Below are 72,089 nucleotides of genomic sequence, written 5' to 3'. Positions count from 1 at the left end.
TGCCTTTAGAGCTTTCAAAGGGCTACCTCTGATGTCGGGGGAAAGCCCTTTGAAATCTCCGAAGCCACCAATAGTGGTGGCGGGGGCCCCCAGGGAGGTCTCCCAGGGCTTGCACACCACCATGGGAGACCTCCCTGGTGGTCCCCGCCACCGTGATCAGTGCCTTCAGAGGTTTCAAAGGGCTTTCTCCAACATCGGAGGAAGCCCTTTGAAAGCTCCAAAGGCAGGGAGGAAGGGCAGGAAATTCAAATTTCCCACCCTTTCTCTCTGCCTTTTTGGCTTCGGAGCCACTGAAGCTCACCCAGCACCAGGAGGCTAGAGCTAACCGGGTGCTTGGCCACTCACCCTCAGCTGTTTGGAGGCAGCGGAGCACTGGCAGGCTTCAGACTGGTAAGTCCTAAAACTTTATTGTGTGGGTTTTGAAGCGTGGGTTTGGACTGGGGGGTTATGTTTCTGACGTGGGACTTGCTCTTTTTATTTTTATTTTGGGTTTTTTTAAAGGCTGGAACAGATTAATTCTGTCCCCATGCATTTCAATAGGAAATGGTACTTCGACTTACGAACTTTTCGAGGTACGAATGTCCTTCCAGAACGAATTAAGTTCATAAGTCAAGGGCCCACTGTATAAGGATTTTAAAGTAAAAAACTAATTGACAAATGGATTTATCTATTTGTCAGAAAAAAATGTAAATTTGTAATTTGTGATTCATCAACTTTGACAAATCATAATTCAAAACAAATCATAATTTTTCTGATTTGTGCCCATCACTAGTGCTAGGTACGATTTATTACTACTTAGAAAGATGGCTTGACAAGAAATTCCTCTCCACCAGTTACTAGTTTTGATCAGTGCTGGAGTAAAGAAAGGCAGTCACCAAAGCTAGGTCAATTTGACTGTACACAGGTCAGCTCCCAAGATCTGGTAATATATATCAATTCAGTCTTCTCTTTCATGACCAAGTTGGAAAGAGAATTGTTTTGCTATGGTCTGACATGGCCTTCAACAGGAGAACCATGAAACACAAAGGTGGACTAATAGGAAACACTAAAAGATAGCTTTCAGATGTCTGGCTTAGCTTTCATGAACTTGGCATGTCTAACTCCCAGCACTATAGCCCTCTTTGCCAAGGACCAGTGAATTGGGAGGATCTTAATCCTTTCTCCCCTATTTAGAGTGTATCCAAACACATGTATCAATGGTAAGGTTATAGAGTGCAGCAGAATTAATTAAAGTACTTTGTGTATACACAGTTCATAAAACACATTGTACAGGACAAGGCAAAATTCAGTAAATTACATTCTAACAAAAATGTTTCGTTACCTTAAAAACAAATCCCTATCTCTGAGCATAATGACCAGGAAGAATTAGGCGTTCTCACTTGACAGGTAATGGGGCTGAAGTATTCACATGTTCCGCCATCATCCAAGGCTGCTGGCTCTTAACTACCAAAAGGGGATGCCGCCAAGTCTCCCAAAATATATCAATCTCCTGCCGATGGCCAGTTATTCCTTATATATTATCTGTGTCTCAGAAATGGGAGTAATTAGAGATGGGAGTATTCGTATATGGATATCCTGCACAGTTGAACTTAATGAGGGTCCAGCCCCTAGGCCAGACAGTTCACTCACACATGCTGCTATGGCGGCAGCCTTGCTCATCCTTTCCATCCCTCCTGAAGTGCCACTCTTTTCCCACTCAGCTGGCCACTCCAGGCAGGAGGCGGTGGGGGATGAGTCTCCCTGCACGGCTGCCAAATGGCCAGCTGAGTGGGAAGAGAGCAGTGCTTCAGGTGCAATTGGAAGGATGAGTGAAGCCATCACCGCAGCAGGATGCGTGAGTGGACTGCCCAGTCCCAGGGGCCCGACCCTTGTGAAGTCCAGCTGCATGGGGTATTCATATTTGTATACAAATACAAATACCCCCATCTCTGGTAGTAATATAAACCTAGAGCCTTTTGGTTAGTCTAACAGCTGCTCAAGAGACGATAGCAATCAGTAGAAGCCAGATGTTTTAAATAGCTTACTTTCCCCCTAAACAAGACAATGTGCTTAGCATATTTTTTGAAGAGATACTTAAGCTGTGAATGAAGTCTGGTTTTTACAGCACATATTTTTTCACTAACCTATTTGACATTTAGCATCCTTTGCTTTGTGATTAGCCTTTGAAAGGTAAACACAGGCTTCATTTGCAAGTGTGACTGCTGAAGTACACATAGTTGAAGACATCCCACTGATGGGAGGAAACCATGTTAACCAGAGAGAATATCCATCCTCTGTAAAGTGTAATTTAATCCTAAATTCAGCTGATGAAATAAATAAACTTGGTTAGCTGGGAAAACCAGGAATGGCTTCTGTGTGCAGAAGCACTGTGAACTTTATTCATTCCTGAAACTCGGAACAAATTTTAAGTTCAAAGGATACTTCTGCAGGTCTGGCCAAAGTCTTTGTCTGGCAGAGGACACAAACTAAATGGTGCCCCCGCCCCATTCCATGGACAAAGGTTGGCTGGATTGGTGACTGAATATCCCGTTAGCACTGTAGATTGATTCATTAAATTACTCTTTTTGCTATTTGCATTTCTAACTATTCCAATTACTCTTATTTTTTTCTTTGTTTTTTGTTTGCTTGTGTGACACTGGCCAGCATTCTGGAATTTTTATTACTAAGAATAATATCAGGTAATAAAATATTACTTAGAAATATTTCTTAGAAATAGTTGCCACACCTCTTGACCATGACTTCCCATGTGGTTTCTCATAATATTGGAGATGTAGGCAGGAAATAGGAGCCTACTTCCATATGTGGTGGGAGTATGAATATATAACAAAGCTTTGGAAGTTGGTTTTTAAAGAGATAATGAAATATTAAAACTACATTTAAGAGTATGTCCTAAAATAGCACTTCTATTGATATTTGAGAGTGAAAAATAGAATTGGACAATGAAATAATTGATACAAATTTAGTAACAGCAGCTAAATTAGTAATAGCAAAGAACTGGAAAGTTAAATGCAATCTCCAATTAAATGAATGGTACAAAGGAGTGTGGAATATAGTTACTGATGATAAATTGACATGCTATATCAAAGTGAGAAAAGGACCATCAAATAAGAATAAGTTTAGAGATATATGGGGAGTATTTTGAGTATAGTAATAAAAACTCTAAACTGGTAGCAAGATCTGTTCAAGTGAGAGAGGCTAAAGGTAATATAGGGATGATTCAAGATGATAAGGGTAAAAGGTATAATAAAATGAAAGAAAATTAAAAGCATTTCAGAACTCTTTTAAAAAGTTATATAATAATCCATCTTCAGACAAAATTAAGGAGTGTGTAAGGAATAATAATATTTTAAAATGGAAAAAGGAGATGGTGAAAGAATGGAACAATTTAAGTGATAGAATAGATTATAAACAAATCAAAGGTAGGAAAGATACCTGGAATAGATGGTTTAGGTCTAGTGTACTATAATGCATTCAAAGAGCTCATTAGACCCAAGTTAAAGATACTATTTAATAAAAATTTTAGAAGGGGAAGAAATTTCCCAATCATAGAAACAATCTATTAATATTAAAACCTGGTAAAGATGCATTGAGTATGGCAGCATATAGGCCAATCTCACTGATAAACCAAGATGCTAAGATATTTACAGCAATTCTAGCTAACAGAATGATTTCTTGAACAGTATGTTATACAGCTGGAAAGTTACAGAGGAATATTGATTCCATTGATTTCTCCTCTGACTCCGGTGTTTGATCTTCCCAGAAAATCTTAAAAGAAAGTTAGTGTTAATTGATGACAGAATTATTAGAATAAAAGATTGGTAAAAAAGATGAATAGCAGGGAGCAAATAAGACCTGTACTGGGAGAAGAGAGGATTTCATAGTTAAATATAATTTCAGTTAGACAACTGGACAAAAGAATGGAAAATAATGGAAGGACAGGGTATACCGCTGATGAAATTTCAAGAGATGATTGCACAAAGAGAGGAAGTATGAACTACCAAATATAGAAAGGGAATAGTAAGTGTAATATACAAGATGTTAATACAGGCAGAATATACAACAATAGGTTTACAAAAAATTTGGCAAGCAGATTTGACTGACAAAATCCAAGGGGGAATATTGGAATAAAATTTGGAACAAAAGAATAACATAAAATATGTCCATAAGGGTAAAATAAAATAGGTATAAAGTTATATGGAGATCGTATCTAACACGGGCAAAATTGAATACATTAAATAACAATGCACCATTCTTGTGCTGGATATGTAGAAAAGAAAAGGGCACCTATTTACATGTGTGGTGGACTTGCGAAATAAGAAAGAAGGAGTGGTCAATTATTTTTAAGGAGATTGCAGATATAACAGGTATTGGTGTACAAATGTCTCCAATGATTGCGGAAGGAAGGAAGGAAGGAAGGAAGGAAGGAAGGAAGGAAGGAAGGAAGGAAGGAAGGAAGGAAGGAAGGAAGGAAGGAAGGAAGGAAGGAAGGAAGGAAATATTTTGCAAGACTGAATTCTCACGAATTCTGGCTTACACTGTCTAACAGCAGCTCTCCAGTTTTTCAGGCAGAAAACCAGGATCTATGATGTCTTCTATGGAGCTACAGCCTTTTTGCAAAAAGAATGGAGGAAGGTGACAAAAGATTAAAAATAAATCAGAGCCTGTTAACCATACCTTTTTTGGGGTACAACTCTGGTAATGCCCTCCCACACTGGCTAGGAGTACCCATAGAGGAAAACAAGTAATGTAAGAACTACAAAAGTCAGAGGAGTACACCAAGACAAGAACCAGTCTTGAAATCTTCAATCAGATGAAGATAAAGGCAGAAAAAGTGATCAGTGTTGTCAAATGCAAAAGAGAAATAAAAAATTAAAGGAATCAGAAAGCAATGCTGCTACTGGGGAGCAAAGCAATAATACTTACTAGTGTTTCCTTTTCAAAGGCTGTTTGCTTTGGTGGGGAGAGAAGGGGAATATGTCACATTTCACTGAAATTTGAAATTGTTTTCACATATAAGCTTAAAGAACTTCTTGCTACAAGCAGATTTTGACTAGAATCCTCATTGAGATGGTAAATGCCTTTATTCTGAAGCATTACTCACATGCTGAGGGAAATAAAGCAGAAGCATCCTAAAGATACAGCCACATTTGTTGAATATTCTGCATTTTCTGTTTTCAGGTGATAATAGATAGTTCAAAGTGGCAAAAAAAGAAAACCATTCACTCCCACCCTCAATAAAATAAAACTCTAGGAAGTGCAAATACTGTCTAGTTTATATTCTGCACCATTTTCTTTCCTGCCTATTCGAAGCTATTTCTTCCCTTTGGCTGTTGATGATTCTCCTTCTGTGAACAGTTACAGATTTTGAATAAGTCTGCGACTGTATCATAAATTTGATTTGGTATAATGTAAACATTCATTGATTAGTCCTGGGGTAATTCCAACCCATCAGGGATCGTTGTAATTAATGAGGAAAACTCAGAGCATCACATAACCAATAAACTATAGATGTATGTAAGAAAAATCAGAAAAAATTAAAAATGAGAATATCATATTCCAATATGAATTAATCTTATGTTTGTTAGATTAATCACACATTTGATCCCCACCAATCAGAGATCCTCTGGTGAAGATGCTGGCATAATGGTGCTATAGTCAGTTCGACTGAATCATGATGGCACTAAGCACAAAGCAAACAATAAGCATGAATTCGTCCAATTGTGAAGAGTAAAAGGGTGAGGCGGGCTTAAAACTGCAAGGAGATCTCATCCAGAGGGGGAAGTATTAGAGATGGGTCTAGAGTGTTCCCTCCTTGCTTTTCTACACTCTACAATAAGCCTGCAGGGGCTAGCTTTGACACTGGCAACATTGCAGCCCCCCACCCCCCCCAAGATAGATTTTGCCCTAGATTTATCTAGACATGATTTAAATCTGCTCTGACCTAACCTATAAAGTTTTGGGTGGCTATTTGTCCAGCTCTTAGATGTTTAGTAGGCAGAACCCACATGAATTGCCACCAGTAAGTACCCTGAGTCATGTGATATCTTTAAGAGTAACAAATCATTTATAGCAGGGGTCCTCAACCCCCGGCCCGTGGCCTGGTGCTGGTTCATGGGCTTCCTGGAACTGGGCTGTGGAGACAGATCTCCACCTCCCTGCCCACTTGCACAGTGGGCGTGTTGTACTTGCAGAAAGGTGTGTTGCGCTCACGGAACGGTGTGTCGCGCAAATGTGCCTGTGCACGAGCATGACATGCCCCAATGCAAGTGCAACATGCCCCTCTGCAAATGCGAGACACCCGCCCGTGAGCACAGGGCTGCTCCCCGCACATGGAGCCAGCACCCCCCAACAGTCCACAGTCCCAAAAAGGTTGGGGACTGCTGATTTATAGCATCAAATTGTGGGGGCTCCACTGTCCATTTCTTCAGACACAGTTCTTCAGTCTCTTGAAAGCTATGCTGCTGTGGCACAAACTCCTCTGGATTTCTTGCTTCCAGTATTTTCTTTGTGCACGCACAAACAGACACACAGACATACAGAGATTTACTTTTTTTCCCTTTAAAACATTTGAGGATTTTGTATGTTGTGTAGACCAACTGAATTTTGCGTAAAATCTCAGGGATTGTTACACAGATTGCAAGGTTGTTGTTGTTAAAAACGAACACAAATAGATAGTGCAAACAATACAGGATTGGTTTTCCTTTTGACAAAGTAGAGCCAGCTGATTTTTTCACTTACATGCAAGAGCAAAATAATCTCACAATGGCTGACCGCTTCTTTGATGTGGGTGTCTCATTTTGTTGAGTCATTCTTTTCCACTGAGGATATAAGAAAACCAGCAAATATTCATTACATCCTGAGTAACAGATCTGGCAGTTTCTTTCAAGCTGGTGAGGTTTAAATAACAATGTGACTCTTCCAGCTTCTCACTCTTGATGACAAATGAACAAACGAACCCACATCCCCCCACCTGCTTCTTGCAAGATTTTTCCTTGTGAGATCTTTTTTTTCCTGACAAATCTCATATGAAGTCTCACAAGTTTTGTTTTGTTTTGTTCCTGGAAGAAACACAACTCTGCACAGAATTATTTCGAAACACATCTCTCTTGCACATTATTCCCTGAAAAAGCCATTGAGCTCTGTAGAATTTAGAGGCATCTTGTGGGAAACACAAAATTGGGCAGAATACCCTGGAAGACAGAAACAAAATTCAAAATGATCTGGATAGACTGGAAGGAACACTGGCCTGAAAACAACAGAATGAGATTTAACAGGGAGAAGTGCAAAGTACTACATCTAGGAAAAAGAAACCAAACACACAGCTACACGATGGGGGATAACTGGCTCAGCAGTTCTACAATAAAGAAGGATATTGGAGTCATTGTAGATCACAAGTTGAATATGAGCCGTGTAATGTGGTTACAAAAAAGGCAAATGCTATTTGAGGCTGCATTAACTGAAGTACAGTCTCCAAATCCCACGAGGTACTCGTTCCCCTCTATTGGCATTGGTTAGGCCTCATCCCGAGCATTGTGTCTGGTTCTGGACACTGTACCTCAAGAATGATGCCAACAAATTGGAACAAGTTCAGAGAAAGGCAACAACGGATTAGGGGGGCTGGAAACCAATCTCTGTGAAGAAAGACTGAAAGAACTGGGCATGTTTAGCCTTGAGAAAAGAAGACTGAGAGGAGATATTACTATTACTTGGTCTGTTGTGTTGTCTGTAGTGTGGATACTATAAGCTTTAGGCAGGGTTCTGGGATTTAGGGTATGTTATGAGGGCGTGTGTGTGTTTTTGGTCTGGTCTCTAAGTGTTCTTTGTGAATTTCGTTGTATGTGTATACGTTCAATGACAATAAATTGAATTGATTTGAATTGAATAGCAATGTTCAAATATTTGAAAAACTGCCATGCAGAGGAGGAGCAAAATATGTTCTCAATAATCTCAGAGTGCAGGACATGCAACAATGGGCTCAAGTTACAGGAAGACAGATTTTGGTTGAATATCAGGAAAAACTTAGTAACTGTTAAAGCAGCATAGGAATGGAATCAATTACAGTCATGCCCCGCTGGACGATTACTCTGCTCTACGACGAATCCGCATTACATTAACGTTTTTACGATCGCAAAACAATGTTTTAAATGGGGGGATTTCGCTTCACGTTGATCGGTTCCCTGTTTTGGGAACCGATTTTTCGCTTTACGACGATCAGCAAACAACTGATCGTCAGGTTTCAAAATGGCCAGCAGCTTTCAAAATGGCCCCCTGCTGTTTTCTAGAAGGGATTCCTCGCTATGCATGCACCAAAAATGGCTGTCGTATGGAGGATCTTCGCTGGACGAGCAGGTATTCAGCCCATTGGAATGCATCGAACAGGTTTTCAATGCGTTTCAATGAGATTTTTTTGTTTCGTTTGACGATGTTTTCGCTCTGCAGCGATTGTGCTGGAACGAATTAACATCATCAAGCGAGGCACCACTGTACCTCAAGAGGTATGAGTGCTTCAATACTGGAGGCATGCAAGAGAAAGTTAGACAACCACCTGGCAGATATCATTTGATTTAGATTCCGTCATTGAGCAGGGCAACAGCCTTATAGGCCCCTTCCAAATTCATTATTCTATTATAAAGAAACAGACAAACAAAACAATGAAAAATGAGGCTGGGGAGGTATCTTGATTTTCTAGGGTAGCCTAAAAAAAGGAAAAGTCTCAATAAGAAGTCCTAGGAGAGGGAGACCCAGAAAATCAGTAAGAATGCTTCTGTCTATCTGTCATCCAGTGACCAGCCTTATTAAGTAGAGAAATACTCACTGCCAGAAGCCTGGCTATCAGTTACTATGAACACAATAGCAGGCAAAATTCAAAGAAACAAAACAAAACAAAACAGAAAAGACAAAAACTGATCCTCTTCTAGAAAATAATGACAGCCTGGAGCAGTTTCAGTCTGGCATCAATGAGTGGATCCTCTGCAGCAATGAAAGAGTAAATTAAGAGATTCATAGCAAAGTCTTTTTCTGGAGAAGGTCTCTTCATCTAGGGATCCCAATCACGTTCTGCATATTTATTTATTTTTATTATTTTATTTAAAATATTTTTACCCCACCTTTCTCCTAAAAAGGGACTCAAGGCACCTTATATAATTAAAAACACAATATTAAAAACCAACAACAGTAAATTATTAAAATATTAGAGAAAAAAATTAAGTAAACATTATATTTTTAATGTTAGATAAACTCATTATTAAACAGATTTTAAAGCAACAAAAATACAAGCATCCTATTTTAAAGCCTCTCTTAGATATCCAGTCACGAAGGGAAAGCCTGCTTGAAGAGAAAAGTCTTCATCCTGCCTGCAGTAGGACAGCAAATATGGAACCAACCTGATTTCCAGAGTCTGGAAAGTGCAACAGAGAAAGCTGCTGTGTCTTCACCAAACACCTGTGAGGATGGTGAGACTGAGGAAAAGGGCTCTCCTGACTATCTTAACCATGGAGGCTTATAAAGAGAGAGATTATATTTCTTTACCCAGTGTGTTGTTAGTATATGGAACTCCTTGCCACAGGATGTGGTAATGGCATCTGGCCTAGATACCATTAGAAGGGGATTGGACAGATTTCTGGAGGAAAAGTCTATCACAGGTTACAAGCCATGATGGGGATGTAAAATCTCCAGGCTTAAAAGGAAGGTACCTCCAAATGCCAGATGCAGGGGAGGGGGATCAGGAGACAGGGATGTAGTTGTCTCATGTGCTCCCATAGGCCTCTGTGAGATACAGGAAGCTAGACTAGATGGGTCCTTGGCCTGATCCAGCAGGGCTCTTTTTATGTTCTTATTACATGGTAAAGGTAAAGGTTCCCCTTGACAATTTTTGTCCAGTCATGTTCGACTCTAGGGGGCGGTGCTCATTCCCATTTCAAAGCCATAGAGCCAGCATTTGTCTGGAGACAATCTTTCCGTGGTCACATGGCCAGTGCGACTTAGACATGGAACGCTGTTACCTTCCCACCGAAGTGGTCCCTATTTATCTACTTGCATTTGCATGCTTTCGAATCGCTAGGTTGGTGGGAGCTGGGACAAGCAACGGGAGCTCACTCCGTCGTGTGGATTCGAACTTACAACTGCTGGTCTTCTAACCCTGCAGCACAGGCTTCTGCGGTTTAGCCCGCAGCGCCACCACGTCCCTCTTATTACATGGGCCCAAGCTATTTAGGGCTTTACAGATTAAAACAAGAATTTTGAATTCTGCCTGAAAAATGGCACAATTTGCATAGTAAAGTGAAAGGAACCTGGTCTTTGTGAATGCTGGCTTTGGGATGCCAGGAGTCATCATCGAAGAAAGTAACTTTTCCAAGGTAGATGAAAGTTTTCTGACTGCCAATTTTATCTCAAGGCAAAGACTCTGCCTTTGGGTTGTACGGAAGACAGCAGCTGTGGTTTTCTTTTAACAACTCTCTTTAAGAGTTCTCTGAAATGACTCAAAAGAGAACATCTGACAATTTCCCATTAGTGTTAAAGAGGCAATTGCCTAATAGTACATGCAGACATACTTGCTTAGTTCATTTTTCTCATTAATTTAGGATGCCCTGATAACCACAGGATGCCTTGACAAGTAAAACTCAAGCCCTGCTAGATCTCTTTGCACAAATATAGGAATGTAACAACAACAGCAACGTTAAGTAGAGAAATGCTCACTGCTAGAAGCCTGGCTATCAGTTACTATGAACACAATGGCAGGCAAAATTCAAAGAAACAAAAGATGTATCAAAACAAGTACGGTATTTTGCTTTGCATAGCAAAGCGAAAGGAACCTGGTCTTTGTGAACACTGGCTTTCGGATGCTGGGAGTCGTCATTGAAGAAAGTAACTTTTCCAAGCTAGATGAAATTTTTCTGACTGCCAATTTTATCTTAACGCAAAAACTCTGCCTTTGGATTGAATGGAAGACAACACCTGAGAAAAATTGATGGAAAGCATGAACATAATTCAACATGGGCACAGCTAAAACTGGGGACTCTTTAGAAAGAAACCAAAGGCTTGATTTTTGCTGCACAAGAACAAGCAATCCAAACCAACGTGATGAAAGCTAAGATCCAAGGAATTAGCGCTGACTGCAAATGTCGACTCTGTCAAGAAAAAGATGCAACTGTGCCATACCTCATCTGTGAATGTCCAAAGATTGCACAAATGGATTACAAAGTTAGACATGACAGAGGGACAAAGTTAGTGCACTGATCACTATGCAAAAAATATAACTTGTCAGCCTCCAAAAACTCCAGGGAACATCAGGTAGAGAAGGTGTCAGAAAAGGAGGATATCAAGTTCTTATGTGATTTCCAGATCCAAACAGACAGACACCTGGAACATAACACACCAAACATAGTAGTAACAGAACGAAGAAATGTCCAGATCATTGATGATGCAATTCCAGGGGATGCCAGAGTTGAAAATAAAGAACTGGAAAACTAACCAAGTACACAGAACTTGCAATGAAAGCATCTCACACTTCAGTAGTCCCCATAGTCATTTGGGAACAATATTAAGAAATTTCATGCACTACTATAAGCAGTTACAGATCTCAGAAATCACACCATCAGAGCTACAAAAATGGCAATATTAGGAACAGCATAATTACTGTGTAAATATTTAACAAGTACCTAGGTTTTTGGTTAAAAGTTGTATCTGCTATTTAATACCAGTCAATGTTTTATAATTTTGACTGTGACTGGAGTTAATAATAATAATAATAATAATAATAATAATAATAATAATAATAATAATAATAATAATAATAATAATAATAATAATAATAATAATAATAATAATAATAATAATAATAATAATACCACTACCACTACCACTACCACTACCACTACTACTACTACTACTAATAATAATAATAATAACAATAACAACAACAACAACAACAACAACAACAACAACAACAACAACAACAACAACAACAACAACAACAACAACAACAACAACAACAACTCAAGAGCTGTACGGGATCTTATGGAACATTCATTCATTCATTCATTCATTCATTCAATTTATACCCCGCCCATCTAGACCAAAGTCTTCTCTGGGCGGCTAACAAGGATGATCCATGGGGAAACAATTCCCAACCTCTGGCTCTACAACCAGATACCTAGACCACTGGTTCTTAACCTTGGGTTACGCAGGAGTTTTGGATTGCAACTCCCAGAAGCCTTCACCACCAACTGTGCTGGCTGGGGTTTCTGGGAGTTGCAGTTCAAAACATCCGAGTAACAAAGGTTAAGAACCACTGACCTAGACCACTGAGCTACCCGAGATGAATGGCTAAGATTCCTCTGGATGAACAGAAAATTGTTTAGGTCCCTCTTCACTTTTATTATATACAGTGGTGCCTCGCATAGCGAGGTTAATCCGTTCCGGATTAACCTTCTCTATGCGAAAACATCGCTGTACGGATCAAAGAAAGCCATTGGCAGAAAACTCACCGTACAGTGATGTTTTCTGGGTCCGGCAGCCATTTTCGCGCCCTCAGTAAGCAAGGGGAGGGCGCGAAAATGCTGCGCGCAGCCATTTCGGCCGCAGCGAGACCGCGGATCAGCAGTTCGGCGGGTCAAAAATGGCCGCCGGAACACCCGAAATGGCCGCGCACAGCGTTTTTGCGCCCTCCCCTCGCTTACCAAGGGCGCAAAAATGCTGCCCGCGGCCATTTCGGGTGTTCCGGTGGCCATTTTTGACCCACTGAACAGCTGATCCGCGGGTCGCAAAACGAAGGTCGGTAAGCGAAATGCTTACCGACCTTCGCTATGCGAATTTCGCCCATTGGGGCCGAGCGATGCCTTCGCATTAGCGATCCCGGAAGAGGGATCGCTATGTGAATTCATCGCTGTACGGGGCACTCGTTAAGCGAGGCACCACTGTATATTCTTCTCACCCCAAAAAACCCAAGAATGGGTCACACAACAACAACAACAAAATACATATAAGAATAAAATACTCCTTGTAAGGGGAGTCCAGGTGGAATGTTGAAGTTCTGGACACCACACTTCAAGAAGGATGCTGACAAATTGGAACAAGTTCAGAAGAGGGTGACAAGGATGGTCAGGGGCTGGAAACCAAGCCTTATGAGGAAAGACTGAAAGAACTGGGCATGTTTAGCCTTGAGAAAATAAATAAATAAATAAATAAATAAATAAATAAATAAATAAATAAATAAATAAATAAATAAATAAATAAATAAATAAATAAATAAATAAATAAAAGAAGACTGAGGGGTGATATGATATCACTTTTCAAATATTTGATTGCAGAGGAGGGGCAAGATCTGTTCTCAATCATCCCAGAGTGCAGGACACAGAACAATGGGCTCATATTAAAGGAAGCCAGATTTTGGTTGAATTTCAGGAAAAACTTCCTAACTGTTAGATCAGTATGACAGTGGAACCAATTAACTCGGGATATGGCAAGTGCTCCAACAGTGGAGGCATTCAAGAAAAACATAGATAATCACCTGGCAGATATGTTTGATTGTATTCCAGCATTGATGGCCTTGTAGGCCCCTTCCAAGTTCACTTTTCTATGATTCTAAATAATAAAATACAATAAAACCTAGCAAAAATGTAAACAGTAATGTATAAAAATGCACATTACATGATGGAATAGTAGTTAGTAGCTTCCAGAGGCCCGCTGAAACTATTTTGCCTTATATCCCCTCCCAAAGGGATATTATATATATGAAATCACAAGAGCCATCAAAACAAGAAAACAAAACCAAACTGAAGAAGAGAAACAGCCACCCACAAATAAAGTATTTCTGCCATACATCAAAGTGGTCACAGACCTCATGGGGAAGCTTTTGAAAAAACACAACCTGCAAACAGTATTCAAGCCCACCACAAAAATACAACAAATATTACGGACAGCAAAGGACAGAAGGGACCCCCTCACCACTGCAGAAGTATACTGGATACCTTGCAGTTGTGGCCAGGTATATATTGGAACCACAAAACAAAACATTCACAGCAGAATCCAAGAACATGAGAGACACTGCAGAATAAAACAACCAGAAAAAGCTGCAGTAGCTGAACATGCCCTAAAACAAGCTGGACATGAAATTGTATTTCAAAATACTGAAATACTGGACAACACCAGCAATCACTACATCAGACTGCACAGGGAAGCCATTGAAATCCACAAGCACCAGCAGAACTTCGACAAAAAAAGAGGAAAGTTTGAAACTCAGCAAAACTTGTCTCCCAGCTCTCAAAAATACAGTGTGCAAAAGGTCAATGAACTCTACCCAGGCACAAGGACTGGGGTTCACTACACACAAAAGACCAGCTAATGACACCCATCAATCACAGTGACAAATAATCTCTCCTCTTTATCACAACAATACACCCACAACAAGACACACTAATCACCCATCTCCAGAAAAGGACAAAAGCCTATCTCACAGCCATAAATACTCCACTCCCAAGCCAACTACACCAGAGCACAGAGTGCTGTCCTCTGAAGATGCTGGCCACAGAGACTGGCGAAACGTTAGGAAGAACAACTTTCAGAACACGGCCAAAGAGCCCGAAAAACCCACAAGAACCAATATTATACTTCACAGGGACTCAGGAAGAGAATTCCAAAGCAAGGGGCCAACAACATGGAAGGGCTTTTGGAATATACTCAATCTGGACTGCTTGGGTGGTTGGCACCTTTAGAAGGGCAATTCCAGATGATGTTAGTTGGCATGGGCTCTCTCAAGGGTAGAGGTGAGCCGACAGCACGTGTAAGAAAGGGACACATAATGATTCACACCCCTAATTTGAAGAAGCTGAAGCAATTTGGAGAAATGCAGGGATGGGGATTTGAGTAGTAGGACTTACTACCAAGACGGACCTAAGTCACACCTCTGACTCAACTGGGATTCGACTTGGGTTCTTTTTTTAATGACTCAGACTCAACCCACAATTCGGAATCCAACCACTCCTCCTTTTTTCTGATGAAAAAGACTTGTTTTTAATGGACTTGGGGCCTAGGACGTGGGACTTGGTACCAAAGACTTGGGCTCATACTCAGAACTCATACCCAAAGACTTGCCAGCCTCTGGAGAAATGTGTAGAATTTCATAGGTAAAGTAAAGTAGGAACGCCTGCTCTCACCAAGCTCTACCCGGGTCACCTATGCAAGTCAGGAGGTGAGACTGAGGGGCCTGACGCCCAGAGAGGCCTGGAAGGAAAAGACATGAAATCAGGCCTACTCAGCTGTGGCTCCTCGCCTCTCGAACAAACTTCCTCCGGAGATTCGCGTGGCCCCTAAGCTGGGTATCTTTAAAAGCCAAGAAAAAACATGGATGTTTATTCAGGCCTTCCCTCCAGTCAATACTTGATTCTCTCTTCTCATTTCTCCTTTATTTATTTTTACTCTAGTTTCTTGGTTTCCACATTTTTATTTGTAGATTTATGTAACTACAGTGGTGCCTTGCTTAACGAGCGCACCGTACAACGACGAATCCGCATAGCGATCCCCTTTTCGGGATCACTAATGCGGAGGCATACCGATCGTTCCAATGGGCAAAACTTGCATAGCAACGATCGGTAAGCGTTTCGCTTACCGATCTTCGCTTTGCGATGCCCGCGGATCAGCTGTTTGGTGGTTCTAAAATGGCCGCCGGACGCCCAAAATGGCAGCGCACAGCATTTTCGTGCCCTCCCCTCGCTTACCGAGGGCGCGAAAATGGCTGCCGCTATGGAGGAAACTTTGCTGAACAGTAAGTTTAGGGCCCATTGGAACGCATTAAATGATGTTTAATGCATTCCAATGGGTTTTTATGTTCCGTTTAGGAATGTTTTCACATAGCAAGGGTTAATCCGGAACGGATTAACCTCGCTATGCGAGACACCACTGTATGTGTTTTTATTAATTGTTTGTATTATATTGGAAGCTGCTCAGAGTGGTCACATAGACCAGATGGGCGGGATACAAATCAAATCAAATCAAATCAAATCAAATCAAATCAATCAATCAATCAATCAATCAATCAATCAATCAATCAATCAATCAATCAAGTAAGTAAGTAAGTAAGTAAGTAAGTAAGTAAGTAAGTAAGTAAGTAAGTAAGTAAGTAAGTAAGTAAGTAAGTAAGTAAGTAAGTAAGTAAGTAAGTAAGTAAGTAAGTAAGTAAGTAAAGGTTCCCCTTGACATTTAGCCCAGTCATGTCCTACTCTAGGGCGCGGTGCTCATCCCCGTTTCCAAGCTATAGAGCCAGCATTTGTCCAAAGACAGTTTCTGTGGTCACGTGGCCAGCGTGACTAGACACGGAACACTGTTACCTTCCCACCATGGTGGTACCTATTTATCTACTCGCATTTACATGCTTTTGAACTGCTAGGTTGGCAGGAGCTGGGACAAGTGACCGGAGCTCACTCTGTCATGTGGATTCGATCTTACGACTGCTGGTCTTTGACCTTGCAGCACAGCAGCTTCTGCGGTTTAACCCGCAGCGCCACCATGTCCCTTCATAAATCTTCATAAAAGAACTAAATTAAACTCTCATCTCTTTCTAAAGCAATCTGAGATCTGGCTCTTGGATGAGATTAACGTGCCTCCTGGACTCTCAAAATTTGGCTGAATCAGGAAGGAGATAACTCCTTCGAGGTATTATGGCATTTTAATCCTTTATTGGTGTCTCTTTTCAGACTTCAGACTCTGAGGAGGGTGAAGATAGTGGAAGTAGCATTTTAACTGGTGAGCAGACTTCTGATTACAAGCATATCATAAAGAAGACATTGCTTCTTGAGCAATTCTCGCTGTAGCTCCATGCTGTCTTTTTCAACGAGATCAGGGAAATGAAGCGCGCACACACACACACACACACACAATGTAAGACTTTAAAAAATTGAGATGAAAATAACTTGCCAAGGCACATCCCATGTGTTGAGAAGATCAAGCGCTAATGATGATTCTGGTGTGTCAGTGACAGTTGTGTCTGGTTCGTGTATATATGTTTTTAACTGTGAGACCACATGGGAGGCTGTTTATGCAGCCAGGGTGTCTTTGACAGCCGCTGTGAACACATTGGATTTTAACTGCTGGCAAAAAGACTCATCCCATTAAAAGCTGTCGATAAAGGGAAAGGAAATGACAAGGGTGCTTGGAAGGGAGCAAGGCAGCAGGAGGAGATGGGAGCTGCCATTGCCAATGTCATTACTAGGAATGAGAAGGAGCTTTTGTATAAATGCACCATGTGTTTCCATTAGCAGCGGCAACAGCAGAAAGAAGCTGATCAGCGCTGGTTATGCTTACACTGTAGATGGAAAGCAGGGAGAGAGAAAGTGAATGAGCAAGTGAGACCGTCCTAGAGTCCGTGGCATCCCAGAGCCAGGCCTTCCAGAGTTTAAAAGCTGGCATTTCTTGATTGACAGGGACCACAGCATCATCTACCGTCTCTGCTCTTGTGTCCCCTTGGGGTAGGCTAAGACATTTTAGCATTTCAAGTAGAAAATGCCAGGAAAGCATCTGCCCATCCCTGGTATTAAAAATAACATACTGAATAAGTAAGTAACAAATCATAGAATCATAGAAAAGTGAAGTTGGAAAGGACCTACAAGTCCATCAAGTCCGAAACCCTGCTCAAAGCAGGAATACAATCAAAGTATGTCTGCCAGATGATTGTCTAAGTTTTTCTTGAATGCTTCCAGTTTCGGAGCACTCACCAACTCCCGAGGTAACTGGTTCCACTGTTGTACTGATCTAACAGGAAGTTTTTTTCCTGAAATTCAACCAAAATCTGGATTCCTTTAACTTGAGTCCATTGTTCCTCCCAAGAAGCAGGCGTCTTTAATTTTTTGGCTGCTGTTACCATCTGCAGTGATCATGGGGGCCAAGAAAGTAAAATCTGTCAACACCTCCATAACTTCCCCTTCTATTTGCCAGGAGGTGATGTCATGATCATAATTTTTTGATGTAGCTCCAGAGGTAATGAAGTGATTGAGCCAAAGCTGAAAGGACGCTCAGCTCCGGACGCACAAGGAAAGTCCGATGCTGCAAAGAAAAATACTGCATAGGCACCTGGAATGTAAGATCTATGAACCTCGGTAAGATGGATGTAGTCAAACAGGAGATGGCAAGAATAAACATTGACATCCTGGGTGTCAGTAAACTAAAATGGATGGGAATGGGCAAATTCAATTCAGATGATTATCATATCTACTATTGTGGGCAAGAATCCCATAGAAGAAATGGAGTAGCCCTCATAGTCAAAGAGTTGGAAATGCTGTATTGGGATACAATCTCAAAAATGATAAAATGATTTCAATATGAATCCAAGGCAGACCTTTTAACATCACAGTAATCCAAGTATATGCACCTACCGCCGATGCTGAATAAGCTGAAATTGACCAATTCTATGAAGACTTACCACATCTTCTAGAAATAACACCAAACAAAGATTTTCTTCTCATTCTAGGGGATTGGAATGCTAAAGTAGGGAGTAAAGAAATAAAAAGAACAACAGGGAAATTTAGACTTGGAGTTCAAAATGAAGCAGGGCAAAGGCTAATGCAGTTTTGTCAGGAGAACAAGCTGGTCATCACACTCTTTTCCAGCAACACAAGAGGTGACTCTACACATGGACATACCAGATGGGCAATACCAAAATCAGATTGACTATATTCTCTGCAGCCAAAGATGGAGAAGCTCTATACAGTCAACAAAAACAAGACCTGGAGCTGATTGTGGGACTGATCATCAGCTTCTCATAGCAAAATTCAAGCTTAAACTGAAGAGAGTAGGAAAAACCACTGGGCTAGTCAGGTATAATCTAAACCAAATCCCTTATGAATACACAATGGAAGTGAAGAACAGATTTAAGGAACTAGATTTAGTGGACAGAGTGCCTGAAGAACTTTGGGTAGAGGCTCATAACATTGTACAGGAGGCAGCAACAAAAACCATCCCAAAGAAAAGCAAATGCAAGAAAGCAAAGTGGCTGTCCAACGAGGCCTTAGAAATAGCAGAGAAGAGAAGGGAAACAAAATGCAAGGGAGATAGGGAAAGTTACAGAAAATTGAATGCAGACTTCCAAAGAATAGCAAGGAGAGACAAGAGGGCCTTCTTAAATGAACAGTGAAAAGAAATAGAGGAAAATAACCGAAAAGGAAAAAACAGAGATCTGTTCAGGAAAATTGGAGATATTATAGGAACATTTTGTGCAAAGATGAACATGATAAAGGACAAAAATGGGAGGGACCTCACAGAAGCAGAAGACATCAAGAAGAGGTGGCAAGAATACACAGAGGAACTATACCAGAAAGATTTGGATATCCCGGAGAACCCAGATATTGTGGTTGCTGACCTAGAGCCAGACATTCTGGAGAGTGAAGGCAAGTGGGCCTTAGAAAGCTTGGCTAACAACAAAGCCAGTGGAGGTGATGGCATCCCAGTGGAACTATTTAAAATCTTAAAAGATGATGCTGTTAAAGTGCTACATTCAATATGCCTGTTGGAAAACTCAACAGCGGCCAGAGGATTGGAAAAGGTCAGTCTACATCCTAATACCAAAGAAAGGCAGTGCCAAAGAGTGCTCCAAGTACCATACAATTGTACTCATTTCCGATGCCAGCAAGGTTATGGTCAAAATCCTCCAAGTAGACTTCAGCAGTATGTGGACCAAGAACTCCCAGAAGTACAAGCTGGATTTCGAAGGGGCGGAGAAACTAGGGACCAAATTGCTAACTTGCACTGGATTATGGAGAAAGCCAGAGAGTTCCAGAAAAACATCTACTTCTGATTTATTGACTACGCACAAGCCTTTGACTGTGTGGACCACAGCAAACTATGGCAAGTCCTTAAAGAAATGGGAGTTCCTAATTACCTTATCTACCTCCTGAGAAACCTATATGTGGGACAGGAAGCAACAGTTAGAACTGGATATGGAAACACCGATTGGTTCAAAATTGGGAAAGGAGTACAACAAGGCTGTATATTATCCCCCTGCTTATTTAACTTATATGCAGAATACATCATGCGACAGGCCAGACTGGAGGAATCCCAAGCCGGAATTAAGATTGCTGGAAGAAATATCAACAATCTCCGATATGCTGATGATACCACTCTGATGGCAGAAAGTGAGGAGGAATTAAGGAACCTTGTAATGAGGGTGAAAGAGGAGAGTGCAAAAAATGGTCTGAAGCTCAACAACAACAAAAACTAAGATCATGGCCACTGGTCCCATCACCTCCTGGCAAATAGAAGGGGAAGATATAGAGGTGGTAACAGATTTTACTTTCTTGGGGTTCGTGATCATTGCAGATGGTAACAGCAGCCCCAAAATTAAAAGATTCCAGCTTTTTGGGAGGAAAGCAATGACAAACCTCGGTAGCCTCTTAAAAAGTGGAGACATCACCTTGCCAACAAAAGTACAAATAGTCAAAGCTATGGTTTTCCCTGTAGCAATGTATGGAAGTGAGAGCTGGACCATAAAGAAAGCTGACCGCTGAAGAATTGATGCTTCTGAATTGTGGTGTTGGAGGAGGCTTTTGAGAGTCCCCTGGACTGCAAGGAGAACAAACCTATCCATTCTAAAGGAAATCAAGCCTGAGTGCTCACTGGAAGGACAGATCCTGAAGCTGAGGCTCCAGTACTTTGGCCATCTCATGAGAAGAGAAGACTCCTTGGAAAAGACCCTGATGTTGGGAAAGTGTGAAGTCAAAAGGAGAAGGGGATGACAGAGGACAAAATGGTTGGACAGTGTCATCAAAGCGACCAACATGAATTTGACCCAACTCCGGGAGGCAGTGGAAGACAGAAGGGCCTGGCGTGCTCTGGTCCATGGGGTCACGAAGAGTCAGACACAACTAAACAACAACAAAAGTAGAACGCTTGGGCCCCAATCTGTGTTTGAAGGAGACATGACAAGGGACCAATATTTGTACATCTGAGGCACTCAGCATTTCTATTTATAAGCCAAGAACAATGCAACTCATGATACTACTAGCTACGTAAATATAAAATATATCTTTATCCAAACTGCCCATAGCATCCTTCGTCATCGTTTAGTCGTTTAGTCGTGTCCAGGGAGCATCCTTACTTTATAATAATTTATGGGTTGTTCTGTGTTTTGTTTTGTATTTTCAGAGCCTGTTTTGTTACATAGGTTGTGATTGCCAGATGAAAGGTGCCATCAGCTGATAATGGAACTGCATGCTCTGGTTTACAGTTTATTTGACCTACGACATCTTCTGAAGGCAAGCATGGTAGCCAGAAGAGCTAAGAGAATGGTGAGTGGGTGCTCTCCTTGGAGTACTTTTGGTGCAGAATTTCAGATCATCACTTGTGCTTGGAAAAGTTATTTTTGAACTACAATTCCCAGAATCTTCCAACCGTGGTCGCTTCTGGGGGGCTGGGAGTTGCAATCCAAGAAAGTAACTTTTGCAAACCTTCATTCTGGGTGTACTTCTAAAAATGCTACCTGCTATCTACATCCTAAAATGGTAGAGTTTCTGCACGACTACACCAGATGAATTATTCGAATCAACCTCAGAACAAACGTGTCATGGTGGACTGTTCCGAAATACTTCAGAGCAATGTCACAGACTCAAGGACAGTGAGGAAGGTCTCCTAGAGTGAGAACTGCCTCCAATCTTTATGCCCTTTATTAGAGTAAAGAGCAGGATGGAGGCTTAAACACATCCCTAATTTTCTATGCATTGCATGTCATGTATGCAATTTTGTGTGCATTTATTGTAAAATGTGCCATTTTGAATGCTTTTCGTTGTGCAGATGTTACTTTAAAAAGTTCCTGCAATGTTCATCTATTTTTTAATTGAGGAATTGCACTGCAAAATTTGGAGAGGTGAATAAAATGAAGGGTAGTTGCATGTATCTATTTAACTTATATGTAGAAGACATCTTGCAAAAGGCAGGACTGGAGGAATCCCAAGCTGGAACCAAGATTGCCAGAAGAAATATCAACAACCTCACATATGCAGATGATACCACTCTGATGGCAGAAAGTGAGGAGGAATTAAACAACCTTTTAATGAGGGTGAAAGTGGAGAGCGCAAAAAATGGTCTGAAGCTCAAGATAAAAAAAAGCTAAGCTCATGGCCACTGGTCCTATTACCTCCTGGGAAACTGAAGGGGAAGATATGGAGGCAGTGACAGATTTTACTTTCTTGGGCTCCATGATCACTGCAGATGGTGACAGCAGCCACGAAATTAAAAGACGCGTGCTTCTTGGGAGGAAAGTGATGACAAAGCTAGACAACATCTTAAAAAGCAGAGACATCACCTTGCCAACAAAGGTCCGCATATTCAAAGCTATGGTTTTTCCACTAGTGATGTATGGAAGTGAGAGCTGGACCATAAAGAAAGCAGACCGCCGAAGAATTGATGCCTTTGAATTGTGGTGCTGGAGGAGACTCTTGAGAGTCCCCTGGACTGCAAGGAGAACAAACCTATCCATTCTGAAGGAAATTAACCCTGAGTGCTCACTGGAAGGACAGATCCTGAAGCTGAGGCTCCAATACTTTGGCCATCTCATGAGAAGAGAAGATTTCTTGGAAAAGACCCTGATGTTGGGAAAGTGTGAAGGCAAAAGGAGAAGGGGATGGCAGAGGACGAGATGGTTGGACAGGGTCATCGAAGCAACCAACATGAATTTGACCAACTCCGGGAGGCAGTGGAAGACAGGAGGACCTGAGTGCTTTGGTCCATGGGATCACGAAGAGTCAGACACGACTAAATGACTAAACAACAACAACAATTTTGTATGTGAAGGTATGAAGAAGAGAGCTCAGTGCATGGGCCAACGGCAGATGTGAGTTGGTTTAAGAAGTGCAGGTTTGGGGCTCCTCATGTTAAAATGCAAAACGAGCATGTCTACCTATATCACACAGGTTTTTCCTACATGCTTTCTCCAATAAGATTCAGCTCCATTTTGCCATTCAAATGATCAACCATTTTCCTTTGAGGCCAGCTCCCAAATGCAGAAAGCAAATCAATTATTTCATTAGAGGAGATACAGTGGGGACATAGAAAGGAATCTGGGATATGGTGTGACATGAGCTGATACAGTTTTTTTAATATGTTAAGATCTTTAAAGGTTGCCTCTCTTCTTTCTCATGTTCTCTTTCTCTCCCTGGTTCTGCACAGCTCTGGTGCTTTGTTAATATGAATAAAAAATCATAATTGAAATAATTCACTGGTGAAAATGCAAAAGGTCACAGAGATACTCTGGGAGACTCTGTTGCATCAAAACAAATCACATTTCCCACAGCTGGCATTTGCAGCTCTCCCTGCAAAGCAGCTGGAAAGAATGGGAGGAAAGGCAGACGGGGAAAGGCAAGACTATCAGTGCCAGAAGCCCTGTGGAGACAATTGCCAGAATGTGCGGATGGGTAAATTCTTGGAGCAGACACGGGGGCACCTGAAAACCCTACTACTATCGGGAGTAAGTGGGGCTTTGCCCCAGTGTATTAAAATTTTGATGGCACTGAAATTTAGAGTTTCATCTCCTGGTGAGTGTTAAGAAAATAAACAGCAACACACTGTCATGCTGTTCACTTTCCTTTATTTGTTTGTTTTGTTTGAAAGCATAAACTTTCTCTTCATTGGAGAGGGCACCACATTCTTCTCCACCCCCTTTTCACAGGGGCTCACACTCACGGAGTGAGTCCAAAACAGTGCCGATTGTCTCAAGAACCAAAATGATTAGTGATGTGGCAATATCCACGTACTGTTGTTGTTTAGTCGTTAAGTCATGTCCGACTCCTCGGGACCGCATGGACAAGTGTCTCAAGTGTCTCTTCCAGCACCCCAATTCAAAAGCGTCAATTCTTCGGCGCTCAGCCTTCTTTATGGTCCAGCTCTCACTTCCATACATCACTACTGGAAAAAACCATAGCTTTGACTATGCGGACCTTTGTTGGCAAGGTGATGTCTCTGCTTTTTAATATGCTGTCTAGGTTTGTCATCGCTGTTTTTTAATTTCGTGGCTGCTGTCTCCATCTGCAGTGATCATGGAGCCAAGAAAATTAAAATCTGTCACTTCCTCCATATCTTCCCCTTCTATTTGCCAGGAGGTGATGGGACCAGTGGCCATGATCTTCATTTTTTTTATGTTGAGCTTCAAACCATTTTTTGCACTCTCCTCTTTCATCCTCATTAAGAGGTTCTTTAATTCCTCCTCACTTTCTGCCATCAGAGTGGTATCATCTGCATATGTGAGGTTGTTGATATTTCTTCTGGCAATCTTGATTCCGGTTTGGGATTCATCCAGTCCAGCCTTTCAGATGTACTTGGCAGCATTACAGACCCTTCCACAATGCACTGAGTTAGTGCATTGGTCTAAATGGACTAAATGGACTGGAGTGAGAAACCTGCAACTGTCCAGATGTTTTGGAGCAATGGAAGGTTCAGCCCTGTATTCAGGCATACTGTGGGTCACAAAAAGTATTTGAACATCTCTGCACATCTAACTGAATGTATCTATTTTAGTTATTTCAAAACCTAAGCTACTTTTTAAAAGTAATATCTATAATGGCAACTAAGCTATTTGGCCATTATCATGGCCCTATAGATAGAGATAATTACTTTTTTTACACTTTGATCATCATTGGTTAGACTCACTCAAAGTGATATCTTAAATATGGAGGTGAGTGAAAATTGTGGATTTTCCTGCCTTTCGTCACTCCTGATTGTGGTATAAAGGGATTAAGGGGTCACATCCATCTTTAGTGGTTAGTACTGGTCATTCTCTTGGATTTTCCTTGTGGCCATGCCTGGGGTCTCTGTGAACTGGGCTTCCTTCCCAGCTTCCAAAAAGGCCTCAATCATATGTTTCAGTGAAAGGCAGATGTGTTCCCTTAGCAAGTCCCACCCAACCCCCACTCTATCGTAATCTCTTCTTCCTCCTGCCTGCTGCAATCATGAGAAAGTAAAAAAAAAATTGAAGCTAATTAAGCTTACCTTTGCTTTCTGCCCAAGGCAAGAAAGAAATACTCTTTATGCTCAGGTGATTCCAAAGGACCCCAAAATATAACGTCTCAGAATCCTGGGAGCTGATATGGCCCTCTTTGCAAAAGGAGCAGGAAGTATTCTTTGTACAATCAATTGCATCCTTATTACTGTTGTTATATTCAACAAGCATTGTTTTAATTGTCTTTTGATGTATATGCTTGATTTGTTTTTGGATCTCTTTGAACCTTTTCTTTATTCATATCAGAGCATTGCACAATTTAAAATTATGGATGTATATGAAACATAAGTAAAATTAAAAACAAATTAAAAGTTTAAAATAATTAGACTATTTTTACCTGAAGCAGGCTACTTCAATAGCATTATCTCAACTGTTTCCTAAATCTACTTTTTATACAAATGGTGGGACATAATTTGCATGCACTGCTGCAGCTGCTGGCGAGTCTGAAAGACTTTGGCTAGCATGGCTGGCTCTTTGCCCTACGCCCCAGATAATGCAAGACTAGCCAGCCTCACGAGAGCTACAAGGAGGAGGGAGGGAACGCCAGGCTATTTAAGGGGTGTTCCCCCTTTCACCGCCCTCTTCTTTTTTGGGCACTGAGAGCGAGAGAGAGCTTTGCTTGGCTGCAACTGAACTGCATCATCATCATCATCATAATTTATTGTCATTGTAAGTATATACACATACAACGAAATTCACAATCATCAGAGTTTCGAGTGTTCCTGAAGGAGGGGAGGGTAGCATCGGCTCCCTCCCAGGGTTCTGTTATTGTTTGAATTTATTGTTGAATTTATTGCACACAATAGGTCTTGTTTAATTATAGAAGTCTGTGGAGTACGTAGACGCGTGCGGGGCTGCGGTGGTGCAGCTTGCGCCAGCTGCACCCAGGTATGGAGAGTGTTTATTGGAAAGAAAAACTTTAGAAGAAGTAAATAAGACATGATAATCAGTTTAATTAATAATTAAATAGGAAATATGAATTTAAGTTGCAGTCCGGGGTCCTGGTGTTAAGTGCTTGGGGGCATTATTAATAGATTTGGATTAAATTGATTGGGAATGGTTGCATTATATATATAATAGCAATAATAAAATATTAAAATACATTTTTAAAAACCCATAAAATACTACTAGGATAAATAATATAAAGGTGAATAAGGTAAGTAATTTATAATAAATTATATCAAATAAGTTAATTAATTTATTCATATAAAAAGCATAAATTAATTTATGATTAATTAATTAATTAGTGGTAAGTTATTAATTAGGGATGTGGTGGCACTGCGGGTTAAACCACAGAAGCCTCTGTGCTGCAGGATCAGAAGACCAGCAGTCATAAGATAAAATCCATGCAACAGGGTGAGCTCTGGTTGCTTGTCCCAGCTCCTGCCAACCTAGCAGTTCGAAAGCATGTAAATGACAGTAGATAAATAGGTACCACCATGGTGGGAAGGTAATGGTGTTCCGTGTCTAGTCGCGCTGGCCACGTGACCACAGAAACTGTCTACAGACAAACGTTGGCTCTACGGCTTGGAGATGAGGATGAGCACTTTTAGCACCAGGGCAAGTGCATTGGTTTGACATAAGTTGTTCATACAGGACATGGGTCATAGAGAGGGATAACTGATAGGAAATGTTTCAATTTCACATCTAGACAGTCTCCATAGCGACTGGGTCTCAACTGGCACTAGATAATTGATAGGACTAGTACTCGTCTTATTTTGGGGCTATTGTTCCCATTAAACTAAAAGGAAATCTCAGTTCATAATGGCAGTGAGGAAGGGGAAGGGCAACAGGAAGGGGAAACAGCCGGCCAAGAAAAGGCTAGCTCCTCAAGTGTCTCCTCCCCAATCCTCCTCAGATGAAGAATCCTGGCCCATGTGGCAAGAACTTCAGGAAAACATTTCAGCACTAGAGGCTGAGCAAATGGCTAAACAGGCTTCTAAGCCAAGTGAGTCCAAGCCACGTAGATCAGCTAGGGACACCAAGAGAAAGCAATGGCACAAGACCTAATGGTTAGGTTTGCTGTCCTTGAGTCCAAACAGCTCCCAGAAGCAACTGTTAGACAAGAGGCAGATGGGGCCTCATTGACTCCAAGGTCACGGAGCACAGAAAAGGGGAGAAGGTCTTCAACCCTGGTAACATCTGAACCAGTGACTACTTGCCAAGAGGGACAAGATGAGGTGGAGGAGGTCAGCTTCGGCAAGCCTGCTACGGTAGATGAACCTAGCATGGCCATGACTTCAAATGGTGAGTCAGCCACTGCACCGGCACCTATACACCTCTCCCTGCATGGTTAGCGGTCAGCGGAGGTCCATACAGCCACACACTATACACTCCTTAGAACACAGAGAGTACAGGGCTAGTCAACACTGCTCAGCCATGCGCTAGTCCTCAATTTAGTGGCTGGGTCATGCTCCTCCTGCCCCACATGCCCAACCAGGTAACTTGGCTAGTGCAGGGGTTTGGCCATATTCATCTGTGTCTAACACAGGGTACAACACTGTTCCATTAGGTGCCTTGCCATACAGAGGCTACTCCATGCCCCTGGGGAGATCACCTAACCCTGGCTACAAAAGAAAAAAATTTAGATGGACGAATACGTAGATGTATTTGACCTCCTTAATAGCATGTATAAAAGAAAGAATTAGATAAAGAAAATGAGAAGGAAAAGGAAAAGCACAGAAGGAAAAAACGGGATAGAACATGGACCAATTGGCTACCCGGTTTCTTATCTACGCAGGAGTCATAGTTAAGGTGCAGCCCTGGAGAGCTCAAGCCCTCTTTCAATATTTATTTATTTATTTATTTATTTATTTATTTATTTATTTATTTATTTATTTATTTATTTATTTATTTATTTATTTATTTATTTATTTATTTATTTATTTATTTATTGGATTTTTACCCTGCCCCTCTAAACCATGTCTACTCGGGGTGACTTACATAGATAAAACAGAACAATATAATATATATAAAATTATAAAATTACAATTACAATTGAACAATTAATTTGAAGAAGATTACCAAGATGGCATGGCATAAAAGGGTAGAAAAATAAGAAAGACTTAATTGGCCAGATATAATATATAGAGCCTACATAGATTTTTCAGGGCAGGTGTGGCTTCAATACAACCAAGCATTCTGTATGCAGAGCGCTATCCTCCCAAATATTCAATGGGATGAACCCCTGCTGGGTCTGTGGCTTCAACACATGACCATCGCTAGGCCAAATACTGGTGACAGATTCGACAGCGGCCATTTAAATAGGAAAGTTGCCACTAATCAAATTCCCCACCCTGTCATGAGGCAGGTGGTTCAACCCCCCCCCCCACATGTCTTGCTTCAAGTATACTGTAATTCCAAGGGCTTTTGCACAAGGAGGCTGTGTAGATTTAGGCATGAGTGCATTACCTGTGGAGGTCAGCACCTGAATTCATCTTGCTTCAAAGCAGGCACCCAGCACCAGAAGAAGGCTGCAGGTGGTGGCAAAAAGCCTAACAGTGGCAGGGGTACCCCTGGAAAAGGGACCCAGCCTAATTAAGGTTGAAATTTTGAAAGAATGGTTAAGTATATACACCCGTAAAGATGGTGCCAATTACTTGTTAGTTGGCTTTAGATATGGGTTTAGAATCCTGGTGGAAGGAGAGTGCAAAGAATGTATTGCTCAAAATCTTCGATCAATAACTGGCATGGGAAGTATTGTTCAGAATAAGATTGACAAGGAAGTTAGGGAGGGCAGAGTCCTTGGACCATTTCCAACACCACCTCTTGAAAATCTCAGGGTTTCTCCTTTAGGCACAGTGCTGAAAAAGGCCCAGGGTGAGTTCCTGTTAATCCACCACTTGTCCTTTCTGGAGGGAACATCAGTTGACAACACCATCCCCCCAGATCTATGCACTGTTAGATACACTTCCTTTGATGAGGTGGTACATATGGTTAGAAGGTGCGGGGTGGGGGCTGAACTGGCAAAATGTGATGTAAAATAAGTGTTTTGAATTTTGCCAGTTCATCCTCTTGACCAACTTGCTGGGATTCCAATTTCAAGGTTTATCTGACATAGACAGGGCTTTACCTATGGGCTGCTCAGTGTCGTGCACCGCATTTGAAAAATTTAGCTCATTCATAGAATGGAAGATAAGGCACAGGGTGGGCTGTAATTCTACGGCCCATTACCTTGATGACTTCCTTTTCTGTGGGAAAAGGAATTCAGGTAAATACAGATTTATATTGAACAAATTTAAAGCGTTGGCAAAAGAGCTGAGGCTACCCCTTGCCAAAGAAAAGACTGAGGGACCAGCCACATCCCCCACCTTTCTAGGCATAGAACTGGACATGATGCAGCAAACTTTGAGGCTGCCTCATAACAAATTGGTGAACTTTAGGTCTAGTATAGCATCCCTATTTGCAAAAAAAAGTGTCACTTAGGGAATTACAAGAAATAGTTGGACACCTGAACTTTGCCTGTAGAGTGGTGGCACCTGGACGCACATTCCTGTGGTGCCTGTGCTGTGCTATGAAGGGTCTTCACTGACCAATGCACAGAACCAGGGTAACATGAGGTGTGAAGGAAGATCTCCTTGTAGGGAACCAGTTTCTAGAGAAATTTAACGGGATTTCCTTCTGGAGATGTGAAATTGGTTTGAGAGCAGACTTCCAGGTGCATTCAGACACTGCCAGATCTTTAGGCTTCAGAATTTATTTCCGAGGCATATGGAACCTGGCATATGGACCTATTTCTGAGGCATATGGACCCCCTCCACCTTGGCTATAGAATGGTCAAATTCAGTGGTCCATTTTTGGTTGTTTATATCATAAACAACCTTATGTCACACTCGGATTGGGTAATGACATCGGTCAGGGCCTTTACATTACGGGCACTGCAGTTAAATATTTTGGTGCATGCCCAACATGTACCAGGTTTAGACAATAGGATAGCTGATACATTATCATGCCAACAGATCAACCAGTTCAAGGAGCTAGACCCTGGAGCCAGAGAGCTGCCAGAAGTTCTTCCTCCAGAGGTCTGGCAAATTGGCGTGAAGATACATCAAGATCAATAGGTTTGGCCCTGGCACTGAGGACAAAAAAGGATTACTCAGCTGTGAGTATAGAACTTCAGGACTTTAGGAAGATGGTTGACGGTTTGGCTGGCACCAGTCGAACATTTACAACAGTTCATCTTAATAGAAAGGAGCTAGTGCCTGGCATTATCCAAAGTAAGCTGTTGGCCCTTGTGATGATTTGTGTTTTTATGTGTATTAGAATGGGATATGTAGTCCTAAGATTGTCCCAATAGCATCCATCTTGATTTAAAGTCTGCTCTGTAGTAGGAAAGTTTTTCATGCTGTTTCAGAGAAGCTTCGCTCTCTGATTATCTCGTTGCTAAGATGAGTAGAGAGCAGAGACTTTCGTAGTCAAAATAATTCTGCCACAAAACTTGATAACAACTCTCAAGCTCTCATGAGAAAGTTAGGCGGGACAACAAGACCCAGGAGGGGGTGTTCTTTATGAAGAATTCTGGGAAGAAGAAGGAAGTTGGTAGGGAGTTGAAAAAAGATGGAGCTGGACTGAGAAAGGTCAGACATGTGCTTTTTCCCATAATGAATTATAACTTTTCTATGGACTATTTTTCCTACCATGGACTGATGGAAGTCAACTGGATTTCATCTAGCGTCAGCCTATGAAGACCCAAGACACGTGAGATGGACTGTGTTATGCTTTTTATTAGTCAGCATAATTCCTTTTCTTTATTTTTCTAGCTGGAGTGGGGAGGGGAGTATTCCGTTTGTCTTGATATGAAAATGTACCTACTGAACTATTTTACCATCAACTGAAACCTTTTCTAAAGCAATTCTTTTCAATAAAGCAGTAATGATTTGATCTGCATGCATTGGTTCTTGTACAGACTAGCTGAATGTCTAATTGGCCATGTGTGTTTGCTACCAAAGATTTAGAGCCAGATTATTCTGAGTATAACTCATGGATTTGTCTGTGTGTGTTGCTTTCTTAATAAAGGAGATTGGCTTTTGAGGAAGAAGTTTAGACAGGACCTTGCTGAGACCTAAGGGCTCTACTCAGCAGTCAGAGGTTTGTCTGGATTTCGGACTCATCCCAGTCTCCGGCACCCCCATAAATCTCTTTAGAGATAAGGGGCTGCTTACAGCCCTGGCATTTTATGCCAAAATAAATGGCTATAGGGATTTTTCAGGGGACTACCACATAAGGAAAATGTTAGAAGGATAGTCCAAAGAGAGGGGTAGAGTGCAAGACATGAGGACACCTATCTCCCCTCTGTTATTGGAGCACATTTGTAAGCTATGGCCGCTCCTTTGTAGGGACGAATTCAAAAAAAGTATTATTCAAAGCAGCTTCCTTAATTGCCTTTTTGGTGCCGTCAGAATCAGTGAACTGGTAGCTGGGGGGAAAGCAGATAAATCTAGGCTAGCCCTACAATAGCAGGATGTTAGAGTCCAGGAGGGGACAGTACAAATATTGATCAGGCAATCCAAGCCGGATCAAACACAAAGGAAGGGTAAGCAAATCACCCTTGGGCGATGCAGCATAAATAGTATATGCCCAGTTAAAGCCACGCAAGCATATTTGAAAATCTGAGGACAGGATGCAGGATATTTCTTCCAGCATGCTGATAAGTCACCTCTGACAAAATTTCAGTTTTGGAAGTTAACAGACCTAGCATTAAATAGAGTAGGTGTTCTTGGCACTAGATTTGGCACCCATTCATTTAGAATTGGAGCAGCCTCCACTGCAGCAGCCCTGGGTTATAGCTCGGAGGAAATTAAACTACTAGGCTGGTGGTTGTCTTCAAGTTACCAAAGATATATAAGAACACTACCTAACATATAGGCAGGGGCCTGGTCTTGTGTCTTTGCAGGTCCTTTAGGGTCCACAAGACAAAGGCATGTTGTGATCCTCAGTCACAGTTATATACACTGCACAGAGTTTTATGCTGCCAAATCCCCATGGGGGAGCGATTTGGGGCTTGGAGCCTGTAGCGGGCCACTCTGAAGCCTCTACCAATACAGGCCTCCTAGAGTGCTCACTACTCTTCTTCTACTGCTGCCACCAACCTATCCTTAATGCTCAAAAAGGACAAGTGTTTCTTCTAAAACAAAACGTTGTTTATTGATTTAACAAAATAAAAAGAATGAATTACAGGTAGTAAATCAAGTTGTAAATCAAGTTTCTCATTTAATGTACCTCACACAGACTTTTCCCTCACTGACTATCTCTCACAAATCTATCTCACTCTCTCATCTCCTAAACTCCAAAACTCTCTCCCTCACACATCACACACACCCCTTATGTAATCCAGCTCCTCCCCCTTCTGCACCACCTTATGTCCTCTCATTGGCTGATGTTCCCCTGCCCAGCTGTGACAGACAGGTGAGAGCAGAGCTGTTATGTTACACAGCCCATGCACACATCGCCTGCAAAGAGCTGTGTAGCATGCAGTGGAACCAGTTATGCAAATTGACAGCATTTGGCCATTCTCCATCAGATGTACTGGTAGTGCATCTTGGCGGCAATGATTTGCCCAAACTTCACAGTAAGGCATTGATCCTGGACATTATTTGCAATCTTAAATGGTTGAATGCCAGGTATCCTGCTATGTGGATTATGTGGTCCAGGATCATTCCTTGGTTAGCCTGGAGAGGCACCAGGAATCTCCTTGATGTTAACAAAGCCCGCTGGCGTGTTAACCACGAAGTATGCAGAACTGTCTGCAGCGGTCTGGGATTGGTGATAGGTCACCAAAAGATCCGATTCGATAGGCATGGATTCCATCTTTCCGATTTAGGTTTGGATGTCTTCCTGGAAGACATGAAAGGGGGCCTGCTTGTTGAGCTCGAGCAACTCGGTGGCGGGCATGGGACATAGCGTGGCTAGTCCCTATGCTGTGGCAGGTAGTGCAGAAAAAACAGGTATTTTCTTTTTTTTTTTAAGTTTTATTTCTACTACAAGCACATATCTAAAATACAATACAATACAGACTTCCCCACACCCTCCTCCCTTTGAAGACAGGGATTCAGACCTCGTTACAAACCAGCTTTCCCAAATTTCAGAGAGCATTGAAGAAAACAAAACAGAGCTGAAAGAAAAAAAAAGAAAAAAAGGAAAAAAAGACAAAGCTCACCAATCATTTTGCCCTATCTTCAAGTCTGACCCTGGGCCCAAACATGTATTAAGTTCCAGCTTTGTTTTGCATAGTCTCTTGGTTGATCTCGTAGCGCTTCTGATAGTGTATCCAGTTCTATAATGTCCAACAGCTTCTTCAGGAACTCCTCCATTGTAGGTACATCTTCACTTTTCCATTTTTGGGCCCAGAGTATCCTAGCTGCTATCAGTATATACATCAAGCAATATTTAATTTTCTTATCGGTAATTTCTGGCATAATGTTTAATAATGCTATTTCAGGTTTGAAATTTAATTTCCTTTGAATAATTCCCTTTATCATTTCCCACAACTGTGACCAATAAGCCCTGGCTTTTTCACATGACCACCACATATGATAATAAGTTCCAACTTTTTTTTTTACATTTCCAACAGATATTACTGCTTCCTTCTGACATTTTTGCCAGTTTTATGGGAGTATAACGCCATCTATAAAACATTTTGAGGATATTTTCTCTTAAATTTACTGGCTTGATCATTTTATAACAGTCTTTCCACATCATCGTCCAGTGATCAATGTCGATATTATAACCAAAATCCCTTGCCCATCTTATCATTGTCTCCTTTACCCTCTCATCCTCCAGTTCATATTCCAATAAATATGTATACATTTTCTTTATTATTTTCTCATCAGAGTAAATCCAGAGTTTATCTACCTGTACTTCACCTTCAAAAAAACCCCCAAATTTCTATCTTTTCTGTATCTTGATTCTAATTTATTCAATGACCACCAGTCTGTTGCCACCCCTAGTTCTTCTAGTTCTTGTTTACTTTTTATATTTTGTTCTCTATTAAGTAATTCTTTGTAAGTTAGCACCATCCCTTTCTGATTCATCACTTTCATCGTAAAGGCCTCTATGGGGGCTACCCATAGTGGGTTTTTTTTTATATGTTTGTGCTCGGAATTTATACCAGACTAAACCCAAAGCTTTCCTTACAATATGTTCCATGAAGTGTGATTGTTCCTTGTCTTTCCCATACCACACATATGCATGCCAACCCATACTTAAGCCATGCCCCTCTAGTTTCAATAATCTTTGGTTTACCAGGGTTATCCATTCTTTTATCCATGTCATTGCACACGCCTTATAATATAGTAACCAGTTTGGAAGTCCTACACCACCCCTTTCTTTCAAGTCCTGTAATAGCCTGAGTTTTATTCTTGGTTTCTTAGTCTTCCATATAAATTTGGTTATCAGGCGATCCAGTTCTTTAAAGTATTTAAAGTTCATTAGTATTGAACACTGAGTCTGTTGTAATGCTTTGACCAGTGGGGGGTGGGTGGGTTGCATAGGCTTTAGTTAAAGTTACAACAATTGTCCTATTTCCCTCTGTGAGTCAAAGCATTGTTTTGAACACCATTATTCTCATTATGAAATGAGGGAAAGGAAAAAGCATGCCAATTTAGTATATTTTAATGTGCCCAGAACAGTGTAAGCACTGAGCTGCGACGCTACTAATCATTTAATAGAAATTGCTGTATGGAATCAGGTTGAGTTCATCCCCTTCTGATATTTTCTCAACAGACATTGTGGTCATTGCCCACGGCTACTGCTTCAGACAAAGTTTCCAGAGAACAGACTTGAAATGAATACATAGCCAGAAATCTGTTTGTTTGTTTTTTGCATTTTCTGAGGTGTGTCAGATCTACTGAATTTCTATATCTGATTATTAAGCACTGTCATTTGCCATTTGATTATGAACACACACACTCATGCGAATGCTGATAAGATTTGTGAAGTATGGTTCCTGTTCTCCTCTTGGTTGCAAAAATAAATACCTTTCTATATATTTTCCCTATATTCAGGGCCATTCTACTGAAAAATCCCATTGTTTAGGAATGCATCCTATCTGTACTGTGAAAAGCTTTGCATAAATGCATTTACAGTTTGCACAGATAGGCCGAAATCTGTTGCATGTTTTCCCCTGTGGAAGTCTGATGATGTCATGTGAAAGGGGCCATTTAAAATAATTAGACTTCCTCCTTCCATCCCATGACTCCCATGGCTTTTATGCAATGAAATACATGACTTGCAGGTTAGACATACCATGGGATTGAAGAAGGAAATCTTTGACTGCTAACATTCTCTGCCTACTTTCGATGATCTGACTTACAGGATTTTGGCTGTTATATTTACCATAGGGATATAAATTGGTTTTAGCCAGCAGTGTCCAAGTGAGGTATAGTATGGATGTCTGTGCATTTCCAGATAAGCTACTGGGCAGTTCAAGAAGACCCCTGTCACCATGAGGTTACTTTGTGCACCCCTACAAATCACTAAAATTGGCTTTGGTATTTTGGAGGGTTTAGAGATGCTGAAGTTTGAAAAATATTTGGCTCTACTTGCTGCAGCAAAATAATGACTAATAATAATTGTGAGCTGTCTGGTTGATTCTAGTATATGGCATTTTACATTAAAATAATATTCATTTATTTATGTATTTATTTATTTATTTATTCAATTTCTATAATTCCTCTCTGGCTACCAAGGTCACTCTGGTCACTCAACCTCTGGAGAACATAATAAAACAACACATAACACTTTAAATAAAATTCATAAACATAATAACAATATAAGAAATCAAATTAAACATATCAAACAATTAAAAACTAGGAAAAAGAAGATGAAAATATGAAAACAATTTAAAGACAAGATGGTGGAGCAATTAACTTAAGCACCAAAAGCACCACTGCACTCTGTTGATACATAATATCCAGGAAAGCCTGTCTAAATAGCCATGTTTTCAGAGATCTCTTAAACATTGGCAGCGAAGGGGCCAGGCGTATTTTGGGTGGTAGCTTGTTCCAAAGGTGGGGAGCAGTTGCCGAGAAGGCCTAATTTCTGGTCTTCTCTCTCTGGGCCTCCCTCAAGGTCAATGTTCTGGGCTACCTGGGCTGGGAAGATCAAGTAGGTCAGGCAGATCTCACTGGAAGAAGGCGTTCTGCCGGGTGTTGAGGTCCCAAAATGTTTAGGGCCTTGTTTGTCAGCATCATCACCTTGAAGGTGGCATGAAAATGAGCAGGTTACCAGTGCAAGGTGGCCAGAGTAGGGAAGAGATGATGGTATTTATTTACTTCACTCAATACTCTAGCTGCCATATTCCGGACCTAATAAAGTTTCCGAAGCAGACTCGTGGGCAGCCCCGCATACAGAGTGTTACTGTACTCTAATCTTTAGATTCCCATTGCATGGACCAATGTGGCTAGGGATCCAGTGTCACAATAGGGACACAGCTGGGCAATCTGCCTCAGGTGGGAAAATGTGCAATGGACCATAGGTGCTACCTGGAACTTCACTGATAGCGCTGGGTCCAGAAGTATGCCCAGACTGTGAACTTCATCCTTGGTGGAGAGAGTAACCTCCTTAAAAGAGAGGGAGGCCCCCAAACTGCAGACACTAGGGACACCCATCTACAGGATGTCTGTCTTGTCCGGGTTCAGTCTTTGTCTCTTGTCCCTCATCCATCCCAGCAAAACATCCAGGCAGCACTCAAGAGATTGGGAGGCATCCTCTGCAGAAGAATGGAAGGAGAGAAAGGGTTGGTTACCATCCACATATTGGTGACACAAATGCCAATGGATTGGAAAAGTAAACTTGAGAACATTTTCCATCTCTGTTCAAAAATCAACCTATGTTAAAAGTTCTTGTGAGAACTTTTGTGGTTAGGATTTGAGAAGAGTGAGATAATCATGATTAATATTAGCACTCATTGGGGAGAAGGAATGAGCTAGGACTGTGGGATTTTGTGACTATCGCTTCCTTTTGGCTGTAGAACTTCAACTATTTTGCAGCTTGGGTGCTCAGTTCTCTTCCTACTTGCGGCCTCTTTTTTGTGAATAGTAAATAGCAGAGATATCTGCATTTTAATGTCTTTTTCTTTTTCCCATTTGGCTGTTTGCTGCTCGTCTTCCTAGAAATGTTTCATCTCGGACATAACAAACTGCTCCCTTTATTCTAAAGGAGAAGGCTCTCATTTCATCTGATACCCTGATGCTAATTGAGAGTCTCCAAGGCTGCTTCTAAGGCCTGTGCGAGAGGGGTGGGCAGTCAGGGTAGTGGAATTTTTATTTTATTTTATTTTTAAGATCCTATCACTGCTCAATCTTCAAAAGCCATGGCGATAAACATGGGGGGGGGGGGGAAAGAGAGGATTGCCAATACATTGGGACATGAAACTGCATCCAAAAGGCAAGGCAAGTAGTTAGAGGGGGTAGCCTTCATCAAACCGCCATTTTGACAGTTGCGCCGCCCCTTTTTGGGCCCTTGCAGCGGAAGGGGTGGGCCTTCTGGCGTCTAGGCTCGACCCAGGCCCCTTCCGAAGGAAGGGGCGGGTCGAGCGGTAACGTCAGGGGTTGTGGAGGGCCCCGTGGGCCTATAGGGGTCTTTTCCTCAAGTCCGGGGGTCCCCCGTGACCCTAGGGTGGCCTGAGGATTGGTCCCCGAGGGGTTGTGCCACCCCGCGGCCCTGTAGGCCAATGGGGAGCGGTTGGCGGGGTTTGGCTAGTAAGGGGTGGCCATAGGACATGCCCCGGCTTGCATTTAGGCCACTGGGGCCTGAAATTCACACCAGGGATTTTGGGGGCCCTTCTCATATGCTGTAACAGTAAATTAAATAATTAGACCTTCTAAACGGGAGACAATTTTGAAACCATGTTTAAAAACAACAATAAACCGCTTCTCTTCGGTTCTGACAGACTGCAGAGGTTGCAGGAACACCCCTAGGCCACATCTTCCGGAAGGGTTGGGTTGTGTGGGGGTGACGTAAGTGCTGTTTGAGGCCAACGTGGCTCTATAGGGGTTTCCTAGAGTTGGGTATTCCCCCGTGACTCTAGGGAGGCCTGAGCATTGGTTCCCGAAGGGAAGGGCCAGCCTGCGGCCCTGTAGGCCAATGGGGAGAGGTTGGTGGGGCATAGCTAGAAATGGGCGGGCTATCGGGCATGCCTCGACATGCCCTATAGCCCTCCCGGTTCTGAAAGGCCGCAGAGGTTGCTGGAACACCACAGTCATTGTTTTAGAGCGTACTGCGCGGTCTTGCCGAGCATTGCAGAGACCGGATCGTCTTGGAGGCCATGGAGGACAAGGAAAACCAGCCACCGGGAACAAGCCAAAAGGCGCTGATGAAAGGCAAAAGGCGATTGCGACCCCAAGGTTATTACTATGGGGCGGTGGGCTTTTCCAAGCCCCTGTGCCCCTTAGAGCCCCCTAAAAGGCTCAGGGAAATGCTGCCTGAAGACCCAGAAAATCTAAGAAGAAAATGCAAATCTGCAGAAGACCTGTATGTATTTACTGCACAACCAAAGCAGAAACCAAAAAGCACAAGAAAGCCGGCCTGCACTCTGATGTGGGGTGATGATGATGCGAATGATGGGCTTGAGTATGACTTTGGATATGTGCCGAACAGAAATGACATGAAATCGGCAGAGGACGTGGATGGCGGTATGTTAGTGAAACCAGCCTTTGCGGAAGATGCCGATAGCTCTGAGGCGCTGACCATGGAAGAGGTTTCAGATGATGGTTTTGAGAGTTATGCAGAGGAACAAGACAGCCAGGTGAGAAATTTTTCTAAAAGTTATGGGGGGGGGCAATCTTTTAAAAGATTACTAAAATTTTGTTTCATTCTCACCCACAGGAGAATGCTCAGGATGATAATGATGAGGAACCGAACGGCAGGAGTGTACAGTCTGTAAATCTATCGTGTATTTCATGTGTTTCTACAAACCCTGAGGTTTAGATAATTTGTTTTACAAAGCCCTTATAATATACTGTTTTTAATAAAGAGTATTTATTGTACTATACCTTGTTCATATTTGTGTTGTCTGTTGAGATGGGCGCACAGGAAAAAATATTACACAGTATCTATTATACACCCTCATCAGTGGGGAGCTTTGGTGGTCTGAACCCTCTCTTTAGGGAAGCCAAAAAGCAGATCAAAAAATTGAAGGTAAGGGATGTTTCTCAATGGCTTTCTGATCAGGATGCCTATACACTGCATAGACCTGCTAGAGTTCATTTTAAAAGAAATAAGACCATTGTCTCCAAAGTAGATGCCCAATGGCAAGCAGATTTGGTCGATATGCAACAATTTTCTCAGTATAACAAGGGTTACAAATATATCCTGGTATGCATTGACATCCTTTCTAAGTACAGCTGGGCAAAAGTCCTCAAAGACAAAACAGGTAAAGAAGTGGCCAAAGCTTTTGACTCCATTTTCGAACAAGACAATAGAAAACCTGACAAAATACAAACGGACCATGGCGGTGAATTTATAAATAGGCCTGTAAGCAACTTGTTCAAGAAAAACGGAATACATCATTTTGTCACCAATAATGAGGTCAAAGCGGGTGTAGTGGAAAGGTTTAACAGAACACTAAAAACAAAAATGTGGAAGTATTTTACTGCTAATAATACCTACAGGTATGTGGATGTATTACCACAATTCCTTAAAAGTTATAACTACAGCATTCATAGAACTATTAAATGTAGACCTGTAGATGTGAATCATCACAATGCTCTGGTTGTCTGGAAAAGGGTCTATGGTGGCCCTGCTGAAACAAAAAAAGAGATTCCAAGACTCAGAAAAGGAGACCATGTGAGGGTATCTAAAATGAAGGGTGTTTTTGATAAGGGATATGAACAGAATTTTACCACTGAAATATTTATAGTGGATCGGATCATCAAAGGAGCAGAGAGACCTGTATACCAATTAACAGATTATGACGGAGAGAGCATAGTCGGGACTTTCTATCCTGAAGAACTACAGAAGATCAATGCCCGGGAGGACAGAGTGTACAAAATTGAAAAGATTTTGGACACAAAAGGCAGGGGCAGAAGAAGGCTTCACTTAGTGAAATGGTTCGGTTGGCCTAGCAAGTTCAACAGCTGGGTGTCTGCCTCTGAAGTTTCTGAGGTCATATAGAGAAGCAAAATGGGCGATCATGGCTTTTACATCACACTTCCCAGCAACGCCTGTAAGAAAGTCTTTCCTCAAAATACAAGTGCCAGCTTTACAACAATGTTACCCAGGCCTTTAGATTTGAATGGAGTTTGGGAAGTCGGTCTGGCAGAGATACAGTATCCTCGAAGCTGGTACACAATACTTAAAAATGCTCCATTTTCCATTTCTGAGGGTACGAATAAATGGGATTTTCAGTTACACAGGGGCTATTACAAAGACATTCCTGATCTTCTGAATAACATGAATGATACTATAAAACAAGCTATAGATCTGCAAGAGGCATGGCTGACCTATGACCCAGTCATGGGAAAAGTTAGATTCACAGGTCCTGAAAGTTACTTTTTTTCAGCTGGTGTTGAGTTAGCCCCCATTTTGGGGGTCCCTCCGGATGAATCTGTCAGAACAATACCACATGCTGCAGACCTTAACGGAGGTTTCAGCTCTTTGTACGTTTATACGGATATCATAGAGCACCAAATCGTGGGAGACCATTCAGTACCTCTGTTACACTGTATCCCTGTCAGGGGAGAAACCTACGAATGTGTTACAATTACCTATGACAAGCCGCATTATGTATTGATGAGTAAGAATCACATCAACACGATAACCATTGAAATAAAGACTGATCAGAACCAAAATGTGCCATTTACTTTGGGGAAAGTAGTTGTGAGGTTGCATATTCGCCCCAGAAAAGGTTGTGTGTAGGAGGAGAAAGAAGATTAAAATGGTTGTGTTAAAAGACTACGGAGATGTCAATGTTTACAGGACATACTATAATGCACAGGCAGGTCGTGGCCTCCCTGGATTTCACGGTGCTGTAAACATGTATGGGGCAGGGCTGGGAGGCATTTTTCGTGGTCTGTTCCGAAAGGCCGTCCCCCTCTTGAGGAGAGGTTTTGAGTTTATTAAGCCACATATCAGGACAGCGGCTCATAACATCGCTGGAGATGTTGTGGGCCATGTTATGAAAAAAATGAAACCCCAAGAAGGATCAGGACTCATGTACATGAAAAGAAGGGGTGGAGTTAAACGAAAAGCCTCTCATCAACGCTCAGGGCCTCCTAAACGGTTAAACACAGGAGCGACTCCAAAAAAACATCAGAAGCTTTGGACTAGGAAGAAGCAAACAAATAGGAAGACAAAGGGCCTGAAGCGGGTCAAGGGAGACATCTTTTAAAATGGCCTTCATTCACGGAGCCTCTGAAGAATGTACCAAATCTGAACTGGATATTTTTCAATTATCACCGACACAAACCAGCGTGGAAAGCAGTATGTATATTGAGATACCACCATTGGCGGCCCTAACACCCAATGCCCCACTCGAATTTTATATAACCGGCAATAGTGAAGATTATGTTGATTTAAACAATACCTTGCTCTATGTGGTGTGTAAGATCACAAAAGCAGATGGGACAAACATTGCTGCTGATGCTAAAGTGGCCTTGGTAAATTACCCTATTGCTTCGCTCTTTAGTCAACTGGACGTCACCCTTGGAGACCGGCTCATCAGCCAGAGTAATAATTGCTACCCCTATAGAGCCATGATAGAGCTGATCTTGAACTATGGCTCTGACACCTTGAGCACTCAATTTGGACCGGGTGGCTTTTATAGAGATGGTTATTTAACCATGGAACAAACCACCATAGCAGCAGGCACCGGAAACTGGGGTTTTAGAATGAGAGCACAACACACCGGGACCAGCAAGAAATGTGATCTGATGGGTCCATTGCATAATGAGTTATTTTTTCAGGAGAAAATGTTACTGAACGGTGTAGATGTGAAAATCAAACTTACCCGTAGCAAGGATATATTCTGCCTGATGAGTGGTGATGCCGCAGAGAGTTACAAAGTGGATATTTTAAGTGCCTCTCTGTTTGTCAAAAGGGTGAAAGTGTCCCCGGGAGTTCGCATAGGACACGCAGAAGCCCTTCTGACCTCTAATGCAAAATACCCTGTTGAACGTGTGGGAATGAAAGTGTTCAGTATACCGGCAGGAAGCCTTGTGTGCAATCAAGAAAACCTTTTTCTGGGACAGTTGCCTAAACATCTTGTCATAACTTTTGTTGACAATGAGGCTTTCAGCGGGGCCTACGACAAAAATCCTTTCAATTTCCAACATTTCAATGTTAATTTTATAGCCTTGTACGTTGATGGGATCCAAGTTCCATCAAAGCCCCTACAGCCTGATTATGCAAACGGCCTATGGGTGAGAGAGTACATGCAGCTGGTACAAGCCTCAGGGAAAGCCATGAAGGATCAAGACATTTTTATTAACCGTGCTGAATTTGGTCACGGATACACCATGTATGCCTTTGACCTGTCACCGGATCATGGTTGCTCAGAACATTATTCTCTGATCAAGACTGGAAACCTTAGAGCAGAGATCCGTTTTGCTCAGCACCTGCCTACAACTGTGAACATGATCTTATATGGGGTATTTGACAATGTGATTGAAATCAATCATAGCAGAAACGTCCTCTTTGATTACATGTGAAGATGAATACGATGCAGCTATTAAGTGTATTACAAAGAGATAAGGCCTTTCTAGATGTATACCCGTGTGACCTGTTACCAAGGAAACCTATTACCAGAAGACCTACTGGGATAGTGGTGAACACCCATCCCCACACAATGCCTGGGGAACACTGGTTGGCCGTCTATTTACCAACTAACGGCCCTGGGGAGTTTTTTGACTCATACGGTGTAGACCCAGACAACCCACGGATCCCTGAAACAATTACAGCCTTTTTATGGCGCCAGGGCAGAGAAATAATATTCCAGCAGAAACAACTACAACACCCTTCATCAGCGACCTGCGGCTATCACTGTGTGTTCTTTTTACAGAACAGAACAAAAGGCCTGTCGTTTGACCAGATTTTAAAGTTGTACTCAGAAGATACTGCCAAAAATGATCGCATGGTTGTAGAGTTTGTCAAGAACAGAAAAATTCAAAGAAAGCCCCAATCCTACCATCCATTTCACCATGTTCAAGCCTGTGGACCCCAGTGTAAAACATAAAATGTAAGCTGTGCATAAATAAAATAAAAGACACAAGTTAAATCTTTTATCTGTGTTAGTGTTTATTGATGTATTTTAGAAAGTGAGCCATTCGGGCTTCTTGACTACAGGCCTCACAGGGGTTGTTGGAAGCTCCTTCACATACAGCCATTCTGGTCTCTTGAATTGTCGCTTGGGTCGGGCCACCGGTGCATTTAGAGGGGGAGACAGAGGGGGAACAGTTTTCAAAGCATCTAATTGTTCTCTAACGGCAGAATTCCCTGCAATAGATGTGGGTATATTTAGCTCGGCCATAGCTTTAAGAAAAACATCCCAGCCTTTTGGTTTTCTCTTATCAGAAATAGTCGTAGATTGGGTGATTCCTCTGACCAGGTCCAAAATATTAGAGCCAGGTAAGAACTCTCCCCGATACAGGAATGTCCCTTTGTCATCCCACGAAGAGATATCCTGATGTTGCCTTAACTTACTTAGCAGATCTCTGCATTTTTCTTGTACCGTTTGGGGATGCTGTCTAACACCTCTTGAATAACTGTGGATCGGTCATCAATGCTGGGCGCTTGAAGAGGAGGAGAAGGGGGAGATGCAGGTTGTTGTGGGGGAGGAGGCAGCGTCTTTTCCAAATCCTCTTGTTTTGTCAGTGCTAAAAATCTCTGAAGAACGCCGTTGTAAAGCTTGGCTTTTTCATACTCCGGCAAGTCTGACCTTAAGAGAATTTCTCTCATCTCAGAATCCAGGTGTCTGACCGTTGTGGTCCTGATGTTTTCTGATACACCCCTCAGCTCTTGTAGCTGAGCACTGGGGACCAAATACATCTTTTCGGCATATTCCATTACTTATTAGTTAAAAGACTAGTTATTAGAGGGACGGCAAAGCTCAATAAGGGCCCCAGGAAACCTCCAGACTGCTTAACCAGTTGCTTCTTCCGCTGCAGTGAGACCCGTTTGTTACTCAATGTTTTAATCAGAGTCCGTTTTTTCTTTAAAACACGTACCTGTTTGGGGGCTAGAGCGATGTTGCCTTTTAAAGTGTTCAGAGCAATTTCTGAAATGGCGGTGATCAGATCATCCGAAGCAGCACATAAAATGGCTTTTCTCTGGTGCAGGGGTGCCTTAATAAGGAGTTTTAAAAGCGGAAGGTTTCGCCTTATACGTTCAGACATGTTGCCTTGCAGAGGAGTCTTGCCCAATAAAGAAAAAGGCCTCAAAACGGACGACTTTTGTTGCCTGAAGCACCCTTCTTCATTGTATATACCGTAGGCCAGTCAGGCGGGAAAAGGCCTGTTCTCAGTCTGTAAGATTCAGGAGTGTTGGTGCTTAAATCTACCAGCAGATAGCCGTGGGGGGCTCTTGTAGCATCGGCAAAAGCCTCCATGAAGAAACGTGTATTTCGTGGGTACATCTGACGGGCTAGTGTGGCAATTTGCTGTTTATCCCTGGGATTTTTAAACAGTACCATGTATTTTGCGTTTAGACTAATGCTGCGGGTGCTTTTACCCTTGCAGAAAACATTCTGAGTAATAAAAAAAACACTCACGTTCCTGTGGTGCACATATTGTGTAAATAACTCATTTTTCTGTAACATTCCCTATCTCCCATGGCCACAAACAAACTTCAAAATATTGTACAATTCATTCCATTATTGTGAGAAAAAATTATTATTCTGAGAAAACAGAGAGAGAGAGAGAGAGTTTTGCTGTCTTGAATGTAATGATGAAAGTGGCTAGTCCCTGTGTCTAGCCCAGATGCATTCTGGGATCTGTAGTCAAAATGTTATCAATAGCTTTTTGCCTTCAGGCATCTGCTTAAGACAGATTAGGCGGAGCTTACAGGGGGGTCCTTCGTGCCTTTAAAGAGGCCCAGCATGTTATCTCTGTCCTTTCCCACATGACTGGCTAGCAGAAGAAAGGAGGTAAGCTGTGCTCTTTTGAATCTCAAGGGGGGGGGCTGGGAAGAAATAGAGCAGCCATTTTATTTGGGCCACTGGAAAGTAACTTTTTTAGCATTATGCAATGGATGGGGTGGGGGGAATGTTAAGAGTTTAGAATGCATGTCCCTGCTTTTTCAAAGGAAGAGTCCCCCTCCCTTTTCAAAGGCATAGTGAAGGCTTGCTGTCCCCCCCCGCAGAACACATGGGGGTTGGGGGGGTCTTAACACATGGCTTCTCATGAACATGAGGCAACATTTTTGCTTGATTTAATTGTGCCCCTATTGTTTTTTAAATGTTTTGAAAGAAATGCTATTTCAGTGATGCTTTTTGTCTTCTTTTATCTTTTTTTATTTTTCTGTTGTTTTTTGTCAATATAATAAATAACACACAAAGTTCCACTGTTAAAAGTAGCATTCTGTACAGTATTCTGACCACCATCACCCCTTTTGTGAAGGTGGGCCACTTGTGGCCAGTGAGACTTGCAAAACCCACTTTTGGGGGACCTTCATTCCAGGGAGGAAATTGTTTTATAATAGTTTGCTAAAAGCATGGAGGGAAGGTCTGCTTAACTAAGCAAGAAAGAAAGCAAACCTTAATTCCTTGATTAATTAGATACCAATGTATATATTAAATGTAAATTTTTATATAATTGTTATGTGCCCTCAAGTTGCTTCTGAAATGTGACAACCCTAATAATATGAGATCTGTTCAAGGGATGTTTATCATTGCTGTCACACTCCCAGGGAATTTCTGGCCTTTTTAAAATAGTTCTATATCGTCTTCCTGATGGAATTAGTTCAACTTTTTAAAGTTACCTTGAATTCTGAATTCCTGGTGAGTCCTACACAGAAAATATGCCATTCTGTTCAAGAATTAAAACAATCCTACACATTTTCTGAAACCAGCCTTCCGAGGAGTTGCATGCTTAAATTCTGAAGCCCAATCACCAAACAAAGCAAGCTAATATGTATAATCTCAGAAGTGGGAGAAGCTTGTCCTTTGAGACTTAAAACCCACAGGTTATGTCTAGCAGACATTTTTTGAGTAAGTTAACTATATACAGTTAGTTGATACATTTAGTTGTGTAAAAGTATTGTATGTCATGAAAATGAAGTTTCCTTGCTGTGACTGCTATATAACTGAACATTCATGTTAGCAAACAGGTCTCAGGGCACACTATAACTGTACTGTAGATGTTTTCAGGGATGGAGAGTTTCAGTTGCATTATCCCAGGCTGCAAAAGCACGCAAATTCACATTATGCAATGTTTTAAATCAATTTGGTCTTGTTTTGTATTTTGCAGCTTCAATGTTTTTTGGTTAAATTACTCTATCTGCTCAGGTTAATTGTAAGGTTTGACAAAACTGAATAGATTCAAGTTCCCCCAAGGTTAGTACACCCCCTTTTGCTCATCAGCTGGCCCTTACAGGCTCAGTACCCCATACTGCAGTAACCCACACTGAAACAATAGCAGGAGACAAAATAAAAAGATTTCATTTACTTACAGTTGAACAGCTAACAGAAAACTAAAAACAAGCCTGCTTTGAACAACAGGGCCTCAACAGACTATTTACAATTTCAACATTGACTAAAAAGAGGGGGAAAGTCACTTAAACAAAGAGATGCCCTCTTTGACATTGGAGACAGGGCAGGAACGTTTGGTCATAAAGAGATGTCCTCTTTGATATTGGAGACATGGTCAGGAATATTTGGTTACTGATAGTCACCTCACCCCCAGAAAGGTATCTCCCATCATATCTACTAAAGGCTGCATATGAGGCTGAAATAACTCCAACAAAATTACCGCGGATATTTTTAGTTCTTTGTGACTATTATTTATATTAATTCAGAATTTAGACTACAGCAGCCATGCTGGTTTGGGGTCTCTGGGATCTGTATCCCCAAACAGGAAATTCAAAGTTGCTGCTGCTATTAGATAGACCTTCTGACTGTGCTCAGAAAAAAACGGAAATAAACCCCTCTTTTCCCTTTTTGTGTTGCAGGAAAGTGGACTAACTATGCTGGGCAGGCTCAGCAAGCTCAACACTTTAGAATTTCATAACATTTTTTCCAGCACTGGGGGTTTTGAATATTGAAACTGAGTTTCATTCATAAACTATTAGCACTCCCTCACAGCTCTCTCTCTGGAGCACCCTTTTGACAGGTCGGTTTTGTACCTATTTGGTCCTGAGCTGACCTGCTTCTGATGTGGGTTCAAATGTCTCAAACCTCTTTTCAGGATGAAACTATAGAAACCATGACTTAAAACAGAACTATAAACATCTCTTTGTTGCTTCTGGTAGAAAAGTGCTAATAATGGCACAGAACAGGGTGTAGGGGAGAAGGGCTGTGTACCTTGTGCACTACATGGTTAATGTTTCAGGGAGGGCGAGATTCAGGTTCATTGCCCCGGCCTGCAATGTTTCCTAAATGAAAATATTTATAGAAAAGAAGAGAGGTGGGACGGCTCTTAGGGAGCTTACCCCTCTGCATGCCGGCCTCCCTGGAAACCATCCCTTCTAAATTATTAGGAACCTTGTTACAGGTTGGGCATAACAAGACACTCAAGTTCCCATTATGCATGGTTTTTAAATCAATTTGTCCTTGTTTTAATAGATTTATATCGTCTTCCTGATGACCGTCGTTCAAACAAAGAATGTCCAGGAGGGGAGGTGCCCTTTAGAGTATTTTGTGCTTTTGAAAGACAACGGGCCCTGTACAGTTCCTCCAGTATGAGGCACCTTACTGTGGTATCCTCTGTGAACTTAACACTGGTATGGCTGTTAAAAGCAGAAATACAAACCTATGTATATTGGGCATGGTGCAGAGGCCTCAGCACATCTCCTTGTGGTGTACCAATACTAAGGTTGAGAACCATAGCTGTATATTGACCTGCTCTAACCCTCTGACTGCATTCAGACAAAAAACAAAAAACAAAAACGATGTAGCCTTTTGCTTTACATGTGCCATGGTTAGAGTTTCACTTATACTAGATGTGCAAAGAAATAAACCCTTCTTTTCCCTTTCTGTGTTGCAGGAAAATGGACTAACTATGCCAGGCAGGCAAGACATCCTCAGCAAGCTCAACATTTTTGAATTTCTTAACACTTTTTTCAGCACTGAGGATTTTGAGTATTGAAACTGAGTTTAATTCATAAACTATTAGCACTCCCTCACAGCTCTCTCTGGAGCACCCTTTTGACAGTTCGGCTTTGGACCTATTTGGTCCTGAGCTGCCCTGATTATGATGTGAATTCAAGCGTCTGAAATTTCAGTGAAATTTCACCTAACAGCCAGACTGTGCTGATTCCTTGCAATAAATAATTGTTTTAACTTTTTTTTTTAATGTACACTTCATAGTGGGTGTTTTTTGTATTTTGCAGAAGGAGCCGGAGAGGTTGAAGATTGGTGGCACATGGTCTTTAAGTTGCAAACTTTTTTCAAAAGTCTCTAGGCGTTTGAGGGCGGATGGTCACATTTGACTTTCTTAACTTGGTGATTCTGTTTGTGAAAGATGTTGAGAAGGCTAGGGCTTAAAGCTCTATGAGGGATGCCTGGAAAATCAAAAGGGGCTTTAACACACACACAGGGAGAGAGAGAGATTCTAAGAATCTTCCTTGGGTATAAACATGTGGAAAACATTTTTACTTTGGAGAGTATTAAAGTCATTTTACTAAAAAATGTGGGGATTTTGTACTGTTCTACTTATTGCTCCTTACTATTTCAAGCCTACCTACTAAATCTGCATTCAAGTGTCTGAAATTTCAGTGATCCTGCTGTCCACAGATTTTCATTGGAAAACAGAAAGGACTTATTTTTTCACCTCACAGCCAAACTGCGCTGATTCCTTACAATAAATAATTGTTTTAACTTTTTATAAATGTGTACTGCTAAGTGGGTTTTATTTTTGTAATTTGAAGAAGGAGCCACAGAGGATGGAAATTGGTTAAGGTGACAATGTAGAAATATTACTTGGTAAATCTTCAATATCTTTGATCACCCATCATTGTGGAAATACAACTTAACACACTCTAGAAACACTGATGCTTTTGATAGTGGTACTAGAAGGTAGGTATATTTATTTCATTTATTGTGACCAGGTACAACAGCAGCCACACATAAATATGGTGGATCTACTCGGATTACCCGCATGAGCCATGAGGTGAGGTTAAGGAGCCTAACACCATGGGATCCCCGGAAGGAAAGAACACGAAACCGGGCCTTCTCGGCGGTAGCTCCTCGCCTCTGGAACAATCTCCCTCCTGAGATCCGTGCGGTCCCCACTTTGGGCACTTTTAAAAGTCAATTAAAAACATGGCTATACATTCAGGCCTTCCCTCCAGTTAATATCTGTCTTTTCTGTTTATTCTCTCCTTATGTATTTTCTATTCTATTGTATTCTGTTTGTGTGTGCTTTTTTGTATTGTGGTCTTTTAGACCAGATGGGCAGGGTATAAATCAAATAAATAAAATAAAGACCCTCCTCATCTTCATCATCACCCCACATCAGAGTGCAGGATGACTTTTTTTGCACTTTTCAGCGTCTGCTTTGGCTTTGTGGTAAATAGGAATAGGGCTTCTGCAGATCTGCATTTTATTCTTAGATTTTCTGGGTCTTCAGGCAAGCTCTCTCTGAGACTTGGAGGGGGCACAGGGTCATGAAAAACCCCACAAGCCCCTGGTGCAAGTGTCCCAGTCTCTGCAAAGAGCTGTGAGCATGCACAGAAGGTCCCTGAAATCCCCGCTGTGGAATTTCAGCCCCAGGCAGCCTAAGGGCTTGATGAGACATGCCCCTACGGCCACCCCTTTTCTAGCCAAACCCCCTTCAGCCTCGCCCAACCTTCTGCAAATTACAAACAGGTCTTTAAGTTGCAACCTTTGTTACTGCACATTCTCTAGTGAAACCCTTGGGGTAAATTTGAGTTGCTGCAATGAGAAATCCTAGTTTCTATATAACATAAGAGTAGAAATCGTGAGAAAGGTTTAAACAGCTATATCGTAACAAAAGGTTTGTTTGTTTTAACCATTGCTTTAAAATTGTCTCCTATTTAGAAGGTCTAATTATTTAATTTATTGTTACACTATATCAGAAGGGACCCGAAATTATTCATAAGAGAAGAGATTTGTCGTTGTTTTTTAACCATGGCTTTAAAATTGTCTCCTATTTAGAAGGTCTTACTATTTAATGTATTGTTACAGTATATCAGAAGGTCCCCAAAATCATTCGTAAGAGAAGAGGTTTATTGTTGTTGTTTTCTAACCATGGCTTTAAAATTGTCTCCTATTTAGAAGGTCTTACTATTTAATTTATTGTTACAGTATATCAGAAGATCCACAAAATCATTCGTAAGAGAAGAGGCTTGTTGTTATTGTTGTTGTTGTTTAACCATTGATTTAAAATTCTCTCCCATTTAGAAGGTCTAATTATTTAATTTACTGTTACAGCATGTGAGAAGGGCCCCCAAAATCCCTGGTGTGAATTTCAGCTCCCAGCGGCCTACAGGCATGCTGAGGCATGCCCTATGGCCACCCTTTCTAGCCAAACCCCTCCAACCGCTCCCCATTGGCCTACAGGGCCGCGGGGGTGGCACAACCCCTCGGGGACCAATCCTCAGGCCACCCTTGGGTCACGGGGGACCCCGGACTCTAGGCAAAGACCCCTATAGGACCACGGGGACCTCCACAACCCCTGACGTCACCGCTCGACCCGCCCCTTCCTTCGGAAGGGGCCTGGGTCGAGCCTAGACGCCGGAAGTCCCTCCCCTTCCGCTGCAGGGGTCCAAAAGGGGGCGTGGCACCTGTCAAATTTGAGTTTGATGAAGGCTACCCCCTCTAACTACTAAGGCACACACCCACTTGAAAGACCGTGCATGCACATTTCACTGTTTAGGTGAATATCCCTCTGAGTTTGGATGCCAGCTCTGAGTATCGCTATCATGGTATCTTCCTAAAGATGCTGGCCCTGTCTGATTTTGGAGGCTAAGCAAAACCGGGCCTGGTCTAAATGCAACCAATGTCACAAAGTGTACAGTCTTCAAAATCATTTTAATGTTATAAAATAATACCTACAGATCAGAACATAATTATTGTCGAAAATTAATTCGTCAAGCCTTATGCATTTAAATTTCCCACAATTTGATTATTTTAATTATTAAGCAGCAAGTATGATATTATTGTAATAGTCACAATTAACAATTAACTTTTCTTACCAATTTAATTTGTTACCTTTAGTGTACAATTTAGTGTTTCTTTAATCACTTTGGCCATATTTAAAGTTTTGAAATGTTTTTGTGGGTTATTGATTTAAAACCTAATAGCCATTGTCACTGATTGATGTAAAAAATTAATTTCATAAATTCATCTTAACATTTTAAATATTTTTCGCATTACTCAAGTATTAATCAAGCAATTATCAATAATGATTAAGCAATGACATGTTATCAGTGATGCTATAATTTTCAAGCTCTGCTCATCTAAAACTTCAGAAGCAGTTTTTACTGGGTTTTACTTCCAGATACGTGTGTATAGGCATATAACCTAACAATTCAGCTGTATTTGTATGTCAGAGTAGTACCTATAACAAAGAATTGCCCAATGACTGCATAATCTTGAAAATAATTTTCTGGATGGAGGAAACAATTATGCCTCTTTTTGACTAGGTAGGGACAAGAATAGCTGGCTGGTTTAGGTATCTGGTTGTGGAGTCAGAGGTTGAAAGTTCAATTCCTAACTGTGCCTTCCAGAAGAAGATCCAGCCTGTATAGTCATGGGCAAGCTGCACAGTCCCAGCGTGCCTTCAGAAGAAGGGAATGGTAAACCAGTTCTGTGTATTCCCTACCTAGAAAACCCTGGAAAGGGTTGCCATAAGTCAGAATCAGGGATGGGGACTCACAAGTCAGGAGTTGCAGTTGAGTACAGTTAAGTTGTACCAGCAACTTGGCGTGTGCTCAACTTGATAACTTTGGGGGAACTTGGACCCATTTGCCCCTTCATGGATTGCTGCCTTGTTGTGGCAAAGGGGCTTGAGTAACTCAGAGAAGCTATGGGCTATGCCGTGCAGGGACACCCAAAACAGACAGATCATAGTGGAGAATTCCGACTAAATGCAATCCACCTGGAGTAGGAAATGGCAATGCCACTCCAGTATCTTTGACAAGAACGCCCCATGATCAGAAACAAAAGGCTAAAAGATATGACACTGGAAGATGGGCCCCTCATGTTGAAAGGAAAGTCCAATGCTGCAAAGAAAAACACTGCATAGGAACCTGGAATGTAAGATCTATGAACCTTGGGAAGCTGGATGTGGTCAAACAGGAGATGGCAAGAATAAACACTGACATCCTGGGCGTCAGTGAACTAAAATGGATGGGAATGGGTGAATTCAACTCAGATGATTATCATATCTACTATTGTGGGCAAGAATCCTGTAAAAGGAATGGAGTAGCCCTCATAGTCAACAAAAGGGTGGGAAAAGCTGTAATGGGATATAATCTCAAAAATGATAGAATGACGTCAATACGAATCCAAGGCAGACCTTTCAACATCATAATAATCCAAGTTTATGCACCAACCACCATTGCTGAGGAGACTAAAATAGACCAATTTTATGAAGATTTACAACACTTTCTAGAACTGACACCAAAGAAAGATGTTCTTCTCATTCTAGGGGACTGGAATGCTAAAGTAGGGAGTCAAGAGATAAAAGGAACAACAGGGAAGTTTAGACTTGGAGTTCAAAACGAAGCAGGGCAAAGGCTAATACAGTTTTGTCAAGAGAACAAGCTGGTCATCACAAACACTCTTTTCCAACAACACAAGAAGCTACTCTATACATGGGAATCACCAGATGGGCAATATTGAAATCAGATTGATTATATTCTCTGCATCCAAAGATGGAGAAGCTCAATACAGTCAGCCAAAACAAGACCTGGAGCTGATTGTGGCTCTGATCATCAGCTTCTCAAAGCAAAATTCAAGCTTAAACTGAAGAGAGTAGGAAAAACCACTGGGCTACTCAGATATAATCTAAACCAAAGCCCTTACGAATACACAGTGGAAGTGAAGAACAGATTTAAGGTACTAGATTTAGTGGACAGAGTGCCTGAAGAACTTTGGATAGAGGCTCGTAACATTGTACAGGAGGCAGCAACAAAAACCATCCCAAAGAAAAGCAAATGCAAGAAAGCCAAGTGGCTGTCCAACAAAGCCTTAGAAATAGCAGAGAAGAGAAGGGAAACAAAATGCAAGAGAGATAGGGAAAACTACAGAAAATTGAACGTAGACTTCCAAAGAATAGCAAGGAGAGACAAGAGGGCCTTCTTAAATGAACAATGCAAAGAAATAGAGGAAAATAACAGAAAAGGAAAAACCAGAGATCTGTTCAGGAAAATTGAAGATGTTAGAGGAACATTTTGTGCAAAGATGGACATGATAAAGGACAAAAATGGTAGGGACGTAACAGAAGCAGAAGACATCAAGAAGAGGTGGTAAGAATACACAGAGGAAGTATACCAGAAAGATTTGGATATCCCGGAGAACCCTGATAGTATGGTTGCTGACCTAGAGCCAGACATCCTGGAGAGTAAAGTCAAGTGGGCCTTAGAAAGCTGGAGTAATCCCAAACCGGAATTAAGATTTCTGGAAGAAATATCAACAACCTCCGATATGCTGATGATACCACTCTGATGGCAGAAAGTAAGGAGGAACTAAAGAACCTTGTAATGAGGGTGAAAGAGGAGAGTGCAAAAAATGGTCTGAAACTCAACATCAAAAAAACTAAGATCATGGCCACTGGTCCCATCACCTCCTGGGAAACAGAAGAGGAAGATATGGAGGCAGTGACAGATTTTACTTTCTTGGTCTCCATGATCACTGCAGATGGTGGCAGCAGCTACGAAATTAAAAGATGTCAGCTTCTTGGGAGGAAAGCGATGACAAACCTAGAAAGCATCTTAAAAAGCAGATATATCACATTGCCGACAAAGGTCTGCATAGTCAAAGCTATGGTTTTTCCAGTAGCGATGTATGGAAGTGAGAGCTGAACCATAAAGAAAGCTGACCGCCGAAGAATTGATGCCTTTGAATTGTGGTGCTGGAGGAGACTCTTGAGAGTCCCCTGGACTGCAAGGAGAACAAACCTATCCATTCTAAAGGAAATCAAGCCTGAGTGCTCCCTGGATGGACAGATCCTGAAGCTGAGGCTCCAGTACTTTGGCCATCTCATGAGAAGAGAGGACTCCCTGGAAAAGACCTTAATGTTGGGAAAGTGTGAAGGCAAGAGGATAAGGGGACGACAGAGGATGAGATGGCTGGACAGTGTCTGTGAAGCAACCAACATGAACTTGACACAACTCCGGGAGGCAGTGGAAGATAGGAGGGCCTGGCGTGCTCTGGTCCATGTGGTCACGAAGAGTCGGACACGACTAAATGACTAAATGACTAAATGACTAAATGACTAAATGACAATGGACTTGCCTTGTCAAGTCTCTGTGGACCTGCCCATGCTGCCATCAGCCTAACTGCTGCTGTCATCCCTGCTGCTACTATCTTCAAAGGCAGCAGGCCCAAATTCCATTCCTGGAGCTGCGCTGCTGTCTTTGCTCACACATGTACCAGCTGGCTGGTGCATGTGGGGTTGGAAGCACCAGTCCAGCTCTGGGAATGGAAGTTGGATTGCTGTCTCTGTGCATTCATGTGCATGCTCAGAGACAGTGGGGCAACGTTTGTCCCAAAACTGGCTCAATGTCTCTGGGCATGCACCAGCCTATCAACTGACTAGCATACGTGTCGGTGGAGGCAGTAGCCTGGGTCTGAAAACGGAAGCCAGGCTTGCTGCCTTTGAAGATGGCAGTGGCTGCAGCAGTGGCAGCAGGTAGGCTGATGGCAGTAGGGGTTGGGGTGGCAGTGGGATGCCAGAGTCTTTGGGACCCAATCCCAAATCCATGTCTTGGGGGGGGGCTGGGCAAATGATTTGAGACACAGACTCGAGGCTTGAGGCTCAGGACTTGGTACCGAAGATTCACTCTCAGACTTGGACCCTAAAACTTTGACTTGGGACTCTGGTCTCAAGACTTGCCAACAACCCCGGTCAGAATTAACTTCATGGAACAAAATTATTCGGGACGGAATAGCATTGTAGATCATATAAGAGACTAAGAACACATTGGCATTTCAGCCTGTCGTAACTCAGTGGCTACGCCACCACACTGTAAGCCAAAAATGGTCCCTAATGGTACACCTTTTATATTGCCCCCTGAAAGTAATGTATGAAAGTAAGATAAAATAAGTATATTGCAAAGATTTTTAAAAAGAAACACAACAGCAGGGCTTATCATCTGGTAAAATTACTAATGGAAGGATTTTAAAACAGCTACATCCATAGTTCCCAAACTTGTGCTTCCACATGTCATTGTACTATAGCTTCCAGAAAGCCGACCTATTTGGCATCTAGAAGTTGAGGTTGAATAACATCTGGGAACCCAAGTTTAGGAACTATTGTAAGATATCCAAGTTATGAGTGAAGAAATTCCCAATAGTACACGGCATCTAGATGAGGTGAAAGTCATAAAGCAATGTTCTGTTTCACAAGACTTTAATGTTCAGTGACCAAAAGAGTCTGAGAAAACTGTGCATTCTAATCTGTTTGCCCCATCTTTCAAATTGAGTTTTACAATTATAATAGGAAAGAGGATGATCCACCTTGTGGGATTGTTTTTTTTTTCCCTTCTTTGTAAAATAATAATAAAAAAATCAAAACATTATTTTAAAAATGAAAAGAAAACCAGTCTTTCAATATTACAGGTTTCATTGGTACAAGGCAATTTGTAAAACATGTCACACTCAGTAGCAGCTCTAGGTCTTGAGACATTCTTGAGGTACTCGCTGTTTTATAATGGCTTGGGTAGTCCCTGATATATTGTCAAAATGGAGGACAAAAGGGGGAACTTCTTTGATTGAAATTTCATATGCTAATTTATATGGATAGACATAAAATCAAAAATAGTTTTTATTAAGGATGTGTACCCTATGTGGCTGAATACAGAAACACTAACCAAATCAGGGCTGCTTGTGCACCTCTGTGGTGACCATGGGATGGAAAAAAGAGCCCCATGCGCTCAAGGAGTAGAGTGCCCCACCACCACAGATTTCTCAATTTAAAACTGACAATTAGAACAAGAAAAAAAGCCTTTACCCTACGCACCTTGCAGTTTAATATCATGGTACAAGCAAAACACATCCCAGGGTTAGACAATAGCTTAGGAGATGTACTATCCCGTCAACAGATCGAGCAATTGAGAGAATTCACTCTGGGAGCCAGTGAATACCCCAAGTCACTACCTCCCAAGGTTTGGCACATTGGCAGGATGACACTGAAAGAGTGATAGGTTTGGCATTGCCCCCCCCCCCCGAAACGCAAGGGGTATGCTGCAGGGAGTATAGAATTCCAGGAGTTTAGTAGCCTGATAGGACTGGATCAGTTATGACCAGCACTGGTAGAGCAACTTCAGCAATACATTGTTAACTCCACAGCTCTGCAGCTATTTTAGGCTGCATTAACAGAAATATAGTTTCCAAATCCTGTGAGGTACTAGTTCCACTCTATTCAGCACTGGTTAGGCCTCACCTTGAGTATTGTGTTCAGTTCTGGACACCACACTTCAAGAAGGATGCTGACAAATTGGAACAAGTTCAGAGAAGGGTGACAAGGATGATCAGGGGGCTGGAAACCAAGCCTTATGAGGAAAGGCTTAAAGAATTGGGTATGTTTAGCCTTGAGAAAAGAAGACTGAGGGGAGATATGCTAGTACTTTTCAGCTACTTCAAAGGCTGTCATGCAGAGGAGGGGCAGGATCTGTTCTTGATCATCCCAGAGTGCAGGACATGCAACAATGGGCTCAAGTTACAGGAAGCCAGTTTTTATTTGAATATCAGGAAAAAACACTCCTAACTGTAAGAGCAGTATGACAGTGGAACCAGTTACCTCGAGAGGTGGTGAGTGCTCCAACACTGGAGGCATTCAAGAGAAACTTAGACAATCACCTGGCGGATATGCTTTGACTTGCATTCCTACATCGAGCAGGGGGTTGGACTTGATGGCCTTGTAGGTCCCTTCCAACTCCACTATTCTATGATTCTATATGTGGGATCTGAGCTGTTAAAAATAATTTTAAAAGATATACGTTATATGATTGAAAGCAAGGACAGGGAAATTGGAAATATCAGTAACAGGGAAGAGACTGAGTCAGCATCGGTGGCGAAGGAGACTGGCAACTTCATGTTTGAATGAAGCCCAGGACCTTTCCTGAGCAGTCCAATTGCTGAAACACTGGGGAACATCTGTGAATGAGGTTATTGTGGCATAATAGTTGCACGATACATTTTTTTTAGCTGCAGGGTGACCTGAGGGACTGCAGTCACTGTAGCATACCGCCTTGCCTTTGCCTTTTTCACCTTATTTTTGAAAACTTGGCTAGGCCATTAGGACTTGATTCCTGATGCTGGCCCTAGTAACACTGTCAAAGAATATATGATTGATTTAAAATCTCTTTGTACATCCAAGGAGACTTGCTCACCTAAGCTCAGACAGAGTGATGGAATTCCAGAAACAATAGCATGCTAACAATGGACTGATATTTCCTGATCAGCTTCTGAGTCCAGTGCAAGGCTAGGTGGAACAACACCTCCCAGAATAGGTCATTCCAGACACCTGTGCTTTGGCAAACACTCAACACCCCTTCCAAACTTTGCCTATTCCTGTTAATGTCCACAAAAGAACTGATGCAGTGACTCCAAAATTCCCAAAAGACTCTCGTTTACCCATGTCTCCTCTGATCAGCTTCCCCCTCCACAAACACAAGCCCTGTGACACACAGATATGCAGGCATGCACGTACACACACACACACACCAAGTGCACCACTTTGGAAGGAAGTTGCCATAGTTACTGGTGCCTCACAGCAGTAGTCAGAGCTCATTAAAATGATTCAACTGGCTACTCTGTAATCAAGGCATGTAGGGAGGGGGAGTGCCCCCCAATGAGTCTCATGCAAAGAAGGAAAGAAACCCCCCACCACCTCCATTGCCTGGGACAGCCTCCATGTGTCCAGCTGGAGATAGCCTTTGTTCTCTAGGCTTAGAAGTACGTGCGTTCTTTGCCCTCCCCTCCTCAGTTTTGGTTTTCCTTAGCTTTTATAGAAAGATATGAACAGAACAGAATAGGAAACAGAGCAAGAATAATTTTCAGACATGAGAAAAGCAAATATCCCAGGTCACCCCTTAGAAACTATGGTTTATGGGGAGAAACCAGTATGATGCTCTCTTTCCTAGGAGGCTCTGAAGAAATGTCTTGGCAAGTTCTTGACTAGGCAAGTTGATCCAAATGCCTCAAAATAAATTGACCATATGTAATATCTTCTAAAAGTATCCTGCAATATCAGAGTAAAAAACATTAATGTGATGGCATAGAGTTTTTCTGATAATCCAGGGTATCTGCAAATCTCTCCTCTAGCACTATATTTCAAATGAATCATTTTTCCCCTGTCAGCCTTCTTAACTGTCCAGCTTTCAAACTCACTCAGTAATTGGGAATACAATAGCGTGGATGATGATGACCTTGATCTCCAGTGCCACTATGTAAAAGGGTCATTTATTTTGCCATGGTATGATTTTAAAAATGCCACTAACTCTTGCCTCTCACAAAGGCAAGAGTTTTATTTTTGTGGACAAAGCAAAACTGAGAGATTTGTCTATTCACTCTTAGGGCTTTGATATTTCACATTTAAAAGTCAGAATCCCTGTGTATTGTTGTTTAATTAGGGCTGTCGCGCTTTTACTTCTGCTTTTTCTCCCTCTTATTCCTCTCGTCGTCATCAGCCTCTTTAAGAGGCACCTCATCTTTAACCCATATATGGGAGGCACGAGTGCCAGTGGAGTGGAGTGGACACAATGTAGATTTAGAACTCTGGACATCTGCGTTTCAATCACTGTTGAGTTATGGTGACAATGGTGAACTATTTCTTAAACATCTCACACATCTTGAAAACTCTGCTAGAATCCCCATAATTCAAAAGTGTCCTGGTGGCAGGTAAGAACCATGTTGAACACAATCCTCTATGTTTGGGACATTTCTACCTCTCAGTTTGTCCAAAGCAGACATTTTTGTTTCATTTTGCTCTTGGAGTAAATTTTCAAATTAAAGAGAGAGTAATGGGCAAAGTGTCATAGAAGAATGTCTTCCTGCAGTTGCTTTAAATGCCTTTTGGTGGCTTAGGAAAGAGGCACGTGGGATCTTCAATCACCTGCACCAGACGAATTTGATAGATACACCTGTTCCCAACACAGAGAGATATCCCAGCCAGCGAATGATATTCTACTACAGTGGTGCCTCGCTTTACTATTGCCCCGCATTATGACGAATCCGCTTAATGATGTTCTTTTTGTGATCGCAATTGCAATCGCAAAACGATGGTCTAAATGGGGGAATTTCACTTTGCGATGATCGGTTCCCTGCTTCAGGAACCGATTCTTTGCAAAATGACATTTTTCTAACAGCTGATCGGCGGTTTCAAAATGGCAGCGAAAATGGCCGACGTATGAAGGATCTTCACTGGACGGTGAGTTTTTACCCCATTGGAACACACTGAAGGGGTTTCAACACGTTTCAATGGGGTTTTCCCCCCGCTTTATGATGTTTTCACTTAACGGCGATTTTCCTGGAACGGATTATCGTCGTTAAGTGAGGCACCACTGTAATGAGGGCCCTATCAGGGAGAAAAAGAAATGGGAGCCTAACATCAGTGGCTCAGGGACTGATACTGAAAAACAGTCTATCCACAGCATGAGTAAATTGGATTGATTGATTTTTAACCCACACTTCTCCTTAAAAAGGACCCAATATGGCTAATAGCAGTTAAAAGACAGTATTTAAGTTATTATACAATACTAAAAGGATCAATGAATACAATACCAAAAAACTTCAGCAACACCAAAACACATTCAGTGCAACAATCCATTAAAAAAACCCCATTCGTTTTGACTCCTTTTCTTTAAAACACACACACACACACACACAAACACACACACACACACACACACACACACACAGAGAGAGAGAGAGAGAGAGAGAGAGAGAGATCCAACTTCTGAAGATATCTGTGGATTTTTAAAAAATGAAATACATAAAATTCTAACCCATCCCTGGGACAAAAAAAAGATGACGTTTCATCCCTTGCGCTATGTACAAATGTATAGTAAAGTCCTTGCATGGTGAAAGCTGTGGTAATGTTACTTTATTCTTCAATAGCAAAGCTTTGATGTGAAAGCAGAGCCTGAAAAAATTATTTTTTTCAGACTGCATCCCCCAGAATTCCCTCTGCTGGGAGATTCTGGGAAGTGTGATTCCCAAAGTAAGATTTTCAAATTCAATGTAAAAATTAATAGCGGCAGGGAAAAATTAGCTTGGCTTGTATTTTAATAAACATTGCCCTGCTGTAGTCTCCTAAATGAAAATACAAATTAGTACATAATGACTTTCTGATTTAACTTTTGAAATGCACCTTTGCAAATAATTTACTGTATATAAAGATACACTGCATACAATAATTCATATTTTGTGTAGAAAATTGAGCTCATACTTTCAGACACATGAGAATGCATAGGAAGATGGTGGGTTGTGCAGGCTTTAACCAGTTTTGCAGACTGAAGTGAAAATGAGATGGGAAGAACATGTGCTAGACGTATGGGAGAAATTTACAGAAAGCATGAAGAGACAGATCTATTCATCCCTATACAGCATTATTAGGTGAACTGCATTCTGTGCTGGCAGCAAACTTTGCCTGCTATATACAAAGCACTCCTTGTACCAAGAAATCTAGTGTCTGGATTCTCCCATCTTCTACTTCCTGCTGTCATCTCCTTGGCTCCAGGAGAACATATTCTTTACCCCTTGTGCTGTGTAGAAAACTACCCAGTCTAAAAATGATCATTTATTTTCCCCTTGCAAATGCTTTATTCAATTAAAAATAATGGTTGGAGATTCCCGCCCCTCCTCTCTCTCTCTCTCTCTCACTGTTTTATATATTTATTTTTAAGAAGGAGGTCGGTTCTTTGGAATAATTCCAGCTCAATCAGACATTTTAAAGTTCCATAATAAGCACTTAGGAACTGGGTGGCTATTTTCATCCTTTGAGACTGTTCAGAAACTAATGGATCAAACTGGCTGCTGACAAGCGAACGGAATGCTCAGATACTGAAAGCCCATTACAGACGAGAAGAAAGGACAAATCACAGCTCTCTCATCTGAATGGGAGCACTTTGGGAGACACGGCCTCCAGGAGACATCGTCCTCAGGCAGAGCTGAAGGGGTTGTGAAGTGTAATCTTCTTGGCTTTTGTAGCAGCGATGCCACTTAGGCCTCCCACGCTCTTGTCAGATATAAATAGCAGAACTTCTCCTTCAGCCCGATATTCACCATCTTGCTTGGACTTCATAGGTGGCCAAGAATTCCATACAGATGAGTGACTTTGCTGCAGAAGGAGGACAGATCACTCTGTCACTCATCTCTGAGCCAGCTTAATCTCTTTGCTATCTTCTAGCGGAGAACGTCCTCCACAACATATCCAACCTGCTTTTTTCAGACTGATCATTTTTTTGCAGTTTCTTTACAAGGCTGTGCTCCATTTGTTCCTATTTACCAGACTTGTTCCCTGTTTTCAGCTTTGTATCTATGATAAATCACTCAAAAATATTGACTCAAGAAAAATATCTATCTACCTTTCTATCTAGTTGGATATAGACTTTGTCATATTTAGAATAGACAAGTGGAATCAGGGGACCAAACCTAACCATGACTAACTGAAATCCACACTACACTACTGGCAGAAAATAGTAATGAGTGGAAATAACTGCTGGTGAAGTTTAAATTTAAAAAAAACTACAAAAGCAGAATTATAGTTAAACATCAAGAACTTAAAATCATGACTATATTTATTTATTTATTTATTTATTTATTTATTTATTTATTTATTTATTTATTTATTTATTTATACCCACCCCTCTAGACCATGTCTACTCGGGGCGGCTTACAACATAGAAGAATTACATAACTTTAATTTTGACAGTGAAAAAACCCTTAAAATTGGCTTTGAAACTGCTATGCATTCTCGGTTCTACTATACAAGATGAAACTGTGGACTTTTAACATAGACTAACACAGCATTAAAAAATTAACTGGAATGCAAATTTATTGAGAATGGAAAGAATTTCTTGTATCCAGAAGGTGAAATTCAAAAAGCTAGGATACTTCAGATCATAATAAGAATCAACAACAACAACAAAACAGATATTACTGCTGATTATTCAAGTTAAAATAAATAGGAAAAGATATGTTGGCAGTGCAGGAACATAGTGGCTGAAAAACCCTGGGGAATGGTTTTGAAGCAACACAACATTCTTCTTTAAAATTGCTGCATCTAAACTTGGTAGAGCCATAATGGCATCCAATCTCTGACTCATAGCAACCTTGGTAGGTGAGTTTTCAAGGTATTTGAAGCATGTAAGGAATGGCTTTACTCCCCCAATGAGTTCCCATAGCATAGCAGGGATTTGAATCCAGATATCCAGAGTTCTAGTCTTTCATTATACCACCATGACTCTTGTCCAACCAGTAGTAAGATAATAATAATAATAATAATAATAATAATAATAAGAAGAAGAAGAAGAAGAAGAAGAAGAAGAAGAAGAAGAAGAAGAAGAAGAAGAAGAAGAAGAAGAAGAAGAAGAAGAAGAAGAAGAAGATATTGATACACAAAACTATATCCAGAATGGAGACGACAAAGTTGTAGTTGCTTGTCATGAAGGTGCCAAAGATGAAGTGCTTATGGGGGGTGGGGAGAAATATATCAGCCTTAATTCAGTACAACTACAGTACCCATTAGCTGAAACTGAATTGCTAGAACCTACTTCATCCACAGGAATTACAAAAATTATGACCTAGCATTCAGTAATTGATTCCATAGAAGAGGGAAGTCTTCAGAGGCTTTAATCTGGTTTTTTTTTAAATCTCAGTTGTGATCTTTTTAATTTGAAAAACTTTACAAATGTAAATTTGTCACATTGATTTGAGTAAATATCTGAACTCATTAGAGGAAGAGTGGGATAGCAAGCAGTCCAACTGGAGCCAAATGAGCCACTTCAAAAAGTTCCTGGCTAGCAGGTATGAATCTTAATAGTAGACAAGCATATGTAATTTATGTACTTTAGAAATGTTGATGATGAATAATAATATTGGGTGCTTTTGTTTTTGAGGCACGTATATTGAGATATCAAATACAGTATGTGTGAATTACAATAGTGACTATGTTGACAAGATTGGATATATAATATCTTTTTGTCTATAAGAATGGAGATCTTTGATGAATGAACCGGACTTGTGTGGATTTTATTGGTAGATAAATAATCTTAAAGATGAAATGGGAAATGTTTATGATGAGAATTGGATAGATGGAAATGCAGGTGAGAAAATTCATAACATTTATTATAAATTTAGGATGTTAGAGATTAATTAGATATTTGAAATAGGGATATGAAATATAACATGTGTAGATACACACGGATATGCAGTACTATGATGTAGTATGGGAATAGGGCATAAGATCTGTTGTAGTCAGAATTTATATAATGGAGAAGTTGGTATGGGAAATACCTCCCCGCTTATATGTTTTGTCTGTCTTACGTGTTCTTGATTGTTTTGTAGGTTTTTCTCTGTTTTGTATGTATGTATGTATGTCTCAAATATAATAAAAAAATTTAAAAAGCAGGAAAAAAAGTTCCTGGCTAGGAGATTTTGAGACCACCTCCCTCAAGCACTGGTTAGATGGGACTCAAAGGTGTGCTGCAAGGACTGGATACATGCAACACACACATCTACCTCTTCAGATTATAAGTAGACCTGTATTTATAGCACAGACTCCTTAATGCAAAATAGAACAAGCTGTGTAGTTTGAGCAACAGCTGCTACTCCTGTGTACGTGTATATTTGGAGGAAGGTTGTTTCACAGTCAGGTAAGCTCTTTCTTTTCCTTTTCACAATATCAAGGACAACGTTTGTGCTATAACAGGTTCTTTGTCTCTGGGTGAAGCCTTTGGTTTGGCATACACAAACAGATATCTGATTTCCTATGCCTTCCTGAGCAATGTGAGCATCACCAAAAAGGATTGCAAAAAAAAAAAAAAAAAAAAAAAAAAAAAAACCCTGTAGATTTGCACAATATGTGCTGTAGGTATGCATAGATTTGCAGAAACTGATGCATATCTAGAAATACAAATGTTTAAAAGATGTTCCCTAGTGATTAAATGGAAACAACAGATTTCTCACCCTCATGAGCAAACATGACCAGGGAACCTTGGTGCCTGCCCTGTTCACTTTCCATATGTGACCTCTTGATGGGCAGCTTAAAGGCCCTTCAAATATAGCATCCTTTCAAACAGAGGATTGAATTCTGTAAGATAGGATATAACATAAGTTTAAGCTGCCCATTGGGCAGTTTGCAACACCTGCATAGCATTTTACAGTGAAAGCAGAAGGTTCTGCTCCAACAGCCAATAGACAGACCAGCTTCAAAATTCCTCTGAAACCAGTTGTCCTGTGGAGATTTTTTTTTCAAATTCACCTTGTGTGTTCTTTGAATGGATCCAACTATTTAGAAATCTCCCATTTTTATAATTTAGTTATTTCAAGTTTGTGTAGAAAGTCTCCCCCACCCCCCAATTCAATCAATTGTTTATTTACGGTCAAAGACCAGCAATATATTATAATTAAAATATAATTTCCATAACCTCAAAAAACAGGTGATCCATATTAAAACATTAACTTCCATGTTAACATCTTCCTTTAAGCCATCTAATAACATAGCAAGCAAGCACATATTAAACATAGGCCAAAAGCCATTATTGCATCATTGAAGGTTCATTGTCATAATCAGGCCAGGGCAACCAGTAGCCTCACAAGGATAGGAGGCTAAGGGATGATATTACAGCAGCACAATATTTAGCCACTTGTAGAGTAATGTCTGGGGCTTTGTCTGAAAGCAGCAAAGTTATATAGAAATTTGTATTTCTCCTAGGAAATATCTGTAGAATGGACAGTAGAAAAGGTCTTCGCAGGTCTTGATGAAATGAGCAGGGTAACAAGACATGTCCAACAGATTCAATCTCTTCCCCAGTACAGGGACATAAGCATTCAGTGTAAGGGATACCTTGAAATCTTCCTTCTAAATGTTTAGAGGGCAGGAGATTGACTCTCGCTAGAGTGAAGGCTCTTCTAAACTTTAGGGAGTGTTAAGTTGGACAGATAGACAGGAGGTTTAAAGTTTCCATTTCGTACTGCACTGAGTTTGTCCGGCAAGCCTAAGGGTTCTTGTAGTTCTATAACCTGGATCAGTTAGAGTGAGTGTGATAGAAGGAGGCTTGGGACTGCCTGGCTTCTGCTTTGGAGTAAGCGTGTGTGTGTTTGCGGGGAGGCTTCAAGCTGCCTAATAAGGTATGGTGCTGTTTTTCGCTTTTTAAAATTTGTTCTGGGTATTTTTGCAGGGTGGTTTTCGGCTGGGGGAGTTATGTTTCTGTGCTGTGATGGGTCTTCAGGTTTGTTTCTTGGGTTTCCCTCCCCATTTCTGATGAGTCTTGGGTAGTTTGGTTGCTTTTGGGTTTTTTTCCCCCATTTCTGATGGGTCCTGCACGCTTCCCTTCCTTTTTCCTTTGTTTTCTGTGCATTTCCGACCTTGTCCCTCTGTTCTCTGTGCATTTCCAATCTGTTTCATTTGTTTTCTGTGCATTTGCAATGGGTCTTGCATGCTTGATTGATTTGAATGTATAAATAAAAAAAACCTACTACATAATTATATCCTGTGAAATAAATTCAGACTTCCAGTCATTCTTTCCAGGTTCCAGATTTTTCTAGATATGCAATACTCAGAAGGCATTTACCATTCCATTCTTCTGGGAGTGCTCTGAGACAGTGCCGCTTGCCTAAGGCTACATTTCTGCATGGAGACACAGCAAGGAATTAAATTAACAAATAACTAAATCACAGCCATCTAAAACAACACTAGCATCACAAAAAATATCCAAAGGGATTGCATTTAATTAAAAAAATCATGTGCTATCAAGTCAATTCTGGCTTCTGGTATGGAGTCCCTTTTCAGGCTATTGCAGGTAGCAAGTACTCAGAAGCAGCTTACCATTCCCTTTTGGGGGGGGGCATCCTGGGATTGTGCAACTTGTTCAAGGCTACACAGGCTGGTGCTTCTTTCTGAGGCACAATGGGAAATTGAACTTCCAACCTCTGGCTCTGGAGCCAGATGCCTAACTCACTGAGCTACCCAGTTACTGATGGTTGCCTCTAGGTTCCTAGTATATATATGTACATTGTTTAGAGATTTTTGAGAAAGTTTTATGATCACCCTTGTATTGCCGGTGGCCCTAGGGATGTAAAGAAATACTTATGGAATTCTCTACTCATGTTGCCTTAGACTGTCTTGATGAGGAATTTTCAAGCTCAACAAAACTTTCCCCCTCCAGGTAAAAATAAGACAAGGAGCGTTATTTTTTTCTCTCTCATCATAATCTCTAGAATTTGGAGAGCCTCTCTCTGCTCTAAACTTTCCCTTTGTGAAGCTAAACACACCTATCTATAGCAAATAAAGACAAAAGACATGCCATGATGCTTCTAGTCTTTAAACATCCATGCAGTGAACTGGTGTTATATGTACTAAGGCGGGGTGGGTGAAATGAAGTCCATGGACTATACAGTATGTCATCCCATGGGGGCAAAATCCATACCCCTAGCAACCCATACTGAAAATTACTATTTTTTAATTGTACAGCAACCTCCCTTGTTCCTTTGCTGTGCAGCAGGCAATTTTGTCAAGCATCCTTGCCCCCACAACACCAAATTTTGATTTTTAAAATTGGCCACTAGCTGGCATGAGGGGGGCAGTAAAGAGAATTTAAAAAAAAATATTAGGGGGCAGGGTGAGATATAGAACAGAGGCACAGTCCCTCAAGGTCCAGAAATGAGCACGTGAAACCCTCAGACCTTCAGAGGTTGCTCATCTCTGTGTTACAGTATTATTTGCACACATGTTTAATATCTATCAGGAACTTTGCAAAATTGCCTCTCAAAGGGATAGCAACACAATTTAATCATTCCTCAGCCTCAAATGCCAAGTCAAGAGGTTTATGACAGGATTTTCATTCCTAATCTCCATGTTGATGAAACATTGCTCAAATAAACAAAGGAACCTAATACACAATTGCTCCTGAAATAATATTTATTTATTTATTTATTTATTTATTTATTTATTTATTTATTTATTTATTTATTTATTTATTTATTTAAAATATTTTTACCCCACCTTTCTTCTTGAAAAAGATCCAAGGCAGCTTACAACAGTGAAGGACAATATTTAAATTTGAAGACAATGCTTATATAACGGTGGTTAACATCATTAAAAGACAATATTTAAAGCAAAGAACAATGAGTATACAAAGGCATCTTGCATCATTAAAAGGCAATATTAAGACAAAGATTAATAAGTATACCATTTTTTAAAAAAAGTCTGAGAAATGGAAAACATAAAAATGGAAAACACAAGTACCGGTAGTTCGAAAAGTCAAAGCAGTAGTCCATAACAATCTACCTGAAAAAAAATCACACACAGTAATAGTAGATGGTTTCTGGGAGAGACCATCTTAATGCCACGACAAGACAGCAACAGGAGGACAGAGCTCTGTCCCCTGGGCTGAATTCTGACCTGTTTGGGACACCCCAGGGTGTCTAAACCACCCCAAAGAGGTGGTGAACTGGGGGGGAAGCCTGTTGATCATGGGGGGGGGAGGGCGGTCATCCCCGTTTGATCCAGGAAACTCCCTAATCAGTCAACGGGCAGAAACAAGCAGCTAGGAAGCTTGCTTGCAAGTTGTTGGCAGCCGGCAATCAGAGAAGCAACAATCAGCTATTCAACATCAGTGTTATTATCGGGTGAGATATATTTTTACAATTAATTGCTTATGATTACCCCTGGAGAAGACAATTCCTATATACAGAAAAAAAAATCTCCTATCAATCTCATCAATCATAGAGCGGCAGGAAATCTGGAGATAGAGATAGTTGATGCAAAGAAAATAATTTAAAGATTAATGGGACATTAACTACTAATTTAAATACATTTTAAATATACTTTAAGAATATTATAATTTGGCATAAAAAATCTTAAGAAATTTTCTCATAAGTTATTACTAGTTAATTCTGGAGTTATCTTATGTTTTGACTGTAAGCAGCCCCTTATCTCCAAAGAGATTTATGGGGGTGCCGGAGACTGGGATGAGTCCGAAATCCAGACAAACCTCTGACTGCTGAGCAGAGCCACTTAGGTCTCAGCGAGGTCTTGTCTAAACTTCTTCCTCAAAATCTCCTTTAGTAAGAAAGCAACACACACAGACAAATCCATGAGTTATACTCAGAATAATCTGGCTCTAAATCTTTGGTAGCAAACACACATGGCCAATTAGACATTCAGCTAGTCTGTACAAGAACCAATGCATGCAGATCAAATCACTACTGCTTTATTGAAAAGAATTGCTTTAGAAAAGTTTCAGTTGATGGTAAAATAGTTCAATAGGTACATTTTCATATCAAGACAAACGGAATACTCCCCTCCCCCACTCCAGCTAGAAAAATAAAGAAATAGAATTATGCTAACTAATAAAAAGCATAACACAGTCCATCTCACATGTCTTGGGTCTTCATAGGCTGATGCTAGATGAAATCCAGTTGACTTCCATCAGTCCATGGTAGGAAAAATAGTTCATAGCAAAGCTACAAACCATTATGGGAAAAAGCACGTGTCTGACCTTTCTCAGTCCAACTCCATCTTTTCCCAACTCCTTACCAACTTCCTTCTTCTTCTTCCCAGAATTCTTCATAAGGAACACCCCCTCCTGGGTCTTGTTGTCCCGCCTAACTTTCTCATGGAGCTTCAGTTGTTATCATACTTTGTGGCAGAATTATTTTGACTACGAAAGTCTCTGCTCTCTGCTCATCTTAGCAACGAGATAACCAGAGAGCGAAGCTTCTCTGAAACAGCATGAAAAACTTTCCTACTACAGAGCAGACTTTAAATCAAGATGGATGCTATTGGGACAATCTTAGGACTACATATCCCATTCTAATACACATAAAAACACAAATCGTCACATGCCCCCCTGATTATCGTTAAAATTCAGAGCAGTTAATCTGATCTAATTTTAAGAAATCAAGCAAAAGTAACTAAAAAGTAATTTAAAGTAATTATATCTCAAAATTCAACTACAGATTAACTATTACAATACTGAAACATAGCACACTGTTGAATACATTGTTTCAACGTTCAGGTTCATAAGAATCTTCACAGTACATTCTAGAAAGACCATCTGCCACAACATTCAATTTTCCAGGAATGTGTTGAACTTCAAAATCAAAATCTTGCAATGCTAGACTCCATCTCAACAATTTTTGGTTGTGAGATTTCATCTTCTGCAACCAAACTAAAGCTCTGTGATCTGTTTGGAGTGTAAACTTACGCCCCCATAAGTAAGGTCTAAGTAAATTTAGAGACCAAAATATAGAAAGAGCCTCTTTTTCAGGTACTGCGTAATTTCTCTCTCTATCCAAGAGTTTTCTAGAGAAGTATGAGATAGGGTAAAGGTTCCCATCTTCTCCTTGCTGTAACAAAACGGCTCCAAGTCCTAATTCAGAGGCATCTGTTTGTAAAATGAATGGTTTGTCAAAATCAGGGGATTTCAGTATAGGTGCATCCATAATCTTAGCTTTTAAAGCATCAAAGGCACCTTGACACTCTGGTGTCCACTTTACCTTGACAGGCTGTCTCTTCTTAGTGAGCTCTGTCTGAGGTGAAGCCAAATGACTGAAATCAGGAATAAATTTTCTGTAGTAGCCAACTAGGCCCAAAAACGAGCATACCTGTTTCTTAGTTTTTGGAATAGGCCAATCATTAATAGATTGTACTTTGGCTTGCAGAGTCTGAATTTCTCCTTGCCCAATCAAATGACCTAAGTACATGACTTTTCCTTGCATCCATTGACATTTGCTGGCTTTGACTGTCAGTCCTGCTTGCTGAAGTCTGGACAAAACAGTTTCAATGTGAGACATGTGAGAATCAAAATCAGAACTGAAAATGGCAACATCATCAAGATAAGCACTTGCAAAAGGTAAACCTTGTAAAAGTTTGTCTATCATCCTTTGAAATGAAGCACCAGCATTCTTCAAACCAAATGGCAATCTGCGGAAACGGAAAGTTCCCACATGCGTGATGAAAGCGGTCTTATCTCGTGAATCTTCAGCCAAATCGAGCTGCCAATAAGCATCCTTTAGATCGAGAATGCTGATAAACTTAGCCTTTGAAAGATGTTCAATTAAATCATCCATTCTAGGCAATGGGTATGGATCTGGAACAGTAACACTGTTTAACTTTCTGTAATCAACACAAAATCTTACTTCCTCGAGAATTTCACCCAGAGCATTACGTTTTGGCACCAGAACCACCGGAGAAGCCCAAGGGGAGAATGACGGTTCAATCACCCCCAAAGATAACATCTTTTGTATCTCTTGTTCAATCTGGATAGCATGATTACCAATTGCTCTATATGGGCTAGACCGTATGGGCTGGGCATTGTTCTCAGTAGTTATCACATGACTGATCAATTTGGTGTAACCTGGTTTATCTGAAAACACATCTTGGTATTGTTCTAAAATTTGAAACAACCTTTCTTTCTGATCAACGGTACCTGTTAAAACAAGATTATCAGACCATGTACCTGCATCCTGCAATTCAGACAACATATCAATAGGTTCATTTGCAGCATGAAAATATTCAGCATGACATTGAAAAACCATTGCAGATCTATCTTTGTACAGTTTCAATCTATTGACATGGTAAAGAACAGGTTTCTTATTAGAATCCAACATTTTGACAAGATAATTGACATTTCCCAATTTTTGTACAATTTCACCTGGACCTTCCCAGACCACTTCTAACTTAGAAGGTCTGAGTGGATTCAGAACAAGTACCAAATCACCCACAGAAAATTCCCTGTGTCTGGATCTCTTGTCGTGGAAGAACTTCTGACTTGCTTGAGCGTCCAACAAATTGTCTCTGGCCAACTCCTGGACAGCCAAGAGTTTCTCTTGAAGTTTTCTGACAAAATCAGCAACTGGCACAGTACTACTTTTAACCACACCTTCCCAATCAGATTTCAGGAAGTCCAATGGTCCTTGTAGATTTCTTCCAAACACCACCTCACTTGGAGAAAAGCCACCTAGTGAAGAATGAGCTGAGCTACGGTAAGCAAACAAAGCAAAAGGCAAAAGTTCATCCCAAATGTTTCCATATTCTTGGGTCAAAGTTTTAATCATCCTAAGCAAAGTTTGTTGACCTCTTTCCACCATACCATGAGATTGAGGATGATGGGCCGTGCTAAAACTGATGGCTATTCCACTTATCTTGCAGATCTTGCGCATAAGTTCACTTGTAAACGCTCCTGCTTGATCACAAATTATTTTGGATGGTACTCCAATACGCGAGCACAAGTCTACGATGATTCTAGCTATGGTGGTAGCTGTAAGGTTGCTAATAGCATAGGCTTCGATCCACCTACTGGCTGAACAGATGAAAGAAATGATGTATTTCTTCTTAGATTTAGTAGGAACAAAAGGTCCTAGCACATCCATTTGCAAACACTGGAACACTTGGTCAGGAATCTCCATAATCTGCATTTCGGCCTTTACCTTGTCAGTTTGATGGCCTGTGCGTTGGCAATAGTCACAAGAACTGACATAGTCCTTTACAGTTTTTGAAATACCAGGCCAGTAAAAATGTTGAGAAATCCTCTTTAGGGTTTTTTGTATTCCCTGGTGCCCACTACTCGGATGGTCATGAGCCATTTCTAGTATTCTCAGTCTATATTCAGTAGG

The 72,089-nt window shown here is 41.2% G+C and overlaps 3 long non-coding RNA genes across 4 annotated transcripts in view; all 3 read left to right on the top strand.

Annotated features, from left to right (window-relative positions):
* The first annotated feature begins 37,440 nt into the window (after positions 1-37,440).
* On the top strand, positions 37,441-43,186 carry LOC144584301 (uncharacterized). The gene is made up of 2 exons (XR_013538461.1): positions 37,441-38,714; positions 38,795-43,186. It is a non-coding gene; the product is annotated as an uncharacterized LOC144584301 (long non-coding RNA).
* A 4,663-nt stretch (positions 43,187-47,849) lies between these two features.
* Positions 47,850-49,211, top strand: LOC144584300 (uncharacterized). Of its 2 annotated transcripts, none has more exons than XR_013538460.1 (2): positions 47,850-48,314; positions 48,986-49,211. It is a non-coding gene; the product is annotated as an uncharacterized LOC144584300 (long non-coding RNA). The 2 variants fall into 2 exon arrangements; XR_013538459.1 differs by having other exon boundaries at positions 48,449-49,211.
* Positions 49,212-51,836: 2,625 nt separating this feature from the next.
* The window catches only part of LOC144584298 (uncharacterized), a 195,153-nt gene continuing 174,900 nt past the window's right edge, over positions 51,837-72,089 (top strand). Inside the window, exon 1 of the long non-coding RNA XR_013538456.1 lies at positions 51,837-53,462. This is a non-coding gene — a long non-coding RNA (uncharacterized LOC144584298). The remainder of the gene's footprint in view (positions 53,463-72,089) is intronic.

This window comes from Pogona vitticeps, chromosome 9, assembly GCF_051106095.1.
Source record: "Pogona vitticeps strain Pit_001003342236 chromosome 9, PviZW2.1, whole genome shotgun sequence".
Taxonomy (NCBI): domain Eukaryota; kingdom Metazoa; phylum Chordata; class Lepidosauria; order Squamata; family Agamidae; genus Pogona; species Pogona vitticeps.
This window is presented reverse-complemented; position numbering and strand designations above follow the sequence as displayed.